Source organism: Phyllobates terribilis, unplaced genomic scaffold, assembly GCF_046119375.1.
Source record: "Phyllobates terribilis strain yellow unplaced genomic scaffold, ASM4611937v1 Scaffold_2__4_contigs__length_985480577, whole genome shotgun sequence".
NCBI classification, from domain to species: Eukaryota; Metazoa; Chordata; class Amphibia; order Anura; family Dendrobatidae; genus Phyllobates; species Phyllobates terribilis.
This window is the reverse complement of record NW_027362762.1, coordinates 168,619,048-168,680,671: the sequence shown is the minus strand read 5'-3', so window position 1 is coordinate 168,680,671 and position 61,624 is coordinate 168,619,048. Positions and strand designations below refer to the sequence as shown.

The 61,624-nt window shown below is 42.0% G+C and overlaps 1 protein-coding gene across 1 annotated transcript; it reads right to left on the bottom strand.

Annotated features, from left to right (window-relative positions):
• Positions 1 to 1,549: 1,549 nt before the first annotated feature.
• CTDSP2 (CTD small phosphatase 2) lies at positions 1,550 to 37,410 on the bottom strand. Its single transcript, XM_073663255.1, has 8 exons — positions 36,847 to 37,410; positions 10,501 to 10,649; positions 10,101 to 10,139; positions 7,888 to 7,989; positions 7,731 to 7,787; positions 6,569 to 6,661; positions 5,641 to 5,826; positions 1,550 to 3,547 (listed from the first exon to the last, which is right to left on the bottom strand). Exons 1-8 carry the CDS (start codon positions 36,908 to 36,910, stop codon positions 3,422 to 3,424), a joined length of 816 nt encoding a protein of 271 aa, XP_073519356.1. The 5' UTR covers positions 36,911 to 37,410; the 3' UTR covers positions 1,550 to 3,421.
• Positions 37,411 to 61,624: the final 24,214 nt, after the last annotated feature.

The window sequence follows — 61,624 nt, the reverse complement described above, 5'->3', positions numbered from 1 at the left end:
GCAATAATACAACCCCCATAGCATTAGAGATACAGGATTTTGAACCGTGCGCTGATGATGTGGATGGTCCCTCTCCTCTTGAGTCCGCAGGACACTGGGTCCATGGTTTCCATAAAGAATTTTAATTCATCTGACCACAGAACAGTTTTACATTTTGCCTCAGTCCATTTTAAATGAGCTTTGGCCCAGAGAAGACTGCAGTGTTTCACGTACACGTACGATTTAGTTAGTTACTCTTAGGCTTCTGTCACGTCAGTACGTGTGGTGACAGTTTTTCACACGTAGAGCCATTCAAATGAAAGGGTCTACACCCATTAGTGTGTTTCCACGGACTGTGTGTCTGTATGCAAAACACACTGACCTGTCCATTTTTTGCACACCGCACGGGCAGCAAGATGTCCCACACACGTGCACAGATGACATCTGTGAGTCATCAGTGTGACACATACGGGCGCCTGGGAATCAGCGGTACAGTTAGCGCTGTTCCCAAGCGCCGAAGGAATCTTTAATCATTGCAGAGCCATCAGGGGGCAATCAGTGCGAGCAAGAGATAAATGTTGAGAGTAGTATACTGCAGCCACTGTCTCCAAAAAGTGTAAAAATAAGAATAAAAAAAACAAAAAACGATACTCATCTGACTTGAAGCGACCGTACACGCTGAGGAGCAGAGGAGAATGACTCACTGCAGCTGGCCCCTGAACTGCGCTGAGCTCACTGAGCAGTGTCCTGTCACTCAGTGTAGTGCAGAGGCCCACTCGCTGCAGCAAGTCAGTCATTCTCCCCTGCTCCTCAGCGTGTGCCGTTGCCTGAGCAGTGTCCTGTCACTCAGTGAGCTCAGCATAGTTCAGGGGCCTGCTCGCTGCAGCGAGTCAGTCATTCTCCCCTGCTCCTCAGCGTGTGCCGTTGCCTCAAGCCAGGTGAGTATAATGATTTTTTTATTTTATTCTTATTTTTACACTTTTTGGAGAAAGTAGGAGCAGAATATTACTCTCAACATTGTCTCTTGCTTGCACTGATCGCAGCACAAGCAGGGGACAATGATGAGAGATTCCTTCAGCACCCAGCGCTTGGGAACAGCAAGAACTGTACCGCTGATTCCTAGACGCCGGGACGTGTGATTCTGATGCGGCACACGGTTGCCACACAGGTACACACGGACATCTCGAGTACTGTAAAAGAGCCCTTAAGGAGAATGGAATCTTACTTGAGGTTCCTACAAATTCCCACAGAAAAGTGCATTCACTTTAGAAGATATTTTGCAATAGACACAAGGAACAATTTAAGAGGTTTGTCCCTGGGTTACTTTGAAGGAAAAAAAAAAAAAAAGTACAACGGCACAAAAATTACCTTTTTTGCACAGTGTTACCCATACTGAGACTAAAGAATGTGACATGGGTACAATCGATTTCAAGGTACTTACACACAACTATATTTTAAAAAGGTCCATGTTACAGCTTCAAAAACAGAACAAATTTGGCCACTCCTGGTATACGACATAATTGATCTTAATGACGTCTTTTTGGTTCACATTTAGGGACACAATACAAGATAGGGCATAAAAATAGATTTTATTACATGCTCTGTTAGAGGGATTACATATTTTAACATTTCACCCATTCAATCAGTCTCGTAGAACCTTAAATACAGCAATGTGCTGAAAAACAATCCAACAGCTGCTCGACCGAAAAAGAACAATTATTGTAGACCCTCATTTTAAGAAGGTTGTATCCCAAACGCACATCCTCACACCATAGAAAGACACACAGGAATGCCCATTATTCTTTCCTTTTTTTTTTTTTTTTATTATTATTTAGATAAAAACACGGATGACCGACGTGACATGATGTAAAATTTAGTAGGAGTGTTTCCCCTGAGGTCTACTTTGTAACAGTCTTACAGATTCTTGTAGATCACTCACTACCCAAGAGGCAGCATGAAATAAAAGGTCTGAAGATGATCGCTACGTATCTCAAATTCAAAAACGAGTTTTATAAAGAGTAAAAAATAGCTCTTTATCTATAGGCTTTTAAAATATCCATGTTTAAAAACAGCCAAAAAAAGGCACTGCATGGTTTTCCATTCATTACCTCTCCGGAAAAGTCCCTGCTCAGTGACCAAATACTGGCATAAGGAGGCCATGGCCATCTTACAGCTGGGTAGTGCCAATGGAATTATAAATAAGGACTCAAATGTTTCTCATACCCTTGCTATAATAAGGCATTGCCTTTGTAGTGTATGGTCAGTAACAGGTTTCAGTTACCAAGCACCACTCTCCTCGGGCTCGATAAATACAATTATCAAGCCATCAATAGAGACCAAACAGTAAAGCTATTGAGACCAATGCCCTCCCCCACCCACCATGGCAGCAGATGGACAAACATCTTTGATTCAAGTCAGTTATTAGAAAAAAATATTACATATAATCTCAGAGTGGCTAAAAAACATCAAGCAATAAAAAGTCCTTTGGCTTTGATATTTTTTTTTTTGTTCCATCTAATAAGTGGGGATGGGTTTGGGGTAAAACCGTGATATGGCGTTACCAGTGATAAATAGCCGAACATTTACCCTACTGCCCATCATCAGCACAGTGTTTTTGCCATACATGTCTTAGCAATAACAATACCCTGTACATCACTGGCATTTACATTAAGCAGGGGTATGCTGTCAGCACCTGGACAGTAAAGCTTCCACCTTCAACAAATACCATATAGATCCATTTCCGGAGAGAGGAGTTGGAATAATGTTTTGTGATGGAATCATACCAATGAAGTAGGTATTGGAAAGGGCACTAAATACCAGTGACTGCCAACCAAGGCAAGTGCATCCAGCTAAATATGCATATAAAAGACATTGGCATGTAGAGAATTAAGGAATCCGTGAAAGAGAAAGATATATCCCATTTAAGCAGCCCGATCCCTAATGTGTGTCAAATTATTTAAACTTACTCTAAAAAGTACCTGTGTGTGCCCCTTCTGTTATCAGCATGTCGGCATTGCGCCCTCTCCGTTCATGATGCAGACTGACATTAAAATTGATATGAAAGCTAAAACAGTAGTGGAGAACCGAAACCCATAGGTACACGGTACCATCATTAAAAAAAAAAAAAAAAAAAAAAAAAAAAAAAAAAGAAGACCGTCTTCTACTAGTGCACCAAAAGTAATGGCAATAGATCCCTGCGTTCATTGCGAACATGCCGCTCGGCATGCAAGCCATTAGGAGTGTAAGCCACAGCTAGATTTGCTTGTGAAGGGCAGTTGAATTTCCCCAAAAATTCATATTTGACTTATGAATATCAGTTTTTGCTCCTCTTCCTCTGAGGCCAAAAGGCACAGCGAGTGAGAATTTTGAAAAGACAAAAATAAAAGAATATTTAAAGATATAAAAAGTCCCCTGAAAAAAAACAAAGTCAAGACAAAGAGTCTTAAGGTGCCCTCAGTTGTCCGAGACTTGCATAAATGTCCTCAGAGTAACTGAGCTCCTCAAAGATCGGGATGAGGCTTAAAAGTTCTGTGTCTCCCATGTCATCAAACCAGGACTGCACGGGAACCTGCAAACAAAAGACTTGTAGTTAGTATTCCATGAAGGTGGTACAAGTGCAATGGCATTACTATAGTGGGCACATTCAACTAAAAGAAATCTGTCAGCACAAAATGACTGTTCAAACAAAGTACAATCGCTCAATGCACCCTTGGTACGTTCCCACCTTTTTAATTTTCCATTCATCTCTACCCCTCTTCCTTGAATGACAGCTCTGGCTTTAGAGGAGGCATAAAATCAAAGCAATTGCCACCATCCTATGTAGCTTGTAAAGCCAGAGCTGTTAATCAAGGAAGAAGGGGCGGAGAGAGATATATATATATATATTTTTCTTTTTTTATTATAATATATAAAATATATTATACACACAGGGTGGGCCATTTATATGGATACACCTAAATTAAATGGGAATGGTTGGTGAGAAGACTGGCCCCTGCAGCATGTGCTACAGAGCTCTAAGAGGTCAAGAATGGCTTCTCACCTATTGCCCTGTGTGTCTATTAGGAATATCTTATTATTATGACCCCTTCAACTTGTGTTTTATGCCATATTCCCGTGTACATATACACAGATGGCAAAAACCCAACTATATTCCATACAGTACACAAACAAAAGAATACAGCAGCTCTCTGTGCACTAAGATGTATGCAAACATTACATATAATCACATTTACACTACATTACGGCCATATAGAATATACTTAAAAAAAGCAGGTAGGCTCACATGAATTGGCCAATTTGTGTGCCAAATACCTTCATTTATTTAGTATATGCTATATACACTTGCTTTATTCAGTTGGGAGGTGCTGGTCAGTTTTTGGCTACATTTCACACAATGTCACAGATGTAGCTGCAATGTATCAAGAGACCGGACCATCAGAAGAATAGGAAGAAAGAGCTAAAGGTTAACCCTTTCAATTAAGCGGAGAATATCTAGTCACATGACCCACATCTGAAAAAAGGGATATGTGGCCAATTAAGCAGAGCACAATTTATAGATGCAAATTACTTATAATAAAAAAAATGTATTAATAGGTTGTGCATTTAGATAAACTGACAAAATGGAGGAATAAAAAAAAAAGTGTTACATCTATAACCTGTTGGGATAATTGTCATTTTGAGGCAAACACGTAATGTAGCTGCATTCATGCTGTAAAAAGAACTTTTTATCACTGTTCTCAAGCGCAGCTTCAGACATCTGCTATTGTTACTGGTTCCCTAGCAACCTGTCCGTATTACCGCGCAATCCAATCTGTCAGCAATATCATGGTGTGCAATTATTAGAAAAGAGGGAGCTTGGAAAATAACAGAATGACGACCTGTAGCTTCATAAGTGGAAAACCACGACATCCGCAGTACTGCAGGCAGACAGCACATGCTGAAGGTTATAAAATAGATGTTCTCCTATATAATAATATTCTAGGTCTTTTAGTGCTCAGCATAAATGAGCACACCCACGTGGAAAAGTAAAATTTCAGGCAATATCTCACTAAACACAAGAACAATTTCCAAAATTTTTACAAGACTGAGTCTCATAGAACATTTTTTAACACACAACCTGAAAGTAAGGTTAATAATATGGCTTTTGTCACAAAATCTTCAGTTTTACTCAAATTAGTTGATGCAAAAATGAATACAGCCCACATCAGAAACTACTACATCTAGTATTTTGTATGACCACCATGATTTAAGGACAGCACCAAGTCTTCTAGGCATGGAATGAACAAGATGGCGACATCATTTTCCTTTCTTCAAGAACAACCTCTTTTAAAGCCTGGATGCTGGATGCAGAAGATTTTGTAATGAAAGCTATATTATTAACCTTACTTTCATGTTATGGGTTAAAAAAAAATGTTCTATGAAACTCAGTCTTCTCAAAATGATAGAAATTGTTTTAGTGTTCAATGAGATTGATTCGAATGTTACTTTTCAAAGGGGGTGTACTCATTTATGCTGAGCACTGTATATACACACACACATATGAACAAACATTTATGTAAAATATAAAAAAAATATTTAGAAACAAAATATGATGCAAGCCTTTTATAGGATCCAAGATAACGTCTCTTCCAATAATATAATCACATTGGATTTACCACTTACAGCATTTTCTGGATGGAAGATATAAGATGCAGGAGAGTTGTCTAAAATGATAGTCTTCTTCAGGTCTCTCCCCAGACGGCTCAAGTCTTTGACGTAGCAGCCCTGGTGGAATACACAAGCTTCCCTAAAAAGACGGGATCGGAAGACTCCCTCCTTATCCAGAAGATCAGTCACTGGATCAGCATACTGGGAATAAAGGAGAAATTATGATAATGGACCCAATGAATCAGTGCACAAATTAACAAAAATTTAATCCCAAGAGGACCACTCACCTCTGGTAGTTAAAATCAATATTTCATGTATTAAAAGTGACATTTACATAGGGGAAATATAATCATATACTTTACATAGAACAGGGCTAGAATTTTACATAATCTTGGACTTCATCAAATTAAACAAGTGGGCGGGAGAGGAGGAAAGGGAAAATGTTAGGAGTAAAAATTTTAGTACTTTGGAACAATAATGGTAAACTAAGAAAGGTAAAGACAGAAAAAAAGTCATGAGCATATCTGCATTAAAAGGGAAAAATCTCAGTGGCAATCAGGGTAGATGTTATATATCTGTATCAGTATTTATTTATTTTACTCACTTATATAGCGCTATTAATTACACAGCGCTTTACAAACATTATCATCACTGTCCCCATTGGGGCTCACAATGTACGTTCCCTATCAGTATGTCTTTGGAGTGTGGGAGGAAACCGGAGGAAACCCACGCAAACACAGGGAGAACATACAAACTCCTTGCAGATGTTGTCCTTGGTGGGATTTGAACCCAGGACCCCAGCGCTGCAAAGCAACAGTGCTAACCATTGAGCCACCATGCTGCATTTAACTTATTTTTAAATGTTTTCTTAGAATAAAATGTTTCTATCATAGTCAATTGGAGTGCTGCTCGTCTGTGTATTAATGTAGAAGCTTCCCATTACCTTGGCAAGACTAGCAGTAAAAAGTACACATTCATAGAGCTCTCCCATTCTTTCCAGAAACTCATCCACATAAGGCCTCTTTAGAACGTACACCTGAGGAGGAAGAAATTAACATCAGAGAAAGGGATCCATTAGATTTTTTTTTTACAAAATGTAACACAAAGAACCAGTTACATAAATTACCATTTCTGTTACACAGCTGTATTTCTGTAATATGCCTAGTCACGTGTATTTGTTGATGTATAACTGTACCCTAAACACAATCGCTAAACCAGTAATATTACACTACATATCTGTGTGTACTTATTTCTTTAAAATTATTCCCAGGCATCACAAACTTATACATCTTTTGTAATGAAATTCATTACTTTATTTTACTTCCTGTACTCTAGGTGCTGCTTCAATGCCAGTCCATGCTCCTTTAGAAGCGGCTTTCAAATTCTGCTCATCAAAAATCCATGCACTTAATTCAGTCAGTGTATGGGAATCTCCCCTGTCTGAGCCGCTTTGTTACCCACCCATACTCAGACAGGGGAACTCCTGTATTCTGTTCCAATATATAGTGTACAAATCTTGCTGAGCAGCAGTTGAAATCAGCTTCTAAAGAAGCATAAACTGGCATTGAAACAGCACTGCAGCATAATGTTTGAGAGAGAAGGAAGCAAAATAAAGCAATTTTGTATATTATAAAAGTATTTTACTGTGCAAAGCCCACAGGATAATTAAAAAATAACTTTAAAAAAATGTTAAGTGCTGTGCTGTAAGCCCCTAATAATTCCGTTAACTGTTAGATGCCAATGCTTTGACCCCAAAGTGGAGCGTTACTTTCTCCAAAATGGAAAACATGACTACCACACCATGCAATTAGAAATGACAAAATTGAGCCAACTATGGTTGTAAAAGAGTAATTTTACAGAAATTAAAAATGAAATCTTCAAAAACAACCCCTTCTTCAGATTACGCTCAGTCTTAGGCGGGATATCAGCTGCTTCCTGAAACAAGTAATCAAGAGTAGGCCGCGCTGTGAGGAAACAGCCTATCCTGGATTACTTGAACCGGGCTGCAGCCATGACAATTTGATGACTTCACTTGTTTTTCTGAAAGTTGATAAAAACATTAAAATACTTAAAAAAAAAAAAAAAAAAAAAGTTTGCCCTCTCACCTGATGAGTGGTCCCCTCAATCTCTACGGGAACAATAAAATCTGCATTGCTAATTGGCTACAAGAAAAAAAATAAATAGAACAATTCAAAATAAGTTTAGTGCATTACTTTGTAAAGTGCAGTAACAGTTTATTTTACCATTTTTAACAGGTCGTACCTTGAAAGAGCTATGAACCAGAGTTTCATCTAGGTCTATCACCATGCATATTTTTCCACTATCTTTTGGTGCTACCTCCGGGAGTAAAGAGGTTCCTGGAATCTGAGAAAAAACGAAATATTTTAACTCACCAGGGCAATAATAAATAATACAAATTAAAAAATACATAGAAGAACAGCACAACCTGACACCAATCATCTATGGTAAATAATAAGAAGGGGACATAGGAACTATAAAGTCTAATTGTGCTAACGGGTCTTTGCTCCGGTCCCACCTGCAGAAACATGCATCAAAAATTAGCCAGAAACGTGTTTTTTTTTTTTTTTTTTACTATGGGATAGAAGTAAAAAAAAAAAATAAAAAAAAAATTATACTTTGATAAAATAAAAAAATATTTTTATTATTTTAAGAAAAAGGTGTACAAAGAAGTTGTACTGCTAATGTATTAAGGATATATAACATTTGTTGGATTTTAGCCCGTCATTTAATAACACTGCCCATTTTCATGCATGTTTCATTGATAAGGTGCATGGTTCTAAATAAACTACTGGGACTTTTAAAATCTTAAGGTTTTCCCAATAGGCAGCCATTCCTTTCAAAGGGTGTGCTCACTCTAGGGGAAAAATGCTATCAAGCAGTCCTAATTTATCCTTCAGCATAAAAAAATGCCTTTACAAATACAGGAAGACAGCACTTCAATTATCATCGGTCTTCAGTTTATCTACCTGGAAAGGATGAAAGAGTGAGCAGAGCTAGCCGGGATTAGATCCTGCGACCTGCAGGTCACACAGATGCTTCCAGGCAGGAGTCTCAGCTGGCTGAGCACCCTCTTCGGTCCCACTGGCTGAAGCATTAAAAGTGCAGGTGGAAGAAGCTTATTGGTGAAGCTGCATTTCACATATTATTGTCTTGAGATTTTATGAACTATGCACAGAAAATGAAAATGAGAACAAAAATCTGGGGACAGGATCGGAGGTTTGAAAAAAAGAAAATGGAATTACCTAAGAGAAGTAACTTCACTCTGGTATGAGATTCATTGTGATCACGTCAAGATGCAATAAAACGTATTGGAGTGTCATATGACTGACTGGTCTTCAAAAATCAGACCCAGTATGATGGTGGTCCACAATCACTGGCCTCAGATGATGCAAAGCCTCTTTGAAATCACAGTTCTGACATCTGCTGAAGACTTTGGTTTTACTTGGGTGTCCTACATTTTTACTCTATCAATAGCAACAATAAGTGATAAGACACATTTCTCGTAGATATATGGCCTACAAAAGTCAATGGCAGAAGAGATTCCGACTTTAGGTAGAGTTTATTTAGAACTTCCCTAGACTTGTTTTTTTCTTAAGTTTTTTGTTATTATCTAGGACTATAACTATATGATGCTCCATGGAAGCAATTCAAATAGTTGGAGAATAGATCTCTTGCACTGGAAAAAGTCGGCATCAGCTACTAAAGGACATTACATAAGGAGGAAGAACTCAATATTTTAGGTAAAGAAACTAGAGGTCCTCATCAACTATTTATGAGCAGCTCCTGTGGCTCCTGGGTTCAAATCTCACCAAGGACACAAACTCCTTGCAGATGTTATGTTCTCCCACGTTTATGTGGGTTTCCTTTGGGGGATCCGGATTCCTCCCTCACTCCAAAGACATACTGATAGGGAATTTAGATTGTGAGCCCCAATGAGGACAGTGCCGATAATGTCTGTAAAGTGCTATGAAATATGATGGCGCTATATAAGTAAAGCACAATAACAAATAACTACTGCTATAGGCACCACCGGCCAACCATCAAAAAGTATTGGGTTCCCAATTCATTATCTACGAGGGAGAAAAAGGATCAAATTTGGCAGCACCTTTTGCTACTCTTCCCATACAAAACACTAGCAGGCTTAGTCAAGCTGACGGTGAGGTTGGAAGAGATAGTTATGTGAAGGAGCATTCGGGAATCAAGTTATAGAAGACAGCAGCTATAATGGCGTGGGCTGCTGGTCTAACCATCAGTTGTGGAAGTCACCTCCTCACACAACTTGGTAGGCGACATAAAAAAAAAAAAAAATAATAATAATCAGATTATATTTAGGAAATAAGATTTCTAAGAGGCTTGCATTTCCGAAATCCTTCTTAATTGGACATTTCAGTCATTGTACTTCCTGATTGCTAAATGATGTATGAAAAAGTTCCTACTGCCAAAAATATACCTACCTGGTAAAACTGATACTGGAGACATTGGAGTAACTCCGACTGAAAGAAAAGGGTGAAATGTGACAAGTAAGCCATCTTATTCTTTACAAGATATGCAACTATTAGTAGCGAGTTTCAGCAAAATTTTACACATGAAAAGTACACGTAAAGCAAAGAAATAAAAAAAAATATATGCACAATACACATATTTGGGCCTGAAATCTAATGACTTCACATATCACAATAGTGATACAATTTAATCAAGAGGGTAGGATGAAGCAGGATAGCTACAGGCAAACACTTAATACAAGGATAACGATACTGTCATAGCCAGACAATCTACAGTCAGTACAATTGGTAATTTCCCATCCATGTTGCCACTTATAGTGTTACAATAGCTGAATGTCACGTTTGGACGCACCTTTGGGGTAGTCTGTGCCTCCTCCTTTTGGGTGGGAGGTTCACCGGTGCCTCCTGGTCGATTGACATTCTGTGCACTGAGGCAACAGAAAAGTGCCTTAAATATACTCCGACTTCTAGGCTTCTTTGGCGAGGACCTGGAGACCAGCCCTGGAAGAAAAGGGACACAAAGTTTAGCATGATTTTCCATCAGGGATTTCATTTCAAGATGTTATTCATTTGTCAACACTAGGGGTGGGGGAGGGGGGTGCTTTATATTTCAATTCACCAAGAATGATTGGTAGTTGGTTCTTCAGGATGTTTGGAACAACCTCCCTGCAGAGTTCCTTTAAAGACTACATTATATGCAAGTGTACTTAGAAGAATGGATGCCGTTTTGAAGGCAAAGGGTGATCACACCAATACCGATTTGATCTAGATTTGTTTTTGTTTTTTTTATTCACTTTGTTGAGTGATATAAACTAAACACTTCTATTTTTAAAATAATTCTTACTTTGCAGCAATTTTTTCCACAGTACTGTAGAACATCCATGAGGCAAAAAGCCTAAAAATGTGTCAAATAAATAGCCTGTTGTGCCAAATATAAAAGCGTATACACTGTCAAAATGCATGAAATATAGCATAACAATATTGATACTTTCATGATGTTTAGTGTTCATGTTGAAAAGGCAAAAGTGTATATAGAGTCCTTCTCATATCCATAAACGTGCACCAATTAGGTTTTATTCAAAATATTAAAACAAAACAGTCACCACAAAGTCATTACTGGCATATAAACACCAAGAGACAGTCAAACTAATGATCCCATTTTACTCCAACAACGAAAGAAACAAACCCACAAAACAAGTTTAAATGTACAATGTTTACATGAATTTTCTGATCAAGTTCCCCATTAGTGTATATCCAATAGAATAGATAGAAAAATATACATCGCTGTCATTCGTGGAAAGCACAGGAAAGATTGACCAAGATTAAACATAAATCAGTAAATCATGCTAAAAATGCATTAAAAAATGTGTAAATCTGAGTTGTTTGTGGACACAGCAATAGGTACAATGATCCCCTATGTGCAAATGATTAGTTATTAGATTCCCACCAGTAAATAATTTAACCTTTTTTCAGTTGCTCATGAATGAGTAGACCTGAATATAAAAGAAGCAGCACATGTCCCTCTTCTTCTACCTCCTGACAATATTTTGTAGAGCATATCTACAGTACACGTAATCATCTTATTTAATCGACAATAGTAAGTACCATTATACTCCGCCATGTTCATAACATTAGTAGAAGGAAGCTGGGGAACAAATGAGGTCTTATCTGGTATATGTTCACAATATTAATAGTGACGTAATCTCCTTGAATGTCAAACATATTTCTATATATAAAATAGGGTATAAATAACAGATTTCCCAAAATAATTTCACAAAATGCCAAGATTGCTAAAGTAGATCTTCTTTAAATGCAACAATGGCATTAAGGACTTCTAAATGTATCAGTATCTTAAAATACATTCCTAGTGTGACGATCAACTCTGCCAAGATAACCACGACTGTCCAGAAACCAATGTGCTTCATTTGTAATGATATGCCCCATGCGTGAACTACTGGAGTTAAACATGTTTTGTTATTGCAATAGACATGGTGTTGTTTATTTTACTGTATATATGACTAAGTTACCTTTATGAATAATTATTTTGTATTGTGCAAACTAATGCTATCCAATTCACTAGATGCAAAAGAACTATAAAAGGAGCTGTCGATTAGGAAGTTTGTTAGTGTGTGGCTGAGGCCACATGGATTGCTAGGAGAGTCTGTATAGTCTAGAGAACAGCCAGTAGGCTCCTAGAAATGGAGTCTTGGTTGTGATGCAGGAGATAAATGCATGAAGAGGTCTAAACACCAGCATGAGCAGAGGAAGATCAGAGCACAGCTAAAGGAAAGCAGAGTACTGGCTTTGCAGGGACATTAAGGTAAGATGGGCCTGAAAGGAAACAGCAAAAAGGCTGCATAACTGCATTAGCAGATTACATGAATCTGGAGAAGGTCAGTAAACTTACCTGCTAAAGGGGGAACCTGAAACAATGGGAGACCACTACTGCAAAGTGTGTTTAGTTGGTACAAACCAAGCTAGCAATTTGTGTTGATTACCATCATTGATCTGGTTCCTTAAAAGGGACTGTCAGCACAGAATGGCTGTTCAAACCAAGTACAGGCGCTTGGTGCATCATGGTGGGGCCAATCATTTATATACAACTTCTCACCTGCTTGGTTTGCACTTCTCTGCCCTTATGAAGCCAGAGCTGTCAATCAAAGAAGAGGGGGGAGGAGAGTTTGATGGAAAACAAGCAGGTGAGAAGGTGTATCTAAATGATTGGCCCCCACCGTGAAGCACCGAGCGGTGGGACTTAATTTGAACAGTCATCCTGTGATGACAGGGTCCCTTTAAGACCAAATATTGCCCCCCCCCCCCCCCAACAGTCCTTTCACACATGATGTTATGAGGCAGGAGTCCGCTAATTAGGGGTTGAGTCAGCCACCTAGTGTGTATGGCCACCTTTAAAAAGACTGACAACTGTACTGATACACGACAATGCTGGTTTATTCGCACCAGAGACATCCATTCCCTTTCCTACTCAGCTTTGAGCCCACTATTGTGGGAATATTGCGCTTCGTTTATGAATAAAAGACTTGGTGTGCATCAGAAATGTGCATTTTCAATTTTAAGTTCCAGAAATTTGTACCCCAACTAACCATTCGTCCCATCCAGCACAAGCGCCTCTTGATACTTTGCTAAACAGAAGCTGCATAATACATAATTACATCATACAAAAATCAAAAGCTCAGCTTACAGGAAATGCCTGGAGGTAAACGCAATTTTCGACTTGAAAACGGTCAATCAAAAGTTCATATCAAAGAATTCCATGCATCAAACAGCCTTAATAGGTCATGGGGAGACAAAACTAATAAGCAAGCTCCTGGACCAGCTCCAAGACTGCTCATTGCTGCTACTGATTGCAGATAACATCTACAGTCCAACCATAAAAATGCATTTGTTTAATTGTGCTTACTTCCCATACCAACTCCAGGAATGTGTTATCCAAGAGGCTTCGGTAATGAGCAAATCATAGGAAAGAATTATCCTGAAAGATCCACAATCAACAGGTTCATTGTCCGTTCTTTTATTCTACCACAAATGTCAACAAACTGGATCCTAATATTGTAGGTGGCTAGTAAAGGTACGTTCAGGCAAACTTATTTTTTGTCCACGTGGAGAGACCCAAAGTTAGCTCGTGTGAGCACTTAGGTTATTTTCTCAGTTCTCGGTCTTCTCCGCACTTGTGAGACGATTCCTTTATGCAAGAAAATCAGATCACAGTAAGCTGACAAGCTCTGATCAGAGTTTGAGTCGAGTGTCATTAGCATAATCGACCAGATTCTCTCGAAAGAGATAATATTCGCTCGTGTGAGCGTACCCTTAGAGATAGTTCGTATGTAGGACATTCAGAAGAACATGAGGATCTACAGTAATATCTGGGCAAAAATTTATAGGCTTTATTATAAAAAAAAAAACAAGAAAAAAAACAAAAAACCACACACCCCATGGAAACTGCACAGAAGAAAAAACAAACAAATGACAAGTTTAAAACAAGTAAAAACCACACAAAAACCAGCCAAAACCAGGAGTAAAATAATTAGCGGAAAAGTATACCGTATTTTTTCGGACCATAAGACTCACTTTTTCCACAAATTTGGCAGGACAATGGGGGGTGCGTCTTATGGTCCGAACGCAACTTACCGGTGGTGCTGGAGCGGAATCGCAGGGCCCTCAGTTCCCTCCCTCCATCAGGAAGGCGGCAGCAGAAGAAGTGGTGAGGCAGGCCGGTATCTGCCTGGGGGCCTGGCCGGGTACCAGGGCCGGTGTCTGGCTGTGAGGCAGAGAAGCGTGAGCGGCTTGCCGGTGGCCGCGGCCATGTTCCTGAAGTTGTGATCTACACGGACCCCCAGCGCCAGGCCCCTCCAGCACCTCACTTCTGCTGCAGCCACTGGGTTCCTGAGGGAGGGAACAGAGGGCCCTGCGATCCTGCTTCACCACCACCGCAACTCCCCGCTGCTGGAGCACCGGCTTCTCGCATCAAGGGTCCGCAGCATTCCTCCACTTCCCACGGCTTCCTGAAGGACCCTGCCTCCTGTGACCCTCGCTTCACCGCCCCCCCAGGTAAGATACCTATTCAGACTATAAGACGGACCCCTATGTTATAAAAAAATATTTTTTTCTATTTTCCACCCCAAAATTTGGGGTGCGTCCTATGGTCTGGTGCGCCTTAAAGTCTGAAAAATACGGTAATAGAAACTCGTCACCACTTCTGTATTTATCACCCATTCCTGATTTTGGCTTACAAATACTGATGTAAAATACTGACCAAATACTGAACGTGTGCACGCGACCTTAAGGTACGTGCACACTTAGATAAGTATTCGCTGCATAAAAAAACAACAGCGTTTTGATGCGTTCTTTCCCCAGTCATTAGAATAGGTGAAAAATGCTGCAAAAACACTCAAAGAATGACATGCTGAAGATCAGACTGCTTCAAATCTGCAAGGAAAAAAGAAGCAACGTGTGCATGAGACTTCAGAAATCTCATTCACTTTCCTGGGACAGTAAAATGCTTCATTTTTAGATGCAAAAATGCGACATGTGAACATGCACTTAAGCTCACTTTGAATATATTGCAGAGAGATAGATAATGACCATAGAGCTCCTCATTTTAAGGCCAGATTCACACAGCCAGGATTTGGCCACGGGTTCCCTGACCAGAACTTGACTGCCTCATACATGTCTTAGAGGCTATGGAGTTTGGGTCAGGAGTTCTGGAGCTGGACCGCGCACTACAGTTCACACTGACCACAAGATGCGAACGTGTGAATTTGTCCCTAGATGATGGAATCCGAGAGCTTTCCAACCTGAATAGGTCAGGTAGTTGGCACATTACCTTGCTACTCTTTAGACAGTTACCACCATGTTGTAGACTTGTAGTCTCAGAATCACTCATGATGAAAAATGCACATGGAAATAAAGTTAGCAGGATATTCAAAAGTAGCCAGATGTAGCCAGTGGTGATATACAAGGTTACAGGGTCATTACCATCTGGGCTGCAGGCCTGCCGGACAGTAGGAGACACTTAGAGAACAGGTGTGAAGTTACCCACATGGTTTAAGCTGTGGACAGAGTGATGGACCGAAAAGATAGCAATTACAAGAACTGCTTTTGGCAAATACTTGTGTTTCACGGAAGTTACAAATACAAGCTCTCTGGTGGCTTTCTTGTAATTGACCTGATGGCTTTATGGTCGTTAGGTCTTGCATCGCAGGTAAAACAGGTATAGCTATAAACAGAGGACAGATCTATACAGCTAGATCCCATGTATGAGCAATAGCAAGAAGACTTCACAGGGTTGATGGCTCTTAGGGGGTAGTGTGGGGAATTAAGGGAAGAAAGGTTAAGATCTCAAAAAAAGGTGGAAGACTTATCCTGGAGACCAATCATGGACATAACGGCTTACCCTGAAAAGTTGGCTAAAAGTCTAATAGCAAAAGAAGTTACAAGAAAGGTTGTATTTGCCTCAAATTATAGACAGATGTGAGAACATTATTATTTTCTAAATGTCCATTTAAATGGCAGGTGAAGCTGCTAATAGCAAGCACCAATCAACATTACAGAAAGCTGAGCAGGGCTCGTTGTGTTCATTTGCATAACGATCGTAAGGGGTTCATGCAAACAATTGTATATTCCCAGCAGTGAATTACGGTACCAGCCAAGTAGATAAGAATTTACAATGTTGCATATTTTTTTCATTGTTTTCAACAATGCAACACAGAACAGCAGATTTTCAGTCTCGTGTAGACTTACCCAAAACATTGCCAAATGGGTCTCCAAGTGTTAGGGCTCACTCACAAAAGTGTATAACATGGCCGAGTGCTACCCGGTTTTATCAGATAGCACTCGGACCAATGTTATACTATGGGGCAGTGCAGAGCTGCAATTTTCTCATGCCGTTGCGGCATGAGGGAAAAAAAAAACAACAAAAAAAAAAATTACAGCATGCTGAGAGTGGATCCGCAAATTGGAGCAAGCACACCCATTCAAGTCTATGGGTGCGTGTAAAACATTGGCCCTAACTCGGATGTCATCTGAGTGCAGTCCAATTTATGCGGGCAAAGACTATGGAGAAATGAAGTTCTCCATCTTCTCCACACCTGTGATGAGATTCTTTTCATGCAAGAGAATTGGATCACTGCAAGATAGCACTCTGATCAGAGTTTGGGCAGATTATGCTAATGACAATCGATCAGATTCGCTCACATGAGAGAATCATCGCTCGTGTGACCCCGGCCTCAATGAAACAACTATGGGTCAGTGTGCTGTGCGGGGAAGAAAAAAAAAAAGCGACAAGTCACACAGCGCTTCACAATTCAGACAATTTACAGTCATTATCGACACTGTCCCCATTGGGGTTCACAATCTAAATTCCCTATCAGTTTGTCTTTGGAGAGCGAGAGGAAACCGGAGACCCCGGAGAAAACCCACGCAAACACAGGGAGAACCTACAAACTCCTTGCAGATGTTGTTTTCGGGTGGGATTTGAACTCAGGACCCCAGGGCTGCAGTGCTAACCACTGAGCCACCGTGCTGCCCACAGATGTATGAATGTAGCCATAAACTCAAAAGGAAAAATGGATGCTATAAGGACATCATATTTACTAAATTGATTGAAAAAGGTGGTTGTTAAACAGATGTCATATGGAGGTTTAAAAAAAAAAAAAAAAAATTGCATATGGGCATACGGATGAGAATGGTCTTTGGATGAAAAATGAATCACTTTCCATATGCTCATCTGAACCTGGCCTTAGAGTGATCTCTCCTCCTCCCTTTATATCTGACGATTGCACATCTTGGGGACCTAATTCTCCATATTTCTGATTTGAAGCTGGAAATGACGTAACAAATCCACCTGGGTCTAGGAAGAGACTCAATACTGAGACCTTTGTTTTAGAAATAGACGGTCCCCATTAAATGACTAACAAAGACACTAAATTCTGGGAGTAGGAGCTTGAAAACGGACTAATGATGTGATGATGCTATATATATGTCCATTGTAGTAAGCCTCTAATTATAGGACCACAGCTTCCGTCTCAGGGAGTTCTTACAAGTTCTTTGCCATTGTCTTCCTTTAGGCTAATAATGACTTCCTGCCGAGCTTCAGAGCCGTTTATCACTTCTTATGCATCAGCTCATTCTGGATACATTTATTTCAAGTAATTAATGAAGAGCAAATGTAGCTGTGCGGTAGAAAAGATGTAGCAGAGCTGATGGTGTTCGTGGTCACTCATATGCACCCAAGCACTGCAGCTTTGTAGAGGGTAACTCAATACTATAGGGGATACCTTCTCGATCACGGGGGGTCCGACCAGTGCCAAGAACCAAGGCTCTGAAGATCCCCATGGGAAATCGAGCAGTGGTCGCTCATGCACACTGCCGCTTCATTCATTCTTATGGGAGTGCCAGATATTCCTGAACGCCATCTCCTGGCGCTGGATAAAGACAGCTTCCAAACTTGAGAATGCCCCTTTAACAGGTGTTTAAATAAAGCAAAACCTCTGCTGTCAGTAATAACTGTAGAAGTCCTTTATCTACATGGGGTTGTGTTGTCAATGCATGTGGATAGCTCCGTAGGGTTAGATGTAGTTCGTGTCGGACTGGGGTGCCAGGGGCCCACCAACAACCTCAACTTCATGACCATACTTTTTAGTTACATCCAAATAGGACTTTATGCTCATTCACAAATTTCTATATTAATGAACTGGGTTGACTGTACAGACAACGGCAGCATCTTAACAGAGTGCCAAGTACCGCTCAGATAAAAGGCTGGTGGCCCACCGGAGGATTCATCTGTTCCTGATGGCCAGTCCGAGCCTGGATGTAGTTATGCGCAAAGAGCACTGGTATTACACCACAATATACATCCCAAATATCATCCACCTCAGACAGTGCTAGCAGTACATGCACATTCAACCATCTTGTAACAGTTCCAAAATATCCAGAGCCAAAACCGGGGCTCATGCAAGTCCTGATGACATCCTGATAGTTTTCCAGCTACCAAGAAGAGCTGCAATAACCACTATTATCTCCAGAAGACTAATGTGGCCTACAGGACGAGAGCCATTCTCCTGAAGCAGGACAGGACTAGTTATGGATGTTCTCCGGTGCCACGCTGCTTATGAGCGATACAGCATGACGAGAGCAGCTGGAGCGCAGAACATTACGTCCTATTCAGTTTCAATTACTGATCTACAGGGCATTACAACAGGCGGTGGGACCCTCCTGGCACATCTGCTTAACACCTTAGCGGACAGAAATGCTAAAATGGGAGCTGCATGTCTCCATATGCTGCCAGCAGCTGCGCAGAACAAACACCTAGCGGTTCAGGGGACGGTGCCAGGCCAGACGGCACCATTACACAGCTTTAGGTCACTCTTGACAACTCTCCGGAAGACCTAAAAAAAATGGAGAGATCTCCCAGATGAGCTGGTAAATCATTCAGGTGCATGCTGTATTTTTCCCACAAAGTGAATATGTGGTTTTGTAAAATTTCCAATGTCCTATAATTTGTTGCTGATTTCTATGCACAGAGGGAAAGCAATCTGGACATACCAAATCCTTTACTATAATCACTAATATGTATTCCCCCTGGAAAAGAATCTGCCTACAATAATTGGGGGTTGGAGTAAAAGCAGGGGAAATTTGTGAGTAGAAGCAGATACTCTAGACCAGGGGCCTTATATTCAGATTGCACCTACCCCATGAGCCACAATAAAACGTTATGAACATCACTACATAAATATCTAATAGGCACTTATTCCATCTTTAGGACTCCCACCCAACAGAAGTTAGAGATTCTATTCTCTTCCCATCCAGAAAGCCGAATCCATGGTCTCTTCCCTTCGCCATTGTAGTTTATGCGAGACGCTGACACAGCCAAGTGTTCCCTTCTCCCATAAATGACAATGGTTATGGTGGCAGCCTTACACGGTCACTTCTTTAAGTCATCTACATCTTACCTGGATGGTGACATGGTCACAAAGTGCACCATTAATAGTTACCCAACATGGAATATACATATGAGCAGCCCCCAGACACTTTCAGGGATGACCGGATAGGGGGCCGCACAGGAAGGCACCGAGGGTCGTAGGTTGTGCACCCCTGGTCTCAAGCCTAATTAATATACATCTTCGGTGCTAGGCAATAGCATTCCTTCTAAATATGGCACCAAAGCACAGTGGTGCGATTTGTGGAGCCAGTCACAGGCTCAGACTGCAGACATGACTGGGTCCGTGTTGTGCAGCGTCATGTGCATGGTGGACCGACGCAAGAGTCATTGATACAAAAACTGTCTCATCTGCAAAATATTGACTAGTGCACACTGCGATTTCTCTAGACACGGACGATAGGAGCGGGTGGAATATCACACGTCCTAGCACATGACTTATCGGGCAGTGTGCAGTCCGTTGTGCATGCATATAGCACATTGACCGAAAATACTACTGTCTGAATGAAGGCAAGACAGAATTTATTTAATATATTCTTTAAAACCACCAGCCTGATATTGCTCCCACAGTTCACCAACCAGCTCAAGGGATTTACATTTTATATGATGTCAACTGTATCAAAAGGGTCAGAGACTACCAGCAGTTGTGACTCTTGGCCCCACTTTATTCTAGATGAAGCATAGAAAGTCTCGCCCCATTGAAACCATGAGACATTATGGAAACTTCAGACTGAGAATCTGGATTTCTTTTTTGTTTACTGTGCTTTGTAAAGCGCTGTGGAATGTGATGGCGCTATATAAGCAGACATCATTGTCACTGTCCCCATCGGGGCTCACAATCTATATTCCCCATCAGTAGGTCTCTGGAGTGTGGGAGGAAACCAGAGAACCCACGCATAATACCTGCTGCCCTTGGTTCCCGAGAAGATTGATAACACGATGAAAGGCAACTTGCTGGATCGCCATTAATTCTAAATCCACTGACATCACATTAATATCATATTTGTGTTACTTTTAGAACTATATCATGACCCTTAGGGCGCAGTCAGACGGCTGAATAAATCGGGCAGAGATCGAAACGCAGTGCACGGACTGGCCGGTGGCTCTCTCGTCATGCTTGGGTCGGTAGAGCCGCCGCCCAGTCCGTGCAGCGCGTTATGATCGTGGTCCGATTTATACGGCCATCTGACTGAGATCTTAGAGTCCTGTCATTATTTGCTGGTTCAGGCTAAACATTCGTCTGACTATCCTGTCCATGTTCCATCCGTTAAAAGAATCAGACATGGTTCATATTCACTTATACTCGTTTGTCCACATGTTTTATACTGGTGACAGATCTTTGTGAAATGAAGATGAATAGCCATAAAAGCATTTTATCCGTCAGTACATCTAAACTACCACGAAGCATATAAACCAGCGAGTCACTTATTTATGTACCATCGTAACGCTACTTCTGCTTTATGGGAATGTTCCTACCTCCATTTATGGAGTCATGCAGGTATATATATTAAATGCCCACTGCAGTAGGGGTTGCCTGATATAACAGTAGCTGTGACTTTCAAATGGATTATTAAAAATAAAGTGGAAATGAAGTGCAGAATATTAATGACCATGAGGTTTTTGCACAACCTTGTGGCCACAACTAAGATCAATTTACATTTAATTTTATTAAAATTTCATTCAAAGCTACTGAGGTTTTCACAAGGTGGGAGCGCTGTGACCATTACACATTGTAATATCAGGGAAAAAATTTTACTAGACCAAAAATAAAAAAATAAATCTATTTATTTTTTTTTAGAAAAAAATAAGGAGGGGCAGCTAAGGGCACTGTTCTATCGCAGTCAACGAAAAACAAGGACTAAAAATATATTTTACAGAGTCATTGCAGAATGTTCAGAACTTTTCTTTATTACATCAAAGTTATTGTATAAAAGTTATAATAAAATGAAAAAAAAGAAAGAAAAAAAAGTATAAATAAATGTGAAGAGAAGGACTGACTTAGGGCCACAAAGCTATAATGTAGCATGAGGAGGCAGATGGTGCTTCAATAAGTCTTGTGGATCCAGTGTCAGAGAAAAGAGAAGCTGGACACTTCTCAAGCTGGACCCTGGAGAGGCCACCCCAAGAGAGAGGACCCTTGAATTACATGTGCCAAAGATCAACCAGAGGTGAAAGAGAATATATCTATCCTGTCCACAGCTAGGTAAAACACTGACTTTTTTCAAGGTACTGGGATCTGAGCTGTAGCTGTAATAACAATAAATTAGCCTCATAATAATACAACGCCAGTTGTGGGTTTTTACTGCTAAAGAACAAGGACTGAAATGTCTTTGTACAAAATGTACACGGCCCTGAGAGATCCATTATAAAGCACAGATGAACAGCTATTCAAGATGGAAAAAAAAAATCTTCATGCTATGAAAGTAAGACACGCGCCTGTAAAAAAGGAAATACAGAAAATTAACAAGGAAGCGAAACAATGCCTTACCAGACTCTGGGCACACCCTGCAGTGGTGGTGTTAGAAGGAGAGGGCACCATGTTGTCTGCGAACCCCTTTCTGTACAGCATTTATAAATTACATTTACATTATGGCTTCTTGGCTCATCTAGATAAAGCAGGCTATAGGGTTCCCTCCCCTTCAAAATGAGTCTGCAAGGAATATGGGTTGTCAACACTCAACACCACATAGTGCCAGGGGTGGACACACTATTGGTTCACCCTGGGCAGCTGCACAGTTGGCCAAGAGGTAAGGGGGCACTTCTACTTCTGTACAATATGAGTTATTGAACTGTAAAGGACCCATATACCGTTCTGGCACAGTGGCCCCTTCTGTCTGGGTCCACTTCTACATCGTGCCCCTAAATATCTTGTCATTAGAAAACCCCTGTAGTATGAATGCTTCTCCACACCGATGAGCTCAATGTGGGGATTTCTACTGGCATGGTGGTGTAAACAGGAACACACAGACCGGCACATGTGCCCAATTTGAGCGACATCTGCCCTTTAGAGTAAAAGATTTTACATTTAGCTAAACACAACACTTGGGATGTAGTTACGAGCGTGGCATACATTGTGTACCCTCTATGTGCCATTATGGCAACACACTGACCTACATAGTCTCCTATACAAGCACCAAACATAGCTTCACATGAGTCACAGACCTCGAAAAACAAACTAGATGACACAGGAAAAAATAACGTAACATAGTCCAGTCATTAGGATAAATGCTTTAAAGATGATTGGTCACCTCTCCTGATTGCTATTGTAGCAAATACTTGTATTCCCCATAAAATAATTCTGGATCTTCTATCCTCTGACCCCCACAAAACATTCAGTAAGGGACAGCACAGCAAGACAAGATCCAATAGGGACGGGTACAAGCCGCAAGCCTTTCCGAGGCTACCTCCAATAATCATTAAAAGAAAAAAAATAAAGAACAGGAAGAGCAGCACGAACGCAAAAAAAACCCCAAAAAACAACTACTGTCAAACCCATAAAGAGACAAAACAGCAACGTTTCATCTTATTTATGGAGCAACTACAGAGGTACAACACAATGCTGATTTCCAAGAATTGATGCTCCAGAAATGGTTACTTCAATACAAATATTTCACAAATTGGTGACAAATCCTCCTTTAAAAAAAGATCTACTGTATATTTATGTGTTATTTATGATGACATACAGCTTCCAAGACTGCTGAGACTAGTGACTGGCTGCAGGGGTGTACAGGCTGTGAGATCTGCAGCCAATATAAACCGCATGCTAGTGGGTAGGCAGCGCTGGAATTTATTTTTACAAATGTATTTTTTATTTTACTCACTTATATAGCGTCATTAATTCCACAACACTTTACAGACATGATCAGCACTGTCCCCATTGGAGCTCACAATCTACATTCCCTATCAGTATGTCTTTGGAGTGTGGGAGGAAACCGGAGAACCCGGAGGAAACCCACGCAAACACAGGGAGAACATACAAAGTCCTTGCAAATGTTGTCCTTGGTGGGATTTGAACCCAGGACCCCAGTGCTGCAAGGCTGCAGTGCTAACCACTGAGCCACCGTGCTGCCCATATGGAGGAGTATTATTTAACGGTTTTAGCGCTACTGTTGCCTGTGTGCACCATTTTACATATCTCGAGCAACCCCTTTAAAAGGGAATCTGTCACCACATTTGACCTATCTAAGCTATTAATATGGACATACAGGCTACAGACTGCTGAGGAGAGTATCCCTGTATGTCTCATATCAGATGTCTTGTTGTGGATAAATCATCTTTTATCACTTTATATAAATGACCTCTTCCAGGGTCTGGGGAGGACACTGCCTGGAAGATAACTCTGCCTCCAGAGATTATTATACATGAAGAGGAGATACCAGTGTGATGTGTGATGGCCGCTCTCTGCTCTCCTGATCTCACTGCAGAGCTGTGTGTGATTATACCTGACACATCTGCAGGATCCTCTCAGATTCCAGCTCACAGGCAGACAGGGTGTAATATTGTTACAATACAGCAGAGCTCAGAGAGAAGCAAAAAATGTGTTTGCAAGAAGACAAATTTCAATTCTCCTGTTCTGTGTTAGTTCCTTGTCTCACACTGGTAACTCCTCCTTCATGTAAAATAATCTCTGTGAGCAGATTTATCTCCCGGGCAGCATCCTCCCCAGAGCCTGGAAGAGGTCATTTACATATTTCAGAGAAATCCATGTTTTTTTTTTATAAGACATCGGATCGCAGATATGAAGGTATCATTTTATTCAGCTTCCTATGACCTACATGCCCATATAGATGGCTTAGGAGGTATGATCCTACTGACAGGTTCTCTTTAAGAACCATCCAGCTTTTTGTCCCCTGAATAGAGGCTCATTAAGAGTATGCAAGTGTTCCTATTCTCTTCCTTTCATCAGGATTCAATTAGATGCCAATATCTCATACTATAGATGATAAAAATGCAGTGCCCTGTTAAGATACAATAAACCTACAAATTAACTCAGAATTGTAATAAGGTTTCCACATAGAAGCCTCTGATTGCTTGGCGGAAACAAATGGTAGATATTCTAGATGCAGCAATTATTCATACCATTTAAAACTAGTTTTGGGGCCACTAAAACTGCAGATGCGTTGTGTAATCAAGTTGACCAAATGTGCCCATGTTAAAACCAGGCGTACGGTGGTCCGCAGCATCATCTGTGAAATGCACATGTGCTCAAGGCTTCTAGGGGCACGTGCAGGACTCGGGTAACTGCCCCCGTACTCCCTTACTGCAAACATCCTGGTAACTTAGTGGCTAAAAACCTAATGAAAATATATTTAAGAATGGGATGCGAGGTTGTAGATGCCACTTATTTTTCCTCTAGAAATTTAATATAGCACAAATTTATTTTAATTATAACCCCATTTTATTGTGGGTAACAAAAAATAAAATACGACCAGCTACATGTGTACTTTAAATTCACAACTAGCAATTGCTAGAAAGCAAGCAACTTTTACTGGCAGCCATAATGAGGTCTTATGTCTATGTGCCTGCCAACTTCTTCACTAAAGAATGAACGGCTGCAGTCTCCACCAGCAGCGCAGCAGGGATCAGAGCAGTCTCCAATATTATATATATTTTATGCATATTATATACATATACACATACGCCAGAGGCTGCATCACTAATGTACAGAGACTAGTGGCAGTGGAAACAAAATGCTTACGAGTAACAGCCATATGGGCACGGAAGTACTACTACAGCAATATTGTAGCTTTCAGGTCACAGGCATGCTGGAGCTACAGGAAGCAAGTCTTACAGCCGGCCACAAGGGTGTGTCCTGTATATACACCGATTAGCTGTGCTGCATATACTCCGCCATGTCATCCAAAAAGAAAACCAGTGTCAACAAAGGAAACCACCAAACTGTAGTAGACAAAGACTATTCATACTGTTATAAACAGGCACAAAAGACACCGATGACAGAAGAGACTGTAATGATGGCTAAATGCCCCTGCAGGCAGATCCGACAAGAACGAGACCTCACGTTCTGTGCCGCCTTCTGGTGCTGGGGAAAAAGTAATATATCTCTGTGCAAAAAGCATAAAAAAAGATTTTGGCAAATGCAGTATTAAAAAGAGGTTTTCCAGGGGGTCACGAAAAATGCGGCCAAAGGCAACAAAATATCAGATCAGTGGCGCCACTCTGGCATCTACACAAGTGACCGCTGCAGCCAGTCACCTTCCCAAGAGGTGATACATAAGTAGAGAGTACAAGACCACAGAAGCCCGAGGTTGATGGTAGTAGTTACATGGGCGGACGACCTGTCACCACTACAGTGATGTCAACATAGACCAATAGGATGCACCAAGGCTGGAGGTGTAATCCATGTTGTGTTACTATATGGCCTTCAGACACTTTATCCTGGAAAACTAAAGATAATTCAGGAATGACAGAGCAATAAAATACAGCAACATGGAGGCATGAAGGGTATGATGAGCCTCATCAGAAATGAATATTCCTACTAGATAAAGTGATCCCAGTATAAAGAGGAGGCAAAGTATAGAGCAGCAGCTATAAAAGCCAGACTCCGGCCGGTCAGGAAAGGAAGAATCGCTGCGTTCTCTGTATGTTCCAGACAGACTGTTCTGCATTTATATGGAAACAATAATAATGCCCCGGCTCTTCTTTGCTACTAGTCAGACATGCAAGCTTTCCTCCTAAAGCTAGGAATAGAAGATAACGTCGGTCTCAGGTGCCATCATAGGTGCCTCCACAATCCCTCACTGCTGCCAGCAAAATGCATTAAGTGCAGCGTGTGCACAGTGTCATATGTGGGACAATCTGGGTAAACCCTGAAGGGTCTGCTGTGCAGCTCTAATCTCCACATACATATCAGATGTTTATTTTATTAAGGCTTTATGGACACATGCAGTCGAGCAATAAAAATGACAGCTTGGTGATCGCACGGAGGCTTGATCAGAACAATGACGGATTAGAAGTTATTATAGTTTTTTTATTTTTTATTAATGATACAGAATAAGGCAGCAACATAAGGTTCTCCTCAGGCATTAATGTGTGTCAGGGGACGATCAAGACGTCCTTTACAGCTCCCCCAGGGGTCATCCTTTAACTTTACAAATAAAAGGGAAAATCTGTTTAATAAATTCCTAACCTCAAAACTGAATAGAAAAAAAAAAGGAAACATTAATTGAACTTTATACAGCTATAGTCCATGCGGGACAAGCTCCCAAAGCCACATCCTATTTTTCACATCAGGAATAAAGTGTCGCTGAATGGGGAATGTCAGATCACAAATAGCAACACTAGGAAAAAGGGAAAAGTAGTTCTGTAGAACGGGTGGTGCACACTAAATGTTCATGCAGTGCACTCTATATAGAAGTCCAAGATAGCAAATAAAGTATTACAATAAGATGTGTAATAAATGAATACTGGTAAATATATTGTAAATAGTGACAAAGTGGATGCTATGAAAAGACAAGGATTGATGACAAAGGAAAATAAGGGGGTATGGAGTGCCCACGTTATAAGAAATGTCACTTTCTCAGGACCCCCTTATTCGCTTTTGGCATCCTTCATCTTTTCAGTGTTCACTTTGGTAATATTTATACATCTATTATACTATTTATTGTAGCACTTTATTTGGTTACATTTACTATTTTGAATTGCTATATATTGCACGCATTCTTTTTACACTATATGAAATGCTTTTATATTAGGGTTTACTGTATTAGGCCTCATTCACACATCCATGTTTAAAAAACGTACATGGAAAAAAGTCCTGTGTCATCAGTGTGTCCATTTTTACTATCACTGTATGGTCTTGTGTGTCCGTTTTTACCATCAGTGTTTTTCACAGATGGATAAAGAAATAAGTAGATTACAAAGCCTTTCCTATCCATTGCAATGATCAGGACGGTACACTGATGCCATCCACGCGTTGTACGTGTTTTTCACGGACCCATAGACTTGTATTGGCCCTTGTCATCCGTGATACCAGATAAAAATGGACATGTGAATAGCAGTATAGATTATAACAGGTATGAGTGGTAGCCATAAAAAAACACATATGTACAACAGAGGCGTCTCAATGAGGCCTTATGGGAAATAGCGGTTTCATTTCTTTAAACCCCGACACTTATGGTGTTTTGATGGATCTTGTATATTCAGCTTTATTCTGTTATGCACTTAAAAACATTCATAAAGTGTTTTTTTCTGCCACGTGGATTATATAGATTTACTTAAAACTATATTATATTATTTTTTAACGTGTCTAACTCTTTCTATATGGCTATTTTTTGCCTTTTGTCCTAGTGTCCCTATACATGCTTTATTGGCCATGTGAGTCATTACCACCTATTTCTCCATATTGTGTGGGTGGTGCCCGCTCTATGTGTCTTTCAAAAGGCCATGTTCACACATTCAGTACTTGATGAGTTTTTAACCTCAGTACTTGCAGGCCAAAACAAGGAGTGGGTGAAAAAAAATACAGAAGTGGTGATGTGTTTCTGTTATACTTTGGTGGCGTTGAACCTGGGCTTGCCATTCTCCTAGGCATCAAACACACACTACTGCTAGGACTGGGAACAGCCATTTGTCACGTTGATGGGCTTTTTGCATCAGGCTACAGTTACACCGGCAGTTCCGACCCTTTGAAGCCAAGATTAGCGCATCACTATTCATACTCTGAAGGCAGAGACCACCACACCAGAAACTCCATCATAAGTCAATGAAGTCCATGAAGCTCTTTTTTGGGATCTGTTGTACAGAAGCTGTGATGCCTATATGAACACATACCATACTTTCTGCTCATTAAATTCCATAAGCAGTAACTACCATGCCAGATAGGCAGAAAAGCACCTGTAATTGGTGGATACCGGGAGGGTAATTAAAATAATTGCATTTTGCACCAGTTAGAAGAATAAGGATAATCACAGCTTTGATCCTTTGGCCCAGTTTATATTCCACTTGGCCTGATATTTGGTTACACGTTAGATGTTAGGTCTCGAGAATTTTCTATTGACCAAAAACTATGTTCGATAATCAAAGAATTCCACAACAAACTTTATTATGGAAATGTCTTGCTTATTGGCCAGACCTTAAGGGTCCGGAATAATTACGACTAGAATTTTGCATGTCAGTAATAATGAAACCATCGCTGGAGTAAGATGCGCCTAATTCATTACTAGGTGTACACCTCTTAATGAACCAGGCGCATCATACATCTGCCATGCCCTTTCGACATAGATGTTACTTGGAGTACATTTCTGGAGTAATTTACACTACAAGTCCACGGCCCCACTATCAGTATTCGGTCAGTATTTTTTATCAGGAGTGGGAGCCAAAACCAGGAGTGGAACAATCAGAGAAAAGGTATAATAGAAACAAGTCACCAATTCTGCATTTATCACCCACTCCTGGCTTTGGCTCCCACTCCTGAGAAAAATTACTGACCATATAGGGACCAAATAGATAGTGGGGCTGCAGTCAGGCGGCTGTATAAACTGGATGGATCGAAATTGGACTGGCCGGCAGCTCTCCCGACCCAAGCGTGACAGCTACAGAAAAATGCATGAAACGGACACGTTCAGGTCGGGAGTCAGCGCACTGTCTTCCAATCCCGGTCCGATTTATACAGCCATCTGACTGAACCCTTGAAGTGGCATAAATTTTGACGAATTTGTTGGACAGGGCCTCACTCCACCCAAGTGCCTCCTTTATTGGCGGAGCTGACCAGGATGGGCATAAAACCGCCTAAAGGCATTCAATTTATGCACAAAAATGTTACATTATTTCAAGGGGTTTTTACACTAGAAAACTGATGAAGACACCTTGCTAAATCAGGCCCTACATACAAACCTAAAGTGATGTAAACACGGATTGAGAGGGACAGTGCCAGCTAGACCTATCTGGTCAGTAAAAATTATGATTGCCACACACCGAACAAAATCAGGGAGCTTCCAGCAGGACAAATAAGTTATCTGGCAGAATAGAGCGCCAGAATAGCAGAATTTCTGAGGTTTTAGGCTCTGTACCTTTTAAAAAAAGCAATTTCTCACACAAGGATAGGTTTCATAGGATACAGTACCCCCCCCTCTCCTTTTTATTACGACACTCAGACCCAAATCTCCCTCTTCTCGCCTCAGACCCTGGGATTACATTATAAATGGAATTAGAATGGATTGTATCAGACCTCTTGTTAAACTAAGTTTGCATAGGCGTACTTTTTTTTATTTTTTTTTTTAACTAAGCTGTACTTGTAAAAATGTAGTATGTGTCATATGGCATGATATATTCCTGACTATTTCTTTTTTTTTTTCAGAACACAGATTTATATATATATATATATATATATATATATATATATATATATATATATAAAAAACACACACACACACGCACTTCCATAATAACATTATGACACATTATATGAATACTAACAAATACAGATATCGCACCAATCACTAAAATAGTTCACCGATTGACAAGAAGCTGCTTTCTAGAAATAGTTCTTTGGCATCGCCAGGTCGCAGACGCCAGTAAGCCCCGCACATGTCTCCGGTTACCCGATTAGGAAGTTAACCCATTAGATAACAGCAGATGATGTGCACAACAGTATTTTACAATCTACACGGGGGGGAAGACATGGGACAGGGAGAGAACAAAAACAAAATGCTTTATAAAATTATATCCTCCAGTTATACAAATGAAACAATACCAAAATAATATTATATATTATATAATATTATTTTGGTATTGTTTCATTTGTATAACTGGAGGATATAATTTTATAAAGCATTTTGTTTTTGTTCTCTCCCTGTCCCATGTCTTTTTTTTTTTTTCCCGTGTGGATTGCTAATGCTTATAATTTCAAAAATGACCATTTTTTTGTTCTTTATTAAAATGAAAAGGTTGAAAACTCTGCTGTGCATAATAATTTGGAACATGCATTTTGAGTGCAGTTTGAGTTTTTTATTTTTTAAAAAATATACTGTTATCATAGGCAGTTTGTACAAAAACCTTTCAATTGTACTCTAATAGTTATTTGACTGGAAAATTACAATGACTGCAATTCATATAGGTAATTTGGGAAAATCTGAGAAAATATTATATGTATATATATATATATATATATATATATATATATATATATATATATATATATATATATATATATATATATATATATATATATATATATATATATATATATATATATATATATATATATATTTATTTATTTTTTAAAATCCAGTCCAGGCACACATGACTTTTTTCTTCTGGGACAAGGTGTACTGTTTTTAAGGGCATAATTGCTAACGAGGAAAGGAAAAAAAAAGAAAAAAAAACCTATCCCTATTCAGTTCATCTGTGTAGCATCCGATTTTTGCTGATACATTGCCATTATTAACCTTGGAAACTGTTTTTGATCGGTATCATTTTAAAATGCTGATGTATAAAAAAGGATGTCATCATGGATGAAAATCATCTGAGTTTTCTTGATGAAACTACTATTCTTTCATACGCTTGTCTGAACCCGGCTTAGTGCTGTATTGTTTTCCGTTCATCAATTTTCTTTTAGTTCCCAGTTAAATCGAATGTAATATTAAGATTTAAAGAGAAACAGCCACCGGGTCATAAGTGGACAGTTCTTGCCCTTCTGTTATCCCCGCTGCTCCCCTGAGTATTACACTTTTGGGGTTTGTTTGTTTTTTTAATTCCTCCATATGGTATCAGAGATCGGGGCCTTTTTTATTTAGTGCTAATTTTTACGGTCTTTACAAGGGGCGTGGCTCACAGGGTCAGGCTAAAGCCACGCCTCCACACAATCATGTGAGACACGCCCCCTTTTTAAAGATAGTTAAAAAAAAAATTAAAAAAAGGCCCAAATCTCTGGAACCGTATGATGGATTTGGAAGAAAAGCAGAAAAACAGAAGGAATAAAATAAGAGTAAAAACTGACCACTTTTGACCCAGTGACAGGTCCACTTTAAGGGTTGTTACAGTTCTAGGGTTTCTAAATATACAAATTACTTAGTTTCTCATGATATTCAATATAACAAGACACTGTTTGCCCTTTGTTTTCGGTCCTTTGCCAGTACATGAGCCCATGCATTGACTATTACACTAGGAGATGATGTTTGGTCAGCCATATAAAGCATGACCTAACAGGAAGCAGCTGTGCAGCCCTTCAATGCGCTCTAAACCAACCGCCCTGGGCATCATTCACATCACTAGGATGCCATGTGATGCTTCCGAAAGGAAGCCCAATTTGGCAATTACATATTTATAGTTTCAATAACATAATAATAAAGATAAGAGGGTTTCTCCGATCTTGGCTGCTGCGCATTGCTGTCGCTCGCCAGACTGTGAGTGGCCATGCACTCAGTGCGGTGATTTTATGGCGGGAGGATGGCAGACGTAGATGCCCATGGAGACCTTACCATTTATATACACCATATCAATGTGTGTAGCTGTGATCAGAGATTTCAATTAAGGCCAAGTCTCCGGTATATTTCATATTTAAAGGGATAGTAACAAGTTACAGACTATAAGCTGCTTTTAGAAGTGGTCTGCTACCTGTGAATCTCCAAGTTCTACAACACCTGGAAAGGGTGCCATGCAGGGACTTAGAGCTTTGCAAACAATGGCTCTCCAGCTGCTGTGGACCAATGAGATGGGTATTCTCAATGTCAGGTCAAAAAAGTACCTAATAATATAGGATCATGTCAAACCATCCAGGAAAGTCACTAGTAAGCCTGGAAATCCTATTCATCAGCGAAAGAATGAGCTATTCATTGTGTGAGAAGGTACACGGCAATCCTTACATAGTGCGATTCGTGTCAGCACATGTGTTCGCGACTTCACGTGGCGATCACCATTCCTGTATTGTGAGGCCAGAGAAAAGGGCTGATTTACTAAAGCCGTCCGACTTAGCACTATGTTCACACACGTTGTGTTTTTTTCTGCTGTAAATCTGCTGCTAACATTTCTCTGGCAGGAAAACAGCTGCGTAAAAATGAATAAATAAAAAATATGCAGGTTTTGTTGACCACCCATTACTTCCTATGGGTGAAAAATATGCAGCAAATACGCAGGTGCGTTTTCTGCTGCAGAAACGCTGAAAGAAGCGACATGCTCTATTTTCCAAATACGCAAACAAGGCAGAAAATATGCAGCAAACAAAAAGCAACGTGTGTGAACAGTGAATTCTGGTTTCTCATACACTTTGCTGGTACTGCAAAAACGCAGTGGAAAATTTGCATAAAGATCTGCTGCAAAATACGCAGCAAAACACAACATGTGTGAACATAGCCTCAGACTATACCGTCTTAAATCGCACCAGATTTACCGTAAGGCCTGATTATGGTTGATAAACCCCAGTGAATCTTTAGACTGCAGTCTTTACCATTTGTTAGTTGGCTTACCACGGGCCATAAAGTCACGAGAAAACTGTCACTTGAGATCATGTTTTAGATTACACCCTCTCTGGTAAATCACGCCCCCTGTCACATCAGAAAAACATACGTAACATCTCTAAAACATGTGTATTAGCAGTCCGCGCTCGGACATCTGAATGAGCTTTTAATGGGATGATGCAGTGCGTAACGGCCATTTTCAGCTGCTGCAGCTCAGCTATTATCGAAGTGAATAGGAGCTGATCCGCAGTACCCAAGATCTGTCATTACACTGTATGGAGTGGTGCTGTTACAGCCCGGGGCAGTGATTACACCCAGCCGGCAGTGGAGGTTCTGGGTGTTGGACCCAAACAATCTGATATTGATGATCTAAGGCTATGTTCACACAACATTTCCCGAGAAGATTGATAAAATAAAAATGCAACTTGCTGGATCGTCAATTCTAAATCCACCAACATTATATTTGTGCACCCTTCTACAACTATGTCATGACCCATAGGCCACGTTCACATGATCAGTAAGCCAAAACCAGGAGTGGGTGACATGTTTATTATATTTTTCCTCTGATTGTTCCTTTCCTGATTTAGGCTTACAAATACTGATGTAAAATACTGAACGTGTGAATGTAGTCTTAGGATAGGCCATTAACCCATTACTTGCCAAATTAGCAATTTTCATTTTTTGTTTTTTTGGACCTAATTAGAAAATCTTAGTTGCTAGAAGCAAAAAATTAGGCGTCCCAAAAAAAGGACATTGGTAGATAATGGGTTAATATCCAAGCAGTAGACATTCCCGTTCAATTCATCACTAAAGATTCATCTTTACAGGCAGTGATTCCTGGTATGTACTTATTATTCAAAACACTCCAATGCCATATATATATTAGTATATAGAAGTATGTTCTGTGGAGCAGCAGACAAAAGCAGTCATAAAAAACCCTGGAATTAGGAAACAGACTGATAGAAATGTCAATCCTCTGAAAACTATTGCTCCATTATCAGAATACTGCAGTAGTCTGAAAATCTGTATATTAGGGAACAACTACTCATGCAATTACCTATCGGAGTAGATGCCAATTCCTCAGAATGCAAACACCATGAACAACACCCCAAAGAGGTCACCTGGCAAAATGCTCAGGATATTTCTAGTGAAGAGGACAGAACAGTATAGATATGGTGATGACTTCTAATGGTGGATTCTGCACTGTAGGGGGAAGGATCCTAATTTGGTTGGTATTCCCCATCTCATTGTGACCCTGACATGCTTCACAGTCAGACATCAGTGGAGAAACAGAATGTAAACTTTGGAAACTATTGAGTTTCTTTGAAATACAAGCAAGCATGTTATTATATTGTTTCAAAGTGGAAGAAAAAGTTGTAGAAATGTTTGACATCTTCAAGAAAGAGGAAGTTAAGAAAATAAAAAAAAACATTGTCACAGGAAGTTAAAATTTAATAAAAATACATGTCAGTCATTTCCATTTAGATATTTATACAGTTACATAAGTTGAAAAAAAATACTCCATCAAGTTGAACCCTTCTCCACCAATTACACATTCTCCGCATGGCCCGCTGTAAAATTAAAGATGATAATGGAACCGTAGGCTCTGCCTACATCCCACCTTTTTTCCAATAGAAACTGCCCATTTACAAGAGGAAAACAGGAACAGGTGACGCCCCTCCCAAAAGTAGATGAAGTCAAGATTACCTGATGTCAGGTGTAAGACTAGAAAAAAAACTAACCTATAAGATAATAAAACGCTAATAGTACAAGAACACTTAAAATACAAAGTGATGAGCCAAGTGACTGATCCCCCCCACAGTGTTGTATGGGGTCTCCTATAGGCAGAAGCCCTTTGTCATGTCTGTCCCTTTTCTATGAGGTTTAGTGAAAATATTGTTCAAGTAAGGGAACTTTCTGGCTGTTGTCACCTGTCACAGTCTGTTGTCACCCAACAAGTTCATTTATGCACGCGTTTGTAAAAACAACAGAAGTCAGTGGCAAGCAAAGGGTACAGCGCACCAAACGTACATGGCCCGTAACACTTGTCAAAAACATCCCAGATGGTTAATGGCGCTGCATTATATAATCCGAACAAACAGCTGCACCTAATAAGCGCACATTAAAGCAAACCGCGTGAGCATCAATCTGTACATCACATGGCCCCTTTGGCACAGATCGGTTACTAATTTACACGTTAACCCTTTCCTCTACTAGGCATTGGCACAGCCATTTCCATCCACTGCTCTGCCACCAACAATCATAACATAGGAGTGGGATGTGCTCAGCGACTAGTGGCAGTACATAGACAGCCATCACATGGCTCCCACAAACTAAACAGATGCAAGGAATCCATTTTGAGCTGAGCACAGACCATTCCCCCCCCCTTTCACCCTGCAAATACACATGAACAAATGTGATCAAACCAATGCAAGGTTATCGACAAAATGATCGATCAAGGGACATATTCTGTATAGGGAACAGCGATCAGGTTATATCTGAGCAGCAGGATCACAGCACGACCACAGAGAGGCGTGAAGCGCAGATACCTGTACGATTCTGGGAAATGGCTGTTTGTTTTGGTAAAAACAGAATAGAGGTTACTTCTCTGTATAACAACACAGGTGGAGCAAAGTTATTACCTTCATATCCATAAAAACAAAAAAAAAACAGCCTGTCACATTGTGCGGCACAACCCACATAGTAGTTGTTATTGTAAGAGCTGTCAAGGCGATTCAGAGACTGAAGAGCATTTATTCTCAATGTCTCATGTTCTGACGGGACTTAAATATTTTGTTTTTTTAAAAAACAAAGACAATAAAAAGAAGATTCAGCAAAGCAACCACACACAGATACAGGTACAAACACACACATAATACACAAGTATATGGCATACATATGTACTGGTGCAACCACACACACATAGTACACGGCACACGTAATATGCAGGTACAACCACACAGATAATAAACAAGTACATCACACACATGTACTGGTGCAACCACACACATAATACACAAGTATATGGCATACATATGTACTGGTGCAACCACACACAGATACAGGTACAAACACACACATAATACACAAGTATATGGCACACATGTACTGGTGCAACCACACACATAATACACAAGTATATCATCATCACATAAGGCTGATCGTACACGTGAAGGGTTTAATCAGGTCTGGAGATGTTGTTTTTGAAAACCAAAATCAGGTGTGGATCATAATAAATATACTTCTCACCTTATTTTTTTCTTCTTTTAATTAATCCTACTGATTTTTTGCTTCAAAAATGTGAAATATTACAATATCTGTTAGTGAACCAATTAGAACTATTTTAGTTAAAAAAACGGGGGGGGGGGGGGGGGGGGGGTCCGCAACAGTAAAGGTGTCCTCCGACTAAAGGAAAATCCCAAATAATACCCCAAAAGCGCCGATCCCCGACAGCAAAAACAATAACCAGGCTGGCACCAACCCCAGAGAAATAAAGCCCAAGTCCACCAGAAGGCAGCAGTGACAGCAGGGCAGGAATATCTGTGCATCAGGCTTCTTACACCAAGAGGAAAAGCATTATTTAAAATGAGTGCAGCTCACACCCCTCATCCAGGGAGGGGTCCTCACTTGTTTTCCTCTGGTATAGAACCTCAGAAATACAAGGTTACAGAATACCCATCATAGAAAGCAGACATGTTCTCAGCAGCAGCCGTCAGAGGCAGCTCCCCCATTACAGAGCAGGGCAGTAGGTGTGATCAGTGCACAGCAATGAAGTCTGTGCGATATACAAGCGATCAGATCGCCACAATCCTCCTCCAAATCGCAGCCTTACCTTGTTTTGGATGCACCAGAGGCTCTTCTCTCTGCACTTGGGTGATGATACAGCTGCTTTCCATCTAATACTTGCACGGATCCAGTGCTGATCTCGTCTTCCCAGATCGGATCTGCAGATCTCCACCCTAGCGATCTCCCTTGCAAATCCCTGACTCTCTCACTCTCACTATACAATCCTATCCTGCTTAATGAGCTCACAGCTAGGAGCAGCAGCTGAGGAGAAAGCCCTGCACATACCATATAGCACATACATACACAGGCAGGTCCCAGCCCGAATATCAGAATTGGTTCAACATGGAGAATCCAGACTAAGAGAAGCAAAACAACAGAGGAAATAGGACAGCGGCAGTTTCAAGGTCCCCCCAATACTATAGATAAACAACCTGCCTAGATCTGCCTCTTCTGCTCCGCAATCCCCTCTGGAGCAGCACCCCGGGAACGTAACTTGGCTTACAGTTAAAGGCTATGCTCGTCAGAGCGGAGAAAATAAAAGATTTCGTGGAAATTAAGCTTTGTTTTCGTAGAGCAGGGCAGTGCGAGCGGGGAGACTTGAAACCGCCGCTGCCTGGGATTGGCTGGCAGCTCTGTGGGCAGTATAAAAGGGCGGGATTCTACGCTGCAGTGTTTATCTAACGACATTCCAGTGCAGGAGCCCAGTGCAGCTAATGGCTGAGCACAAAGGCGGCAGTGGCGGTGGGATCAGCCCCGGCCTGCTGAGGAGTCACTCCCCGCCTTGTCCCGGTGCACGGAGTCAGCTGCTCCGGACAGAGGGAACTGATACACCCATAGTCCTGGCTGAGGAGAAAGGCTCCTGCCACCCCTCAGCCATGGGCAGTCTGTGTACAAGATGGCCAAGAAAGGTTACACACTCAGGACATCACTGTGCACATGGTGCGGAAATACCCGAAAATTCCTTTAATCTGGCTTCTATCGAACACAACACGCCCAATTATTTGGTTTCCTGCATTTTACTCGCATAGCGCCATTAAGTCTACAGCACTTTACAGACAACACTGTCCCCATTGGGGCTCACACTAGAGACTTCCTATCAGTATGTCTTTGGGAGGAAATCCACACAAACACGGGGAGAACAGCAGACTCCTTGCAGATATCTTTGGTGGGATTTGACCCGGCGCTGTAAAGCAACAGTGCTAACCACTGAGCCACCGTGCTGCCCGCCAGACGCTTGTGCACAAGTGGCACCACCCTTTGGTACGCCGACGGGTTGGCGATTTCAGCTGCACCAAACTATCCAACCTTGTGGTGTTTATCCACAACATCTTGAAATGTTGCAACATCTTTACGCAATGTGAATTTTTGCTACTTTTATCATTTTCACACTAGTTTCGGCCAGCTCTGGCAAAATGGGTGGCACCCACCTCACAAACTCATTAAACGTTGTACCTGTACCTTACTCCAGAAATGTTACTCCAGTCCCTGGCTGGATTATTATTTCTGGTGAGGCGCACCCAATTCAGTAAATGGCGTGCGTCTCTTAGCTAATTAGGTTCCGGTTATTCCTGCACAGGTATCATTAAGACTTGAGTATGAAACACCAGTCTTAATGAATCTGGGCTTAAAGGGGTTTTTCTACTAACAAAGTTAATTTTAATCAATAGATCTTGGAATAATAATAATTTCCTCAATTGGATGTGTTTAAATAAAATGTTCCTGTGCTGAGATAATCTTATAAATGTGCCCCTGCTGTGTACTGTGTAATGGCTGTGTCTGACTGTACAGGAACATGGTCTGATCATACCATATCTACTGGGCAGGGGAGGAAGCAAAAGAGCATACAGACATTACAGCCGGGGATCACAAATAATTTTTTCTTTGAGGTAAAACATTTTTTAAAAAAAGGCAGGGAAATGCTTTACCTCAAAAAGAATCAGCTGTGATCCCATGCTGTAATGTCTGTATACTCTTTTGCTTCCTCCCCTGCCTAGGATGTGGTATGATCAGACCATGTTCCTGTACGGTCAGACACAGCCATTACACAGTACACAGCAGAGGCACATTTATAAGATTATCTCAGCACAGGAACATTTTTTTTTAAACACATCCAATTGTGGAAACTATCATTATTCCAAGATTTATAGATTAAAATCAACTTTAAAATTAACTTTGTTCATGGGAAAACCCCTTTAAGTTCTTGAGGAATTGGAGGGTTTCAGTTTCAGCTCCAAAAATTCAGCAAAAAGATTCAGGCTACCTTCTCACGATGAGATTTTGGTGCAATTTTGACACTGCATATTTTTGTTGCGTCAAAAACGCAGCGTCTTACAGTTCCAGCAAAGTGGATGGGATTTATAGAAATCTCCTGCCCTCTGTGCTTTTTTTTTAACGCTGCGTAAACTGACCTGCGGTGCGTGTTTCAAATCCGCAACATGTCAATTTCTCTTGCGGGTACGCTGAGATTTCTGTGTGCAATTTCCCCATAGACTTGCATTAGATGCAGAAATTTCACAGATAAAAAACTCACAAGCGTGTGTTGTCCGTTTACATGGCGGAAACGCATCAAAACCGCATGTAATCCACAAAAACCGCAGCTTCAAAAACGTGATAAAAACGCATTTTAAAAACCGCACACAAGAACGCAATGAAAAAACTCAAGTAACCTAATTGAAATAATAGGTGCATAAATTCTGCACCGTCAAAAACTCACCAGAAGCTCATCGTGCGAACGTAGCCTCCGTGTAAACTTTCACATAGGGTGCGGTCACATGGAGTTTTTTTAAAACTTTTAAAAGCTACAAGTTTTTGAATCAGAATCCGCTTCAGGAAACTTTTCTTTTTTTTGGTGAGTTACTGGAGGAATTTTTCATTTTCTGATATGTTCTTTGCCACTTTTTGATTGAACAGTGTCTGGTTTAGAGAGGTTTTGTTCAGGACCCATTCAAAGAAGTGATTGGCACTTTTTTTTCCCCACTGGCTATGTGAACACTATTTAATGCAGAAACTTGCTGTGTGCACGCAGAGTCTTTTGTTGTTTATTTTTAGAGGAAACTGAGTAGAACCTTCAAGTTTTTGAGGAGTTTTGCATTTTTGAGAAGGATGTGAAGAGTTTCCTCTTAGTTGCCTCTCAGTTTCTGCTCCAAAACCTCCTCCAAAACCTCTGTATGCACATTGCCACTGAGCGAAAACTCTCCAAATTCTCCTGAAAAATGCTGAACTCAACAAAAACTTGAAGTTTCTGCTCAGCAATAAGACTCTTTGTGCACATAGTCAGTAGGCGATTATCAAAACCTCTTCAGGAAAAAAAAAAAGCTAAAAAAACCTCCTCATATCAACAGCAAGATGGAATTCCCGTAGAAATGAATAAGAGTATGTGCACATGATGTCTTTTTTTAGGCGGATTCCGCTCCCAAACCATAAAGAAATGGTAACTAAGTCCTCAAAAAAATCAACATATTCATTTCTATGTAAAAACAACTTGCTGTTGATTGTGTGCAGTTTTTTCAGCGTCCATTAACCATTTCAGGCTTCCAAAGATGCAAAGCGGTTAAAAGAAATGGCCTGACCAGACCATTCTTTAGGCATTTTCCACTAAGACGCTCTATACTTTTTAATAGAAGTGAATGGGAAGGCTCAAATGATGTCCCGGTGTCTTTTTGAGTGCTTTGCTTGTGTTTTGTCTTGACCTGCAAAAAATAAGCAGTCACGCAGCTCCATCGACTGAAAAATGTATATGTTGCGGGTCTCGGAAAATGGCGACAAAACCTAAAAAATTTTTTTGAAAACTTCTGATTTTTTTTACCACTACATTGATAAAAAAAATGGACATGTTTACTATCTACTTAATCACACTGATGAGCAGAATCATATTGCAAGGTAATTTTTACCACAAAATATATACCTTAAAAACAATGTCAGAATTTAATTTTTTCAGAATTTCTCCCCACTTAGAATTTTTTTTACCCTTTTTCCAGTACATTGTGTGGTAAAATAAACAGTGACATTCAAAAGTACAACTCGTCCCACAAAAAACAAGCCCTCATATGTCTATGTGGACAGACAGAAAAATAAAGAAGTTATGGCTCTGGTAAGAAGAGGAGGAAAAAAAAGTAAAAAAGAAAAATCAGAGGGGTGAAGGAGTGATGGCCTAGCATGTTGACTGCTGTACGTGAATATCTTCATTAGTTACATTGAAATGGAATGTCGTGTTATTGCACATGCACATCATTGTTCCATTCAAGTGGGAGACACGATTTGATAATCACCTGGATGGATCACAACTTGGAGTTGCGTCTAAATTTTGTGACTATTGGCGTCTTCACATCAGTTTCTCCCAGCTCCACAAATATGGGCGTAGCTGGGGCGTGACGGGGTCGGAGTGATCGCCGCTCCTCAAATTCATGACGAGCGGCGGCGTTTGCTACCCCACAAATCTTTCTTCAGGTGGGGTAGGATTTCTAGCGAGGAGCAAACTAAGGAGTACGCTGCTCATCCGATGCTCCTGATTCATGAAGAGGAATACGCCTCTTCATGAATCAGGAGCGACTGACTCCAGCATGCCCCCTCTTGAAGACTGGCGTGAACAACGCCGGTCTTGATGAATCGGGCCCATAATGTATAAATACACTGCTCAAAAAAATAAAGGGAACACTTAAACAACAGAATATAACTCCAAGTAAATCAAACTTCTGTGAAATCAAACTGTCCACTTAGGAAGCAACACTGATTGACAATCAATTTCACATGCTGTTGTCCAAATGAAATAGACAATAGATGGAAATTATTGGCAAATATCAAGACACCCTCAATAAAGGAGTGGTTCTGCAGGTGGGAACCACAGACCACGTCTCAGTACCAATGCTTTCTGGCTGATGTTTTGGTCACTTTTGAATGTTGGTTGTGCTCTCACACTTGTGGTAGCATGAGACGGACTCTACAACCCACAGAAGTAGCTCAGGTAGTGCAGCTCATCCAGGATGGCACATCAATGGGAGCTGTGGCAAGAAAGTTTGCTGTGTCAGTCAGCGTAGTGTCCAGAGGCTGGAGGCGCTACCAGGAGACAGGCGAGTACACCAGGAGACGTGGAGGGGGCCGTAGGAGGGCAACAACCCAGCAGCAGGACCGCTACCTCCGCCTTTGTGCAAGGAGGAACAGGAGGAGCACTGCCAGAGCTCTGCAAAATGACCTCCAGCAGGCCACAAATGTGCATGTGTCTGCACAAACGGTTAGAAACCGACTCCATGTGGGTGGTATGAGGGCCCGACGTCCACAGATGAGGGTTGTGCTCACAGCCCAACACCGTGCAGGATGCTTGTCATTTGCCACAGAACACCAGGATTGGCAAAGTCACCACTGGCGCCCTGTGCTCTTCACAGATGAAAGCAGGTTCACACTGAGCACATGTGACAGACGTGACAGAGTCTGGAGACGCCGTGGAGAGCGATCTGCTGCCTGCAACATCATTCAGCATGACAGGATTGGCAGTGGGTCAGTAATGGTGTGGGATGGCATTTCTTTGGAGGGCTGCACAGCCCTCCATGTGCTCGCCAGAGGTAGCCTGACTGCCATTAGATACCAAGATAAGATCCTCAGACCCCTTGTGAGACCATATGCTGGTGCAGTTGGCCCTGGGTTCCTCCTAATGCAGGACAATGCCAGACCTCATGTGGCTGGAGTGTGTCAGCAGTTCCTGCAAGATGAAGGCATTGAAGCTATGGACTGGCCCGCCCGTTCCCCAGACCTGAATCCGATTGAGTACATCTGGGTCATCATGTCTTGCTCTATCCACCAACGTCACGTTGCACCACAGACTGTCCAGGAGTTGGCGGATGCTTTAGTCCAGGTCTGGGAGGAGATCCCACAGGAGACCATCCGCAACCTCATCAGGAGCATGCCCAGGCGTTGTAGGGAGGTCATACAGGCACGTGGAGGCCACACACAATACTAAGCCTCATTTTGTTTTAAGGACATTACATCAAAGTTGGATCAGCCTGTAGTGTGTTTTTCCACTTTAATTTTGGGGGTGACTCCAAATCCAGGCCTCCACTGGTTAATAAATTTGATTTCCATTGATGATTTTTGTGTGATTTTGTTGTCAGCACATTCAACTTTGTACAGAACAAAGAATTCAATGAGAATATTTCATTCATTCAGATCTAGGATGTGTTATTTGAGTGTTCCCTTTATTTTTTTGAGCAGTGTACATATAAGCTCCAGCTCTGCATCCAAATACCTGTCCAGTCTGAGTACACCACCTGGCAGATTTCTGTCTATGAGGTGTTGTGAAGGTCGTGGTCACTGTACATGGATACTTTTTGGTGCTATGAATAAGAGTCATGTCTTTTAAAGTTTTTAGAATTGTTGGCTAAACAATTAACCAAAAGCAGCAAAGAGGTAAGCCCAGGAAGTGCCCCTGAAAGAAATGCACAATTTTCACGCCATTTTTCAAAAATTACACCCTCTATGCATTACGTTACATTCCCTTAAGAAATGCAATATTTATGACTGCAACAACAAAATTACAAATGTTAAAAGGGAACCTGACAACTGGCTTTCCCCATAGAATGTATGAACACCACCATTAAGGCCTCTTTTACAGCATACTAAAACACTGTAAAAAAGTCTTCAATCCCCTCTGAAGATCCCAAAAAAGACCTTTTATTATATTCACAGACGGCGTGGTCCGAGCTGTTGGACATCTCTGGTCCACCACTTTCTCTCTTGCTTCAATCACCATCCTCCTTCTTTGCTTCGTGTAGATGATGCCTCCTACGTCATCCACACAGTGTCCCCCAATCGTGCTCCTACGTAAGCGCACTTCTTTCTGCCGAGGGCAGAGCAAAGAACTGTAATGCGCATTTGTTGTGAAAGGCCAAAGGGCACCGGTGACCCGGAAGTAAAGCCGGCGCATGGACACTACAGTGCTTTGATCTGCCCTCGGCAGGGTAGAGAGAAGTGCACTTGCGCTGGAGCGCGATTGGGGGGCACTTTGTGGATGACGTAAGACTCGTCATCCTCTTGGAGTAGGGAAGGAGGACAGCGATTGAAGGAAGAGAGGAGATGCTGGATCAAGACCAGAGACACTGATTGGACCAGACTGCGCCATCTGTGAGTATAATAAAAGGTCTTTTTTGGGATCTGCAGAGGGGATTGGGAACTTTTTTACAGCATTCTAGTATACTGTAAAAGAGGCCTTAATGGTGGTGGCTGTACTATATATGGGGGAAAATCTGCTGATAGGTTCCTTTTAAGCACTCACTCGACACTGCCAAATTTTTGTGCATATGCATTGACTACAATGCCAGCACATCAATATGAACATTTGCCGCTGGAAAAAAAAAACTGAGGGATTTTTAATTTTATTATTTATTGTTCATTGCCTAGGTTACCAGCCATCGTTAACAGATTGTCTGGTCTTCTAGGCAAGGAGCGATTCGCTTGCAAGTTTTTCTGTAGAGCTTGTAAGTGCTGCTCTGAAGCTGGCCGGATTGCTTCACTGACCCTGTGCTCATCCTATGCTGCAGAGGCAAAGCTACCTCTGTTTGCAGCATCATATGGTGGACAATTCTGGCCAGCGCACAGCAATGCCACTGGTCTGAACTGTCAATCAATTAGGAGCGCACTCTTTCCCCGGTGAACAAGAAGACATGATGCAGAACAGTATGCTCTTGGTCGACAAGAGGAAACCCCTTTAATCATACATTTTGTGGTAATATATTCAATCAAGGACCAGTGTGAATGTGCATTAAGTATGATGCAAGCACATGAAAAGTTTCCAAAAACAGCAAGCATCATCATTAAGTAAAGTACAGTCATGGCTAAAAGTTTTGAGACTGACACAAATTTTGGTTTTGGTTTCCACAAAGTCTGCTGCTTCAGTTTTTTTCATGCTAGATTGTCTCTTCTTTAAAACAGAATGCACGATATACAGTGCTGCTCACCATTACTGGCACACCTTATTTTTTTTCATAGACTGTACAGTAGCTTCAGAAATAAAACATTGTTTTTCAACTTCCATGTTGCAATTTCAGAGAAGAAACAGAATAAACAGCATGTGCAGCAATAAAGGCACCCCTAATTAATACTTGGTTGCACACACTTTGGCATTGCTGACAGGCTGCAAACATTTCTTGTAGCCATCTATAAGATTCTTTCACTTGCTGGAATTTTCTCCCACTGTTCCTTTGCAGTTTGTTCAAGCTCTTGAATGTTTGCAGGGTTCTTTTTCCCAATGGCAGATTTCAGCTCACCCCAAAGATTTTCAATGGGATTGAGGTCAGGACTCATTGCTGTCCATTTTAAAACAGTCCATTTTTTCTTTTTCAACCATTCCTGTGTACTTTTGGATGTGTGCTTTGGGTCAATGTCTTGCGGGAGGACCCATGATCTTCGACTCAAAGCAAGTTTTCTTAAACTGGGTAGGACATTTCACTCTAAAATCTCTTGATAATTCTCTGATTTCATGATTGCTGTGATATGGTCAAGGCTTCCAGTACCAGACGCAGCAAAGCAACCCCACAGCATTATGGATCCTCTACCATGCTTAACTGTTGGTAAGGTGTTCTTTTCCTTATAAACTTCATTGCGTCGTCTGTCAAGAAATTGTTGCTTCACATTGCCAAAAAGCTCTATTTTTGTTTCATCTGTCCACAGAACATTATCCCAGAAGGATTGTGGTTAGTCACGGTACTCTTTGGCAAAGCTCAGTCGTTCCTTTTTATGTATTATCTTCAGCAATGTTTTTTTCCTGGGCCTTTGCCCGTAAAGCTCTGCTTGGTTTAGTGTAAGGCGCATGGTACTTGTTGAAACCATGACCCCAGACTGTTCCAGGTTGGCTTTCAGATCTTTGGATGTTTGACGTGGTGTTTTTTCCACCATTTGCACCAACCTTCGAAGACATCTCTTGTCAATTTTCCTCTTTCCCCCACGTTCAGGAAGGTTCTTGCTGGTTCCATGCTTGGCAAACTTCTTAATAACATTGTGTTTGCTAATAATAGCAGTTCTGATGTCCTCAAACAACTCCTTTGTCTTCACCATTGTGACAAAAGAACAGGGTCTGCCATGTGGCTTTTTAAAACAGTGAAGTCATCATTCATTGGCTAATTCATGTCACATGGGCACCGACAATAAATCACAGGAGAATCTCTTTTGTGATTTACCCCAGGTGAGTCAAAATGTGTTTCCATGCTAAATTAATGTAAAGGGTGCCAATACCAGTGTCACAGCAAGCTTTAAGTTTTACTATTTTCCCCTCCCATTGTTTTTTGTTTTGAATTATTGTTTATCATTTGCTCTTTTGTATTTAACATGAGTGCTCTATACAAAAAAACTGTTTCACTTGATTGATTTTTTTCAGGAGCTTATGTACTTAAACTTCATGATTGCTAATGTAGTATCGGCGTCTCTGCCCCCTGACAGGCAGAGCCGCCGTCCCTCTTACTGCCGCGCTCCCCTCCCGGCGTCCTCTGGCGCTCCTGCATCTGCTGCTGCCGGCGTGCGCAGCTTCCCGGGCACTGTGCTTAGGGCGCACGCGCTCCCTTCCTCTTAAAGGGGCCGCGCGCCGTCCTAAGGAGTCCCTGGCCAATGGCCGGAAGACCTCCCATATAAAAGGCACCTCCACCAAAATGGAGGTGCCCGTGCAAGGTTGTAGATTTGTGTGTTAAGCTCTGCTTCAGCCCTCAGGTCCCGCTGCTAGCCTGACTATCAGTCCAGCCCGCCAGCCTGACTACTAGTCCAGCCCGCCAGCCTGGCTACTAGTCCAGTCCGCTTGCCTGACCACAAGTCCAGTCCGCCTGCCTGACCACAAGTCCAGTCCGCCTGCCTGACCACAAGTCCAGTCCGCCTGCCTGACCACAAGTCCAGTCCGCCAGCCTGACTACCAGTCCAGTCCGCCAGCCTGACTACCAGTCCTGTCCGCCAGCTTGTCTACTCTCCAGCCCGACAGTCTGTCTACAGTCCAGTCCGCCAGTCTGTCTATGGGCCGTGCCCGCCAGCCCGCTTACCTGGAAGCACCTGCCTGTTACCTGCCGTGCCTACCTGCCAGCCTACCTGGAGGCTCCTGCTTGTTACCTGCCATGTCTGCCAGTCCGTCTACCCGGATCACCCGTCAGCCTGCCTCCCGTGCTCATCTGCTGTACCGGTCAGTCCCTGCCTTCTGACCCGTGGGAGTCACCTGCTCTCATACAAGATTGGTCCCAGAGTAGCACCTGGTCCTTCTGCTCGGTCCTTCCCTGATCATGGAGTCGATTGAGCCGCCCTGACGAAGGACGTGTGTCCGAAACGCGCGTCGGGGTTACGCCGCTTGGTGCCGTGTACATATGCTGGACTAGTGTGCAGGTATATACTCTTAACTCCTCTATGATCTGAGTCAATATTTTGATTATCTTGATTATCACGTAGATATGTATGGGGCACATGAATGGTCATTGATATGGAGCACATAGGAATTTTCCTCTCCGCATTGATATATACATGATTTGGCCTTTCATATGCTACCTGGAGTTGTTTATTTGGTGATCCAAGCCTATTTTGCTCCTCTTTTTTCCATCTATAGTATAACTGATCATCTGTTCTGTATTTACCTACCCTGGTATTCACCAGCATATTTTATAGTCCAGCACAATTGCAATATAACAACATTGTATGGTCACTGTAATGCGGCTTTCCTTGTGCATGTAGTGTCACTTTAACCATAACTCTAATAAAGGTATTTATTTAATTACTTCGTTTGATTGGACCTATCATTCGGTGGTTCTCTTTATTCTTGTTACCTGCCGTGTCTGCCAGTCCGTCTACCTGGATCACCCGTCAGCCTGCCTCCCGTGCTCATCTGCTGTACTGGTCTGTCCCTGCCTTCTGACCCGTGGGAGTCACCTGCTCTCATACAAGGTCGGTCCCAGAGTAGCACCTGGTCCCTCTACTCAGTCCTTCCCTGGTCACGGAGTCGATTGAGCCACCGTACGACCTTGGTCGGACAGAGTTGATACCTAGTTACGCCTCTCTGGTCCCTCCTTGCACCGCAGCACAGAGGTTCCACCACCCGGATCCGTAACAGTTTGCACGGGCCATATGATTGCCCTATCGACCTGCTACCCGGTGCCACTCCACCCCGTGGGCGAATTTACCCGTTGTCGTTGGCCGAAACCCGGGCCATGTCTCAGTACATCGAAGAAAATCTGGCTAGGGGATTTATCCGGAAATCTTCCTCCCCGGCTGGAGCCGGATTCTTCTTCGTAAAAAAAAAGGACGGTGCACTACTCCCCTGTATTGATTCTAGAGGACTCAACCAAATTACTATCAAAAACAAATACCCCCTACCGCTCATCTCTGAGCTGTTCGACCGCCTTAAAGGCGCGAAGATCTTCACCAACCTCGATCTTCGTGGGGCGTATAACTTGGTCCCGATCCGCCAAGGAGACGAGTGCAAGACGGCATTCAATACCCGGGACGGTCACTATGAATACCGTATGATGCCCTTCGGTCTCTGTAATGCTCCCGCCATCTTCCAAGAACTAGTTAACGACATCTTCCGTGACCTCTTATATTCTTGCGTAGTGGTGTACCTGGACGACATCTTGGTCTTCTCTCCGGATCTTCCTACACACCCGAGGAATGTTCGTCAGGTCCTGCTTAGTCTCAGGCAGAATCACCTATATGCAAAATTTGAGAATTGCCTCTTCGAGCAGACCTCTCTTCTGTTCCTGGGCTATATTATCTCTAAGACCGGTCTACGGATGGACCCGAGAAGGTCTCTGCCGTCCTACAGTGGCCCCGTCCGGAGGGGTTGAAGGCGATTCAGCGATTCCTGGGCTTCGCCAATTATTAACGTCTCTTCATCCCACATTTCTCTTCCCGGACTGCTCCCATCTCTGCGCTCACCCGAAAGGGAGCAAATCCTAAGGAATGGCCGTCTGAAGCGGAGTAGGCCTTCCTTTCCTTAAAACAAGCCTTCTCTTCTGCCCCTGTGCTGCACCGTCCGGATAGCAACAAACAGTTCTTTCTGGAGATGGATGCTTCCTCTTCCGGAGCCGGAGCGGTGCTCACCCAGAAATCTTCATCCGGTAGAATGGTAACCTGCGGCTTTTTCTCCAAGCTCTTCTCCTCGTCTGAGCGCAACTACTCCATAGGAGACTGAGAACTGCTAGCCATCAAATTTGTGCTGGAGGAGTGGTGTTACCTGCTCGAGGGGACTCTGCACCCGGTGGTCATGGATACTGACCACAAAAACCTGGCATATCTACAAAATGCCCAAAGACTCAATCCGCGTCAGGCCCGGTGGTCTTTGTTCTTCGCCCGCTTCAACTTTAGCCTACATTACCGCCTGGCGGACATGAACGTTAATGCCGACCCCTTGTCCCGATCCTTCCTGTCTCCCGATCAAGAGGAGGAGCCTACGCATATCATCGATCCCTCCAAAGTGATGAATGTGGCCCCCTTGGACCTGTCTCGTCTCCCAGATGGTAAGACGTTCGTAGCAGCTCCGGATCGTAAGAAGGTTCTTCACTGGGGTCATTCATCCAAACTAGCCGGCCATGCTGGCCAGAAGAAGACCTTCCTGCTCATTACCCGGCATTACTGGTGGTCTACCTTGCGCAAGGATGTTGTAGTCTTCATCACGGCCTGTTTGTCCTGTGCCCGCAACAAGGTTCACAGACAACTTCCAGCCGGCCGTTTCCTGCCGCTTCCCGTACCTGCTGCCCCGTGGCAACACATTGCTATGGACTTTATTACTGGTCTTCCTGTTTCTGCTGGTTGTACTGTCATTTGGGTGGTTGCTGACCGCTTTTCTAAAATGGCCCACTTCATCCCTCTGCCTGGTCTCCCATCTGCATCTGTGCTGGCTAAGGACTTCATCCATCACATCTTTCGTCTCCACGGCCTACCCCTCCACATTGTGTCTGATCGGGGGGTCCAGTTCACTTCGCGCTTCTGGACAGCTACGTGTAAGCTGCTGGATGTCACCCTGGATTTCTCCTCTGCTTACCATCCGCAGTCCAATGGCCAAGTGGAACGTATCAACCAGATCCTTACCAGCTTTCTCCGGCACTTTGTCAACGCTCACCATACCGATTGGGTGGAGCTCCTACCATGGGCCGAGTTCTCCTATAACAACCATGAGAGCGAATCTTCTTCCAAGTCCCCGTTCTTTGTGGTCTACGGTCAACATTCCCGGATTCCGTTTCCACTTCAGTGGACAACGCTGCCGCGGAGTCTCTGGTCAGCGAATTTTCCACTATTTGGGAGGACACTAGATCCGCACTTCTTCAATCCTCTGAGTGGATGAAGAAACATGCTGACAAGAGACGTCTGGATCCGCCTCAATTCCATCTGGGAGACAAGGTTTGGCTCTCCTCCAAACATGTTCGTCTCAAAATACCCTCCTATAAGTTGGGTCCTCGGTTCATCGGTCCATTTGAAGTCCTCAAGCAAATCAACCCAGTAGCCTACAAGTTAAAACTCCCGGCCACCTTACGGATTCCCAACTCCTTACACGTATCTCTCCTCAAACCAGTTGTGCTTAATTCTTTTTCCGAAAATCCAGGTACCTCCCCAGCTCCAGTCTCCGCTGAGGACATCTATGAGGTAGAGAACATTCTGGCCACCAAGAGGGTAAGAGGAAAAACCTTTTTTCTGGTGGATTGGAAGGGGTTTGGCCCAGAGGAGAGAACTTGGGAACCCAGGGAGAACATCCATGCCCCGCTTCTCCTTAACAAATTTCTTTCAGGCCTAAAAAAGAGGGGGCGTAAAGGGGGGGATACTGTAGCATCGGCGTCTCTGCCTCCTGACAGGCAGAGACGTCGTCCCTCTTACTGCCGCACTCCCCGCCCGGCGTCCTCTGGCGCTCCTGCATTTGCTGCTGCCGGTGCGCGCAGCTTCCTGGGCACTGTGCTTTGGGCGCGCGCGCTCCCTCCCTCTTATAGGGGCCGCGCGTGCCGTCCTAGGGAGTCCCCAGCCAATGGCCGGAGGACCTCCCATGTAAAAGGCACCTCCTCCAAAATAGAGGTGCCCGTGCAAGGTTGTAGCTTTGTGTGTTAAACTCTGCTTCAGCCCTCAGGTCCCGCTGCTAGCCTGACTACCAGTCCAGCCCACCAGCCTGACTACAAGTCCAGTCCGCCTGCGTGACTGCAAGTCCAGTCCGCCTGCCTGACTGCAAGTCCAGTCCGCCAGCCTGACTACCAGTCCAATCCGCCAGCCTGACTACCAGTCCAGTCCGCCAGCCTGACTACCAGTCCTGTCTGCCAGCTTGTCTACTCTCCAGCCCGACAGTCTGTCTACAGTCCAGTCCACCAGTCTGTCTATGGGCCGTGCCCGCCAGCCCGCTTACCTGAAAGCACCTGCCTGTTACCTGCCGTGCCTACCTGCCAGCCTACCTGGAGGCTCCTGCTTGTTACCTGCCATGTCTGCCAGTCCGTCTACCCGGATCACCCGTCAGCCTGCCTCCCGTGCTCATCTGCTGTACCGGTCAGTCCCTGCCTTCTGACCCGTGGGAGTCACCTGCTCTCATACAAGGTCGGTCCCAGAGTAGCACCTGGTCCTTCTACTCGGTCCTTCCCTGATCACGGAGTCGATTGAGCCGCCGTACGACCTTGGTCGGTCCGAGTTGATACCTAGTTACGCCCCTCTGGTCCCTCCTTGCACCGCAGCACAGAGGTTTCACCACCCGGATCCGTAACAGCTAATAACGATGAGCAGGACTGTAGCATACTTTTTTAACTAATCTTTGCAAAGGTGAAACATGTTTTTAGCTTTGAAACATTACAAAAAAACAACCAAACACTGAATATTGTGTACAGCCTTATATGAAATTAATTTGCTGAACAGTGGCATTTGACAACAGACTGAAGCAAGATTCTTAGATGGGAGGCCATAGAAGAAGCTATTTCAGAAGTCTGCGCTGGGGATGATGAGAGCATCATACAAGCATTTATGTTAGCTCAAGCTTAAGGACAGAATGGATTCGAGAAATATTTGTGAGGTGGTGGGCTTGCATGTGAGGTTAAAAGAAATGGGCTTCATCAAAGTTTATCCTGAGGCAATGGATAAGTAGATAACTAATTGAGATTCTGAAAATCCGAATAGCAGAGAGATAACATGAATAAGGTTTTGTGTTTTCAGTGTGAAAATGGTATGGAAAGTCCTGGGATTTTCTAAGCTGACAGCACAAAGTCAAAGGCTGTGTGCCCACAATGCGGATTTAATGTATTTCCGCCGTGGAAATGCATTAAAATCACTTGTTGATAGGTCTCCCATGTTTTCCAATGATAATCCGCATGTGCTGTGCACATGCTGCGGAAATTTCAGCTGCGGATTATCATTGCGGAAAAAAACGCAGCACAACCATTAATTGTGCGGAATCACGGCGAAATCGCCGCCATTGACTTGCTTGGACCTCATAATATCCGCATGACTACATGTACACATGCGGATATTATGCGATTCAATGCGCAGATGGTACCCAGGTCTGGAGAAGAGGAGACTCTCCTCCAGACCTGGATACCATAGTACCTGTAAGTAAAAAAAGAATTAAAATAAAAAATAACATTATACTCTCCTTCCGATAGCCCCTGCTCTGCTCCCGGTGTCGCTGCTGGCTCCGTGGCTGGTACCGGTAATGTAAAAGGACCTTCCATGACATCAGCGGTCATGTGACAGGTCACTCAACCGCTGACGTCGGCGGTCGCGTGACCTGTCACATGATCGCTGACGACATGGAAGGTCCTTTTACATTACCGGTACCCCCCACTGAGCCAGCTGCAACGCCGGGAGCAGACCGAAGCCGCCGGAAAGGTGAGTATAAAGTTATTTTTTATTTTTTACGTTCTAATTCTTTTTTTTTAACATTATGTTGGTCACACAATATAAATCCATGCCGGTTGCATGGATTTATATTGTGTGACCAACTTTCAAGCACTTTTCGAAGTGATTCTAAAATCGCTTGGAAAAGCGCTTGACAAAAGCATGCGAAATCGCATGCTAAAAACGCTTGACAAACGCTTGTCCCTGGCAGAAAAAATGCATATAAAATCCGCATGCGTTTTTTATGCCAAAGAGATGCAGAAACACTCAGGAAAAATCCGGCGCATTTCTGCATCGTGGGCACATAGCCTTAGAATGCCAACAGAGACACACTAAATGTTCAGTTGGTGAAGAATGAGGGTATTTCATGTCTGTTGTCAGCTTTTAGGGGTGTCACCACTGTTACTAACAACTAAGCTTCTATCCCAATACCCACAGTTTCAAGCGGACCCTAAAAACCCATTTCTTTAGACTGGCGTATCGCCTCCACACACTATCTGTCCATCCCAGTTGTCCGTCCCAGTTTTCCCTCATATTAAAATCTTCTTCAATTTCAGGTTCATACCAACCATGCACATAATAGCCTCGGTCAGGACTGCACACTTACTGGCAGGCGACCAGTCCATGTATTATTTATCCTATATAGTATATCAAGGCTGCATTATACAATATATGTACATTCTACATTTTGTGTCTCCCCCATTTCCTCATAGACTGTAAGCTTGCGAGCAGGGCCCTCACTCCTTTCGATATGAGTTATGTTTATTCTGTATGGTTTGTATAAGTCCCCCCTAAAATTTGTAAAGTGCTGCGGAATATGTTGGCGCTATAAAAATAAAAATTATTATTATCTCTAATATCTAATTATTAGTGATGAGCAAGTATGTCTCATTAACCCTTTCGGCATGTGTCACATCTGTCTAACAGCCGTGACACATGCCGCCGCGGCGACAGTAAAAAAAATGTCAAGCACGCCAAAATACTCGGCAAGCACCCGAGCATTCTCGCCGAAAGGGTTAGTGAGACATACTCGCTCTTCACTACTAATTATCCCTAAGGCAGATCTCTTTATGTATCATACCTGAAGACTTGTCAAGAATCAGAAATCCGAAGACCTAAAAATGTTACAGCAAATCTGAAAAGGAAATGTGTGAAAGTCTGTTCAAGAATAAATTAGGAAACAAATATCATCAATACATGACAATCGATGTCGACCTGAATTAATGCATTTGGAGTAAATAAAAGACCTGCAATATTTTGCAGGTATTTATGTCTATTTTTTCATTTGAGAAAATCAGCCATGCATTTTAGAGTTGAGATTCCGTAATGTTTTGTAGGTTTTTGAGTTGTTTTCAAACGTGACAAGAGTAGCTGAGACACACAAAAATAAAATCGAAAATGTTTACTGTGGCCGACTACCCCCACCAGTGGCACCCCGCTTTTGGCAGGCACCCACAGAGAGGAGGTAACAACAAGCTTAGGAAGCTGACAGTCCATTGAGGCACGTGGTCAGGTGTCCGGAGGGTCCCAACCTGGCTTTTCTGAATGTCTCCATGGGGCCAGGTGACTGGAGGGTCCCGACCTGGCTTCCCCAAACGTCTCTATGGGGCGAGGTGACCGGAGGGTCCCAACCTGGCTTTCCCAAACATCTCAATGGGTTCAATGATGATCATTGGAGCAGATCTGTATTCTTCCAGCTAGGGCCGTGGTCCCTTAGGCTGGCATCCTGTAGAATGACAAATCTGTCTCCCTCTTGATGGAGTCATGGTGTCCTCCTGGCTGCTATCTTGTAAAGTCTTTGTCTGGGGAATAGAGGTAGATCCCCCTTTTATAATTCACAACTATCCTTCAGGCCATCATCCACAGGTTAGGGGGAAGGTGGGATGAGGTCAACTCTCATTGTTCGAGTATTTAATCACTCTGCATAGTTTGTCCTTCCCTACTTGTAGGTCAAAAAGTTGCATGGTTTCATACATTGGGTAATCAACATATTAGTAAACATCAATTGTTCAATGACCCTGCATCCCTGTCCTCGAAAGATAGTTACACAATATGCTGCAACAAACATCAACTCAAGAGTCAACGTTAAGGCTCATATAACAATGGCCTATGCCTCTTGACCCACCAAACAAAAAAACACATCAATTCAAGAGTCAACATTTAGGCTCATATGAACAATGGCCTATGTCTCCTGGCTTACTGAAAATATACTTCTGGCATAATTAAGATTAAATGCTGTTTCATTACATCTGCTAAAGATTTGACCAAGTTACATGACTGGTACCTTGATGTTAGGTGGCACTTGTATGGCTTAAAACCTGTTAACACATTTCAGTAATGCCACGATCTCCTTGGCACCACTAGTTCACAATAGTGTTTTCAGCTACTAACAGCTGGAAGATATATGTATAAGCAGGAGAGCAAAAAGCTAGTGTATAAGATAATTTATTAATATTTATCATAGCATATATAGTGACAAAATACTCTGTAGCACTATCCACACTCGTCCCATCCCCTATTTAAGAATAATATACTAAGGTCATTTTATTATTTCAAACTTTTTATTGATTTCAGAAAAGTTACATATAAAAATGATATGACAATAGCAATAGTTGTAGAACATAACAAATAATATTATAATTGTTAGGGTTTCACAGATACGACACCGGGGAGATCACACAATAGCTCACCGCTGCCGTCACTCTGTCAGGATTGTCAGGGATTTGCGAGCACACGATCCAGGCTACTCACTGTGCAGTTACCGGCAAGCGAGCAGAAAGCGTATGGCTTCACACCTCCAGATTCCAACACATGGAATATGTGTATACACCACGTACGGTTACTGCCAGCTTCACGATAGTCCAATTATTATTATTTTCTGCCGCCACCAGCCAAGTTTGAAATATAATACAGGCCTGGCCAGACGCCTGCATTCTTGTAGCATATGGCTTCAAGGGGGGGAATGATTACAGAGCAAAAGAAACTGAACTATTAAATTTTATATTTAATCCAAAAGGGAGGCAGTGTTATGAAAAATATACAAAAATATTACAAAGCGGACAATACAATACAGAATATACAGTTGCACAAAATAAACAGGATTAAAGAGGAAACTTACTCTATACAGTTCGCAGGGATGACTCAGTGTAGGTGAAGGGGAGACACTCCACTTGATTAGACTGTCATCGAACAGGATCCGTCGCTATATTAAATATATACTCCCGACAAAGAATATGGATCAATCTTCAGTGGGATCTTTTATGCCGAAGAGGGGACCTGCCCACACGCCCCTTGTGCTGACATGATGTGGGCTCGGCTCCACCCTTCATGTTTTTATTAAAAACTCTAACTTCTTTGATAACTCCTCACTGGTTGATTGCAGAAGTCCGAAAGGGATACCAAATTTTTTATTATGAATTTACCTTTCCATAGAGACTACACATGGCATAGTTGACACATGGCATAGTTGCGATCCATTATTCTGGTACTTTTGCACCATAACCCCCCGGAGGGGCTTACAGCGACGGGAAAATATCCATATCGTTCCCTAGTTGACCCTGTCACTAAAAATATAGGTCCCATTATTATCGGAATTATGGAACTTACAATATTCATATTTCGTATCAGTGCCCAAAAGTCTATGAGACCTCTGTTAAATTCCCTTTGAATTCCTGGGAATAGAACTTCCTCAGCTACATGTAAATTGTCGCAAGCCTGTGTCTAATTATCCCCTGCCTCTGCCAGGGAAAAATACACTCACATTTTAAGTGGATTGATAGCACCTTCTGTGCCAGCATTTGTTTACAAGTTACTTTTGCTGTAGGTGATAATTTGCATAGATATCGCTCTTTAGATTGTCAGTTCTTCTCTGGTGACAAATGGTGGATAAGTGAGGGGGGAAAAGGGGTTTGTGAGAAATTGTTAATATTTTCTTAATATCTCCCTGACAATAATATTGTAAGATTTATGCATAATTTGATATAATTCGCTCAGTATTGGAAACAAAACGTGAACTAAACAAGAAGAGTATTATGTTGTACCATATGACAAACGCCAAAATAGAATAAAAACAGTTTCATGAAGGTTTTCTGTCTGTATGGGAGTAGAATTGGTATACGGTATATAACAAGGTGTAATGGAAATAAAAAATGGAAAGAGCGTAGACAAAAATGTAAAAATTAAAAAAGGTGAGGGGGGGGGGTAAAGTGGGTTAAACCCAGTGAACTCAGCCCAAACAGAGTATTAGCCCCATTCATCAAGCAGCTTACTCCACGTTTCTGGCATTATACTGCTTAAAATGTCGCAACATTTTCATAGTTTCCAAAATGGTGTAAATTGTGGGGGGTTTCCACTGTTTAGGCACATAGCGTCCGTTAATTATGCCAGCAAATTTTACATTCAAAAAGTCAAATGACCCAAACAGTGTTTTTCCCCCACATATTGGGTATCGGTGCGCTCAAGAGAAACTGCCCAACAAATTTTGTGGTCCATTTTCTCCTGTTACTCTTGTGAAAGTAAAAAAAAATGGGTCTAAAGTAACATTTTTTGTAAAAAAAAGTTAAATGTTTATTTTTTCCTTTCACATTCCAAAGATTGAATGTGGTTTTGAGCACCTTGAGGGGTGCAGTTTTTAGAATGGTGTCACTTTTGGGTATTATCTGTCATATGGACCCCTCAAATTCACTTCAAATGTGATGTGGTTCCTAAAAAAATGGTTTTGTAAATTTTGTTGGAGAAATCGCTGGTCAACTTTTAACCTTTAGAACTTCCTAACGGAAAAAAAATTTAGTTCTAAAAATTGTGCTGATGTAAAGTAGACATGTGGGAAATGTTATTTATTAACTCTTTTGTGTGACATATCTCTCTGATTTAAGGACATAAAGATTAAAATTTTGAAATTTGCAACATTTTCTAAATTTTCGCCAAATTTCCAATTTTTTCACAAATAAACGTAAGTCATATCAAATAAATTTTACCACTATCATGAAGTACAATATGTCATGAAAAAACAATCTCAGAATCAGGGGGATCCGTTGAAGCGTTCCAGAGTAATTACCTCATAAAGTGACAGTGGTCAGAATTAAAAAAATTGGCGTGGTCAAGAAGGTGAAAGCAGGCTTCGGGGTCAAGAGGTTAAATAAAGAAGAGGAAATAACACCCAGACTCAGTGGAGGAAACAAAACAAAGCTGAAGACCCTTCCCACAGTCCCACCTCGATGCATGAAGATATGAATACAAGCAAACTTCAAACAATGATTAAAGAAAATCGACAAAGCGGATTTCTTCACCTGAGGTATCATATTAATCAGTATGACAGCACCAATATAGCCCTGTCTGTACTTTACTTAGTAAAATGCTGCTAACATGTTCCCTTTAATTAAGGCATGTACACCAGGTATGGAGCGTGTCACCGGGAGCCTCAGAAGCAGGAAGACAAGTAGCCAGGGACACAATGGGTAAGTACCCTGGAGCTGTGGTATGTTCCGTACACGGTCAAACACAGCCAATTTTTAAAATGAACTTTTGTTCATGGGAAAACCCCTTTAATGGTTGTCTGAGGAATGCTCTGTGATGCTGAATACACGTGGCAAATCATCAAGATCCGCCGGCAGCTCCTTTTGCAATTGTCGACCAATGGCATCCCTGATGTGCTCGATGGGACAAGTCCGAACACACTGCAGGCTATAATAGCACATTTAGGCCATACAGACAGCTCACAGTTCCACAATCAATATGTAGCCTGGCCTCGTCATAATGAAATATGGCTCCTTTGACACCTTTTAGAAATGGCTGTACCACTAGTTCCATGACCAAATCAATGTAATGCTGAGCTGTTAGTTTAGCTAGAATGAAGACAAGGCGGTCCATCTACCATGGATTATGCCACCCCACACCATAATCTTGGGAGTTGGACCACTGTAACATTCCTATGTGAAGCCATCATCAGCTATTATTGCATCCTGACAAAAGTGGGAATCATAGTTGAAGAGGATAGACCTCCACTTCAGCCTCCATTGCAGTCTTACTCTATACTATGATAATCCTTTTAGAGTGGTTGCTCGAGTTCAATGGAACACCTATAGCTGGACATCTGCCTCATAGCCCAATGTCGTGGAAGTTCCATCTGATATGTTGTGTAGACACCATTTCATGGTTTGTCGTGTGTTTTCCAATTTAATTTGCAGTACAGAATGGATCAGTCTTGGAACTAGTGGTATGGCCTTTTCTCCAAAGTGTCCCAGTAAGTGAATCTGTAAGATAACCCCTTTGAAGAACAATTTCAACAAAAATGTATTAATACATGAATTTTTTCACCTCATGGCACAAATGGACATACAGTGCTGGCCAAAAGTATTGGCACCCCTTGCAATTCTGTCAGATAATACTCAGTTTCTTCCTGAAAATGATTGCAATCACAAATTCTTTGGTATTATTCTCTTCATTTAATTTGTCTTCAATGAAAAAAACACAAAACGAATTGTCCTAAAGCCAAATTGGATATAATTCGAGACCAATCCTAAAAAAGGGGGTGGACAAAAGTATTGGCACCCTTTGAAAAATCATGTGATGCTTCTCTAATTCGTGTAATTAACAGCACCTGTAACTTACCTGTGGCACCTAACAGGTGTTGGCAATAACTAAATCACACTTGCAGCCAGTTAACATGGATTACAGTTGACTCAACCTCTGTCCTGTGTCCTTGTGTGTACCACATTGAGCATGGAGAAAAGAAAGAAGACCAAAGAACTGTCTGAGGACTTGAGAAACCAAATTGTGAGGAAGCATGAGCAATCTCAAGGCTACAGGTCCATCTCCAAAGACCTGAATGTTCCTGTGTCTTCCGTGCGCAGTGTCATCAAGAAGTTTAAAGCCCATGGCACTGTGGCTAACCTCCCTAGATGTGGACGGAAAAGAAAAATTGACGAGAGATTTCAACGCAAGATTGTGCGGATGGTGGATAAAGAACCTCGACTAACATCCAAACAAGTTCAAGCTGCCCTGCAGTCCGAGGGTACAACAGTGTCAACCCGTACTATCCGTCGGCGTCTGAATGAAAAGGGACTGTATGGTAGGATACCCAGGAAGACCCCACTTCTTACCCCGAGACATAAAAAAGCCAGGCTGGAGTTTGTCAAAACTTACCTGAGAAAGCCTAAAACGTTTTGGAAGAATGTTCTCTGGTCAGATGAGACAAAAGTAGAGCTTTTTGGGAAAAAGCATCAACATAGAGTGTACAGGAAAAAAAAAGAGGCATTCAAAGAAAAGAACACGGTCCCTACAGTCAAACATGGTGGAGGTTCCCTGATGTTTTGGGGTTGCTTTGCTGCCTCTGGCACTGGACTGCTTGACCGTGTGCATGGCATTATGAAATCTGAAGACTACCAACAAATTTTGCAGCATAATGTAGGGCCCAGTGTGAGAAAGCTGGGTCTCCCTCAGAGGTCATGGGTCTTCCAGCAGGACAATGACCCAAAACACACTTCCAAAAGCACTATAAAATGGTTTTATAGAAAGCACTGGAGACTTCTAAGGTGACCAGCAATGAGTCCAGACCTGAATCCCATAGAACACCTGTGGAGAGATCTCAAAATGGCAGTTTGGAGAAGGCAGCCTTCAAATATCAGGGACCTGGAGCAGTTTGCCAAAGAAGAATGGTCTACAATTCCAGCAGAGAATTGTAAGAAACTCATTGATGGTTACCGGAAGCGGTTGTTTGCAGTTATTTTGGCTAAAGGTTGTGCAACCAATAATTAGGCTGAGGGTGCCAATACTTTTGTCCGGGCCTTTTTTGGAGTTTTGCGTGAAATGATCAATGATTTGATTTTTGCTTCATTCTCTTTTGTGTTTTTTCCTTGCAAGCAAATTAAATGAAGAGAATAATACCAAAGAATTTGTGATTGCAATCATTTTCAGGAAGAAACTGAGTATTATCTGACAGAATTGCAGGGGTGCTAATACTTTTGGCCAGCACTGTAACTGTACAGCTACACCGGTTACTGCATTTTTGGAGCGGGCTGAGGAATTGAGCCCGCTCCTCACGTGGAAGATGCCTGTAAGAGCAACAACGCAACAACTGGATCTAGCTCTGCGAGCTGTTGTTCAATAATTGAGATGCTGCTATCAATCATTGACTGCTGCATTTAAATGGAGTGATTACTGGTGCGTGCATTCATTGGTTCACATTGAGCCCTTGTGTCGCTATTGCTGGGTACCAATGGATTACCATGGCAGTCAGGGGCCTGCTAAAGGCCTCCATGACTGCCATCTGGCCACTCCGGTATATTCCAACCATGATGAGACCTTCATTTACACTATAGACTGCTGTATCGCAATATATAGCACAAGAGATCGAAGGATCACAGATTCAAGTCTGGAAAAGAAGCAACGAAGAGGTGAAATTATAAAAAAAAAAAGTTTATTTAATACTATTCCATTGTGTGTTCAGTTCAACACAAAAAAATTGGTGAAAGGACCTCTTTAAAAATAAAGAAGTAATAATAATAAAAAAAAACATATCTGGCATTGCCAAGTCCATAAAAATCTGATCTAACAACATTTAAAGGTAATTAATCTGTACAGTAAATGCAGAAAAGAAACCAAAATGCCAAAATTGATGGTTTTCACTCACAAATATAAACAAAAAAGTATCTGTTCTCAGAAAAAAGTAACAAAAACTATTTTTTTGTACAAAGTTCACATTTTTTTTAACAACTAAAATAATAAAAACAAAATATGTAAATTTCGTGTTACAGCATTTGTACAAATCTGAAAACTCATACTGACAATTCCACTTTTACAATGGTTGCTGTAAAAGCTAAACCCAAAAAACAATAGTGAAAGTGCATTTTTTTTTTACTATTTCATCCTACTTAAAAACATTTTTTTCCCATTTTTCAATACAATATATGGTAAAATGGATGATATCATTCAAAACTAAAACTTGTCCCACAAAAAATAAGCCCTCATTTGGCTTATGGAAAATTAGCAAAGTTGTAGCTCTTGAAAGAGGGGAAAGATAAAGCTGC

Coding starts and splice junctions, on each gene's coding strand:
- CTDSP2 (XM_073663255.1), bottom strand. CDS start 36,910: ATGGAAAGCAGCTGTATCATCACCCAAGTGCAGAGAGAAGAGCCTCTG. Junction 7,788..7,887: donor TGGTTCATAGCTCTTTCAAG/GTACGACCTGTT, acceptor TTTTTCTTGTAG/CCAATTAGCAATGCAGATTT. Junction 5,827..6,568: donor TTACTGCTAGTCTTGCCAAG/GTAATGGGAAGC, acceptor CTTTATTCCCAG/TATGCTGATCCAGTGACTGA.